At 35.8% G+C, this 68,972-nt stretch overlaps 7 protein-coding genes across 13 annotated transcripts; all 7 read left to right on the forward strand.

Annotated features, from left to right (window-relative positions):
* The first annotated feature begins 1,576 nt into the window (after positions 1-1,576).
* Positions 1,577-10,014, forward strand: LOC113720647 (cytokinin riboside 5'-monophosphate phosphoribohydrolase LOG1). The gene is made up of 8 exons (XM_027245346.2): positions 1,577-1,710; positions 1,803-2,009; positions 2,492-2,589; positions 2,985-3,015; positions 4,339-4,438; positions 8,691-8,761; positions 8,880-9,023; positions 9,662-10,014. The coding sequence occupies exons 2-8, from the start codon at positions 1,866-1,868 to the stop codon at positions 9,755-9,757; spliced, it is 684 nt and encodes a 227-aa protein (XP_027101147.1). The 5' UTR covers positions 1,577-1,710; positions 1,803-1,865; the 3' UTR covers positions 9,758-10,014.
* A 4,305-nt stretch (positions 10,015-14,319) lies between these two features.
* On the forward strand, positions 14,320-20,337 carry LOC113742373 (uncharacterized). Of its 2 annotated transcripts, none has more exons than XM_072076975.1 (4): positions 14,320-14,922; positions 15,424-16,583; positions 18,065-18,735; positions 18,981-20,337. In XM_072076975.1, exons 1-4 carry the CDS (start codon positions 14,905-14,907, stop codon positions 19,997-19,999), a joined length of 2,868 nt encoding a protein of 955 aa, XP_071933076.1. In that variant the 5' UTR covers positions 14,320-14,904; the 3' UTR covers positions 20,000-20,337. The 2 variants fall into 2 exon arrangements, with proteins under 2 accessions (XP_071933076.1, XP_071933077.1); XM_072076976.1 differs by lacking the exon at positions 14,320-14,922 and adding an exon at positions 15,032-15,305.
* Positions 20,338-26,433: 6,096 nt separating this feature from the next.
* LOC113720659 (uncharacterized) lies at positions 26,434-32,773 on the forward strand. Of its 3 annotated transcripts, none has more exons than XM_027245369.2 (16): positions 26,435-26,569; positions 26,975-27,044; positions 27,617-27,745; positions 27,868-27,979; positions 28,057-28,158; positions 28,953-29,057; positions 29,803-29,886; positions 29,999-30,114; positions 30,243-30,344; positions 30,462-30,575; positions 30,689-30,745; positions 31,220-31,286; positions 31,435-31,488; positions 31,696-31,770; positions 32,091-32,126; positions 32,436-32,773. In XM_027245369.2, the coding sequence occupies exons 3-16, from the start codon at positions 27,726-27,728 to the stop codon at positions 32,532-32,534; spliced, it is 1,143 nt and encodes a 380-aa protein (XP_027101170.1). In that variant the 5' UTR covers positions 26,435-26,569; positions 26,975-27,044; positions 27,617-27,725; the 3' UTR covers positions 32,535-32,773. The 3 variants fall into 3 exon arrangements, with proteins under 3 accessions (XP_071933081.1, XP_027101170.1, XP_027101172.1); XM_027245371.2 differs by having other exon boundaries at positions 32,070-32,126; positions 32,436-32,501; XM_072076980.1 differs by lacking the exon at positions 26,975-27,044 and having other exon boundaries at positions 26,434-26,569.
* Positions 32,774-34,672: 1,899 nt separating this feature from the next.
* LOC113720649 (UDP-xylose transporter 1) lies at positions 34,673-37,800 on the forward strand. The gene is made up of 8 exons (XM_027245348.2): positions 34,673-34,988; positions 35,144-35,271; positions 35,615-35,799; positions 36,152-36,219; positions 36,377-36,509; positions 36,934-37,095; positions 37,185-37,457; positions 37,564-37,800. Exons 2-8 carry the CDS (start codon positions 35,151-35,153, stop codon positions 37,645-37,647), a joined length of 1,026 nt encoding a protein of 341 aa, XP_027101149.1. The 5' UTR covers positions 34,673-34,988; positions 35,144-35,150; the 3' UTR covers positions 37,648-37,800.
* Positions 37,801-41,828: 4,028 nt separating this feature from the next.
* Positions 41,829-49,418, forward strand: LOC113727630 (protein ENHANCED DISEASE RESISTANCE 2-like). Of its 2 annotated transcripts, none has more exons than XM_072076986.1 (21): positions 41,829-42,314; positions 43,728-43,802; positions 43,920-43,973; positions 44,049-44,114; positions 44,192-44,247; positions 44,431-44,561; positions 44,635-44,681; positions 44,756-44,853; positions 45,231-45,326; positions 45,412-45,476; positions 45,552-45,623; positions 46,001-46,147; positions 46,333-46,646; positions 47,217-47,280; positions 47,388-47,563; positions 47,716-47,817; positions 47,930-47,980; positions 48,063-48,206; positions 48,412-48,507; positions 48,797-48,898; positions 49,028-49,418. In XM_072076986.1, exons 1-21 carry the CDS (start codon positions 42,156-42,158, stop codon positions 49,118-49,120), a joined length of 2,208 nt encoding a protein of 735 aa, XP_071933087.1. In that variant the 5' UTR covers positions 41,829-42,155; the 3' UTR covers positions 49,121-49,418. The 2 variants fall into 2 exon arrangements, with proteins under 2 accessions (XP_071933087.1, XP_071933086.1); XM_072076985.1 differs by having other exon boundaries at positions 42,011-42,314; positions 46,333-46,649.
* A 1,090-nt stretch (positions 49,419-50,508) lies between these two features.
* On the forward strand, positions 50,509-59,161 carry LOC113727638 (protein-tyrosine sulfotransferase-like). Of its 3 annotated transcripts, none has more exons than XM_072076995.1 (15): positions 50,509-50,898; positions 51,239-51,320; positions 51,889-52,066; positions 52,181-52,252; positions 52,834-53,001; positions 53,116-53,187; positions 53,994-54,285; positions 54,834-54,974; positions 55,668-55,772; positions 55,886-56,033; positions 56,809-56,858; positions 56,993-57,061; positions 57,150-57,269; positions 58,005-58,139; positions 58,986-59,161. In XM_072076995.1, exons 2-15 carry the CDS (start codon positions 51,263-51,265, stop codon positions 59,010-59,012), a joined length of 1,635 nt encoding a protein of 544 aa, XP_071933096.1. In that variant the 5' UTR covers positions 50,509-50,898; positions 51,239-51,262; the 3' UTR covers positions 59,013-59,161. The 3 variants fall into 3 exon arrangements, with proteins under 3 accessions (XP_071933096.1, XP_071933089.1, XP_071933093.1); XM_072076988.1 differs by lacking the exon at positions 58,986-59,161 and adding an exon at positions 58,435-58,740; XM_072076992.1 differs by lacking the exons at positions 50,509-50,898; positions 58,986-59,161 and adding exons at positions 51,009-51,079; positions 58,435-58,740.
* A 3,756-nt stretch (positions 59,162-62,917) lies between these two features.
* On the forward strand, positions 62,918-68,675 carry LOC113727648 (GATA transcription factor 11-like). The gene is made up of 3 exons (XM_027251924.2): positions 62,918-63,204; positions 64,349-64,612; positions 67,546-68,675. Exons 2-3 carry the CDS (start codon positions 64,352-64,354, stop codon positions 68,314-68,316), a joined length of 1,032 nt encoding a protein of 343 aa, XP_027107725.2. The 5' UTR covers positions 62,918-63,204; positions 64,349-64,351; the 3' UTR covers positions 68,317-68,675.
* The last annotated feature ends 297 nt before the right edge of the window (positions 68,676-68,972 follow it).

Genomic DNA, 68,972 nt, shown 5'->3' on the forward strand with positions numbered 1-68,972 from the left:
TGCTCTCTTATTTGCTCATTAGTGCTAGCATAGATACCGATAAACCATCAATCAGCCTCATTACCTTTTCCAGCTACTTGAAGTTCTATGGTAAAATCAGTATAGAGGACTTTCCTAATTACCATCTCCTTTCTCCACATCACTGACAGACCACTAGCCCTCCCTATAGGGTCAACAACAAACCAACTATCGTATTGAAGTTTCATTTTAATTCTATTCATGAATGCTTTCTTATTCTTAGTCTCAACCAAAAAAATTAAATCAGGGGAGTGGAGTCTAACAACCTCCTCAAGTTGGAGAACTGTTAAGGGACTCCCGGCACCTCGACAATTTCACACCACAGCTGTCATTGAGGTCTAGGAGCCCATTGAGGTCGGGCTCCACCACTTTCTGCTCTCCCTCTCTACCCAAATCCACCTCTATCACCTTGCATTTTTCTGGCCCCTTTCCACCTACTTCCCACAGTTCTCCTTGCCTAATTTGTCAACCTGTTTCCTCTTACCTGGTTCCTTTCTATCTCCATGTTAGAGTTTTTATCCCTCAGAGGCATTCTCCTTCCTATTTCCTGTACCAACCTTTTCCAACCCCTGTTGCCTTTATACTTCCCTTGTTTCTTATCCTTCCCAGTATATACACTATCACCATTAAATATATGACACATATATTACTCATGTATCATCCATTCAACTGTGATAGTATATATAAATTTTATTTTTTTAATTAGCACTTTGATTCCTGTGTAAATGCCGTACATGTCGTCCTCTTTGAAGGAACTTGCGTTATTGGAAACATCGATAAACAGAATAATCGGAGAAACCGTGTCGACTGTTGAGGTTCAGAAGTCTTCCCACAGCAAGAACTTATCCATTTCTTTTTCAATTATTGTTAGTTTCATTTGCTAGAATGACATTTACATATTAAGTTCTGTTCCGTTAGGAACAGCCTAAGCTACCCGAGTGAGTCCAATTTGGAAGTTCATATCAGAAACTTTAATGATGCCTTTTTCTTTGCTGCCCTCCAATCAAATGAAACCATCTAGAAACGATTACCACATGGGGCTTGGACACAAGTCATTGTCTTCTTTTTTAAATAAATAAATAACAACAGGAGATCACCAGCTAATACTACACTTATGAATCTTGTTTTTCTTTTCTTTTTTTTTCTAATTTTACATAGCTAAAGCGACCAAAATATGGCAATTTTGACTAAGAAAAATTTCACAAGGCTAAAGAGAACTAATTAAATAAAGATAGATGAGCACAAATTTCAAAAGGATGCTTCTACCTACTTGCGTTCTTTCTTCTAAATCATCCAACCCATTCTTTCCCAACATATATGCTTTTACAATACACTTCCTTATGACAATTGTATAGCATGTTCAGTGCTTTATTGTATCAAACTGTCAATTGAATCTCGCATTTTTCTGTTCCTGTTGTATATCAAAAGAAAAACTCAGCGACCCTTCACAACTGGATGGAGAGAAATTCCGTTAGCATCACGGACAAAAATAGTAGTAGTTGATTTTTTTCAACCCCGAGACTATTGGCTTTTTCACGACAGTTAAATGCAAATTGACCGTATTATGCTTCTGAATATTAGCTTCAATATAAGGCACAAAAACACAAGTCAAATGCCGTCCAGATACAATATGAAAAGAACATAAATTTTAGACATTCCTTTGGCCGGTACTATACTAAAAGGAGGAGAGCGGTAGGGGGCTATTTCTTTTTTTTTTTTTTTTTTGCAAAAATTTTCTCCAAGAAGTAGGGCGTTAAATTTTACTTTTGGCCCTTTTACAACAGTAAGGCAACGGGCGAATGTTAGCCAAGAAGAAGAAGAGAGGCTGCCAACAGATCTGAAGAGAGATGGAAGTAGGGAAAGAGACAGAGGTGGAGAAAATGAAGGAAAGGAAGCAATCAAAATTCAATAAGATATGCGTCTTTTGTGGAAGTAGTTCTGGTAAGAAGACTTCCTACAAAGACGCTGCCACTGAGCTGGGCAAGGAATTGGTATGTTGCCATAACAGCACTGCTTTCTTGAAGTGATATCGCTGCTCTGTTTTTCCTCTGTTTCTAGCCGTGTTTCCAACAACTTCTTTGGAACTCTCTAGTTTTTACAGCTTTGTGTTTCTGTCGGCCGTTTCCATGACTGGTTGCAGACGTAGTTTCTCTTCTCGTATTCTAAAGCCCCAAAATCCAAACACCCCTCGCCCCCCCCCCCTCCACCCCCAAGAAAAACTCCTGGACGTAAGCATGCAGCTTGGTAGGTGGACAAGTGCATGAGCATGCATGACATGTTTCAGCAATAATAATGACTTTTCCATCGTTCATAATTTGCAGGAACATTCACAGTCTTCATAAGATTCTCTTTCATCTGGTGCACTTGTCTTGATTTGTCGAGTTTCAGACCAGATGCACTAGTTTTCTAACCCTATAGTCTCATTTTCATTTTAGAATTTTCTAATGTTCTACATGGTTCACTATAAATTAAGGTGTCAAGGAATATAGGGCTGGTTTATGGAGGAGGAAGCATCGGTTTGATGGGCTTAGTTGCCCAAGCTGTCTACAATGGCGGTTGCCATGTTCTTGGGCAAGTTCCTTCTATCCTAAACTTCTTCTTCGCTCATTTTTTTTTTCTTCTCAAATTTGCTGGGCTCCAAATCCCATTACACTTTCCTTGTACCAATCTCCATCACGTTCTCTATTTTCCCATGTATGAATATATTTCGATGTTATCTTCATAGTATATCACAACAGTGATGCAAACTGAAATTAACGTGATGAGAAAATAAAGAATGAGATGACGAGTGACTTGGAAACTGAAATAGAGATTTCCAAGCCCTTTTTTTTTTCCCTCAATAATTTCAAAAATTTTGAATCCAAATGATTCTGCATTTTAATAATGTGGATAAGGTTGGACCTTGTTGAAGCAGTATGTTGTAATGACCATCAAAACTAATTTTTTTGTCATTTTCTTGTCTGCAGAGTAATTCCCAGAACCCTCATGCTTAGAGAGGTATGTCAAATGTCACCTTAATTTATTTATTTATTTATTTGTTGAGAATCCTACCATAGTATTATTAATTCTTAATCTTCTTAATAGTTATGTTTAAGTGCATGCTGTGTAAGTAAGGAGCATTATCTGCATGTCCCTTGATTTTTTTTCTCTATGAAGCTTTTTCATCTTGTGGTATCCCCTTTCACTTCAATTTCTACCTCACCTTTGTTATCTGCTATATGGATTTCCATTTTCCACTCTCTCTCTCTGTTCTGCATGCTCTTGCATTTTGTCTCATGCTCCAGAATTCTCTCTTAATTATCCAATAATAGTTTACCCCTCGATGTAGACAGCTGAGTCCACCGTTCTTTATTATATGCCTTGAGTTTATCATCCTTTTGTCTCACTTTCATGTAGCTGCTCATACTGCCTTTGACCCAAAAAAACCAGAAGAATAAAACACTCCAAAAATCAACAACTTTTGTTTCCTATCTTCTTGACACATTGAGAACGTTGTGTGCTAGAATGCTCGGTACATTGTTCATGATGTGAATCTCTTCACCTAACCATATACTTTATGTTCTGATGGAACTTTTAATGCCTTTCATCTAGTCCCGTACTCTGATTATTTCATAAGGTCTTGTCTTATTAGGTGATACTTACATTTGAAGACTGGGTAAAATTGTTGCCAGACCAAAAAAGAAGACCAGGCAGATTATTACAAGAGTGAAAAGTACATACGCTGGATTTTCGAAGTAATAAATCATTAGGATGTTTAATGAAAGCAATTGCAAAAACATGGTGGACGCTGTAACATTTTGGAAATACATGCTGGGGAAACTTTTAATTACCGTCCGGTGACAAACCGATTCTTGGTTTTTTTTTTTTTCAAAAAAAATGCAAATATTAACTCGATTGGAAGCATAACAACTTCTGAATTTTTGTTTTCCCTATGCATCACGGAATACTAAGTACTAGAAAGAGAAATTTTATTTTTTTCATTGAAAAAAAAAAAGAAAAAAGGAAAGAATCAAGATAAAATATCCCATAAAACATGTACCTATGCTATGCCAGCCTTCCAAAAAAACTTCTTGTATGGCATGATTGCTATTTGACACCAAAAAGAAGGGAAAAAAAGGTATGGCATGGTTACTGAAATGACCAGTGGATAGTATGGTGGAATTTTGGCGTTGTATCTATCTTAGAATCCCTATCCCAGTGTCAAGTTGTGTGGCGGGAGGGCGGGGCTTGCAGGTAGTTGGTTAGTTCCCTTTGTTTGTTGCGAATGCCGGTGAACGGCAGCAGTCGTGTTTATTGGACTTTAATTTCATGGTAGTACAGATAACTGGTGAAACCGTGGGAGAAGTGAAGGCAGTAGCAAATATGCACCAGAGGAAAGCAGAGATGGCTAGACATTCCGATGCCTTTATCGCATTACCCGGTTAGTATTTCTATTTTCCCTCAAAAGTAGGGTGCAGAATATTCAAGTTACTTGACTCGAGTTCGCAAGCAATTCGGTCAATAGCTCGATCAACAATCAAGTTCGAAATATTGATTTGAGCTTATGAATCAAGTTCGAGTTCAAAATTCTTCTGCTCGAATAGTGCAATACTCGAATTCGAGTACACTCCTACTTAAAAGGTTCCTCGCTCAATGACCTATTAATATTATCAAGATATGGAGGACTCATACTTTTTCATCCCTCACCATATTTTACAGGGTTTGGCTAATTGGTACTTAGTGGAAATTTGTTAAGAGTATCTATTTTTTGCTATGGTTAACCGAGAAAAAAATATTTAAATACAAGGATAAAATTAATGTATGTCACTATGTGGTCGATCGAGTTGCATCACCTATTTGTGCCACATTGGCTTGGAAGTCCACATAGATTTGTCCCAAACCACCAAAGTGAAGATGCAAGAAATTTTCAATGTTTTTAAACTCGGATTGAAGAGTGAACTGGAAAATTTTTAGGTTCACGGTTCAACCAATTCGACCTCAATTCAAAGATTTAATAAATTTTTATTTATTTTAGTATTAAGAATTTTGAATAAAACTAAAATATTTATTTTAGAAAATAAATACTTAATAAAAGCCAGTTGAACCTCCAGATTTTTACTGGTTTTTACTAGTTCAACCAGTTCTTGATCGATTTTGATCGATTCAATTAATTCTTTGGATTTTTAATTGAATAGGACCGAAGGCTTGGCCGATTCATAATTCAACCAATTGAATCGGTTGGTCCGGTCTGATTTTCAAAACATTGGAAATTTTAGAAAACTTTAGACGCTCGAGTTGGTACAGTATTTGAATTGCATTCTGAATTAAAGCCTCATTTTTTTTAAAAATCTATTTAGCTTCCAATTTTGCAGTAGCGAATGCATTGGAGAGACGCTAAAAGTCTACATTAGTTCAGTCGCTCATCATTTCCTTTTTTTTCTTTTAGTTTAATGGGGACCCCAAACTTTTTTATGAAAAAAAAAAAGGAAAGAAAGGAAAAGATTTAAGAATTTAATCAGGAAACTCAAAATTACATAGCCAATGTAAGTATCAGCTGAGCTAGGTTCTTTTCGACAATAGCCTATTATCTTTAGACTTTGCCATACCTAGGTCTGCATATTATTTTTTTTAATTAATCTTATATATATTGTTAGCGTATATATTATCATAATTACATGCATGACACGTGTAAAATTTAAATTTTAAATTCAAATTAAGATTAATCCTTATTTTTGTGCTAGACAATATCCACATTGATTACAAGTCTAATGAGATTCACACGTTCTGAATTTTATAAATGTGGTCTGTGATTTATATCAAAAAAGAAAAAAAAGTTAAAAATAGATTCTTACTACCGGGCTGAACAACCTTTCAAACACGTACTAGATGAAATTGGACCACGCGAAGTCTGTAACAGAAAACTCCGTGGTTCTGCCAAATAAATTCGGTCCGTCCCCTTTTTCAAACCAAGCCAATGAATCCCAACTTGGCCCAGATTTCAGTAGAGCCTTAAACGTCCTAACTTGTGTGACTAAATGATTGATTACCAAATTATAAATAAATAATTTTTTTCAAAAAGTACCAAATTAATTAAACTAGGAGATGAATTTGATCCCAAATATGAAGAGGCAAGCAAAATTTCATTTAGGGTTATTATCACTTTACCCCCTTAACGTTTGGTGCTACTATCAATTTCCCCCTTAACATTATCTTTTAGTCACTTTATCCCAAGACTAACAGTCAAATTTAACGGAGTTTGTTAATTAAAGTGAAAAGACATGTTTAATCCTTAAAATTATAACCACTTTACCCCCATAAAATATAGTCGCATTATCAATTTACCCCATTGAGTTAATTTTTAGGTAATTTATCTTACCATTAAACCAATTTAGCAAGTTAAAAATTTTTAGAAGAAAATACCCTCCTCTTTGCATAATAAAAATAAAAAAAAATTTGGAGTAACTCTTCTCCTTTTTAGTATAAAAAAAAAAGTCAAAGTATTAATTTCTTTCTTCTTGGCAACCTTATTAATATTGAAAAAAAATAGAAAGATGAAGAGAGGAAGGGGGGAGAGAGAGGTCAATTCTTTTTTTAAAAATTACAAATAAGAAAGAATTATATACTTTTATTATTTTAAAATTATTTCACTTTTTTATTTACGACCAAATTCCAATTCTAATCCCGACAACCTTAAAATAATACGATAATGTTAGACTTTTCTTTATTTTCTTTTTTTACAAAATCTAATTTTTTGTCTTCTTCTTTCCTATCTCTTTTTCTTTTCCTAGTATTAATAAGTGTGAAAAAAAGAAATTTGAGAAAATCCTTTTATTTTTATATTTTTCGATCTCTTAAAGTAAAAAAAAAAGTAGAATAACCATTCCAACTTTTTATTTTTAATTATATATTAAAAAAAGGATAAATATATTTAAAATTTTTTGATCATACTAGTTAGATTAATGATGAGGTAAAATGCCTAAAAAATAATATTAGGAACTAAAGTTATTCTATTACTATAATCAAACGAATAAAGTGATAATAACAATGTAGTAATGCTATAAAATAAAAGGGTATTTTTGTCTAAAATTTTTTAACATGTTGAGTTGAATTACTTATGAGGTTAAAACGACTAAAAAATAACGCTAGGCGATAAACTGATAGTAGTGACATAATTTAAGAGGGTAAAGTGATAATAACCCTTTCATTTACAATTGATTATGTTAGAGAGAAACACCGCGAGATATTCCATCAAAAAAATTCAATATATAAATCAAGAATCCAACTCTAATCCAAAAGTTTAAAATATTATGTTTCAGACCCTTACTTACATATTAATCGTTTTTCTCCATCTCTCAAACCAATGTGGGATATAATTCTTTACTTGAATCTAACAAATCTCCAGAGTAACCCCTCACATTAAATCCAAATTTATAAGTTTTTTTTCGAATCTACTTTAATATTCAACGCAATCACACTTTAATAGTTAAGATCACCTTTTCTTTCAATCATAGATCCACTTTTCTTCAATATCCAAAATAGATTTTGGACCCTAACCAACCTTTGACTCTTTGGTTTAACACCAACCAAACTCTTTGACATTTCAATCCACCAATAAAAAGAAAATTTTTATCGATTCAATTCCGAAAAAAATTCACTTGCTCGTGAATAGTCCAATCTCGCAAATCTTCCCCTCACATTTAACCCAAATTTACAAACTCTTTTTCAAATCCATTTTAATACTTAATACAAGTCTACCTTAACATCTAAGATCACATTTTCTTTCAATCATGGATTCACTCTTTTTCAATATCCAAATTGGATTATGAACCCTTCTCAACTTTTGGCTCTTTGATCTAAAACTAGCCAAACTCCTTCACACTTCGATCCACCATCAAAAAGAAAATTTTCATCGGTCCAACTCCGAAAAGAATTTATTTGCCTATCAGTGGCCCAATTTCGCAACTTGAAACTCTAATACACGCTCTTCTTCAACATCCATATTAGATTCTAGATCCCTACTAACCCCTGACTTTTTGGTCTAATACCAGCCAAATTTTTTGACATTTCGGTCCACCATCAAGAAGAAAATTTTCACCACCCAGATCTGAGAAAAATTCACTAACCATGAGTAGGTCAGTCTTGCAAAATTTCCTCTTTATGAGTAACCCCTTACATTAAATTCAAATTTACAAACTCTTCTTCGAATTCACTTTAAACCCATTTTAACACCTAAGGTCACATTTTCTTCTAATTTTGGACCTACTTTTTTTCCACATCCAAATTGGATTCTGAACCCTATCAACCCTTGGCTCTTTGGTCTAAAATTAGCCAAACTTCTTGATATTTCGGTCCACTATCAAGAATATAATTTTCACTGGTCCAATTTCGAAAAAAAATTCACTTTTTCATAAGTAATCCAGTCTCTCAATCTGAAATTCTGATACCACTCGAGAGAGCCTATCAAAGAGTCCAATCTATAAGTCAAGAATCCAAATCTGATCCAAAAATTTATACTATTAGGTTTCGGACCTTTACTTATACATTAATCGCTTTTTTTCGATCTTTCGAACCAATCAATATGGCATATAATCCTTTATTCATGAATCGAACAGATTAAATTGGGCACAAATTGCAATTCACAATTATTATTTGTCCTCAACCGTTATATTAACCAATCTTTTTTGTGCATTTAGGTGGATACGGAACATTGGAAGAGCTTCTGGAAGTAATAACTTGGGCTCAACTTGGTATCCATGATAAACCGGTATCGTATAAGTAATTAGTAATTTTTGTAATTGATACTTGCATTTTTTTTTTATGCCCAAGCGAAGTCTAGGGACAAAGATCATTAACGGTCTAACTTGGGACATAATATTACGCAGGTTGGATTATTAAATGTGGATGGTTACTACAACTGCTTGTTGTCATTTGTAGACAAAGCCGTAGAGGAAGGATTTGTCAGTCCTAATGCACGCCACATTATTGTATCAGCCCCCACTGCCCGGGAGCTAATGAATAAACTTGAGGTAATTATTGTATTCTACAAGGTTAATTCGTGATTTCCTCGCCATCTATTATCAAATACAAAGTTTAGGTGTGAATTATCAACTGCTTAAGCTTATTAGTAACTAAGAACGAAGTTAATGTTGTTTTCCTGTTGTTTAATCTTATTCTTTCGAGTATAAGCTAATGGCTAGCTTTACATCTTTTTTCTTTGAAAAAAAAACTATTTAAATTAATCCCCTATACTCTGATAGTGTATATATTATTAAACTTAGATACATGATAATCAAGCTTAATTTGAATTATAAATTCAAGCTTTTATACATGTGGCATGCATCCAGATTCAATAGTGTATTCACTATCAGAGTGTAAAGGGATTAATTCAACTTTTTTATGTATATTACGTTTTGCACTCTTTTTCTTTTGATAAAACAAATCAATTGATGCCAAAATTCAAGATAACTAATCTTCCATTCGTCTTTGTATTTTTTTTTTTCCCTTTTGTATATAAACTTTGATTGAAGAGGCAACTTTTGGAGTTATTTTCCTTATTGACTGGGTGAACTAAAAAAGATACAGTTTGAGCGGCATAACTATTGACTCGGTTATGAAAAATAGTTCGAATGAACCACTTTTCTTTTCTTTTTAAATTGAATTTCAGGATTACTTTCCCCATCATGAGATGGTGGCTTCAAAACTGAACTGGGATATCGAACAATTAAGCTACTCATCAACGAAATATGGCGTAGAACGGTAGCGATGTATTCGTGGTAGCGACGAAGAGGACTGATTTGTTAGACCAAAAAACTGAAAAAAGGAAGAAGCAGAAATTTGTTCTAGGTTGGGGCTTGGTACATTATTCTTGTGCTTTTAGCTTAATTGTAAATTCTACCTTCATAATATCCCCATTTAACCAACGGGCAAAGTTGGGGAGATTTAAGGGTAACTCTGTAACTACACCTGTGAATGTATGGTTCAATATGTGTATGACAGTACGTATGTGGTGCTTGACAACCCTCTCAATTCGTCAACAAGTAGGTCTTGATTGATCTAGTGGATAAGGTTGAGATTTCAGAATCTAAAAATTTTTGGTGTTTTGTCTTTCTTCTCTCTTCTCGCTTCTTAAATCTCACATTTCCATACTAGGAAAAAAATTTTAAAACAACGGACAATCCTCTCCATTCAGTTAGTATGAAAATTTTATATAGATATCTTTGATTGAAGTTTATGTTTCTTATTACTCACGCATATGCATATACGCTGAATGAATTGGAATCGTTGATTTCCATGTAGTAAAGTGAAACATTCCCATGGAGGTAAAAAAAGGCAATAGATTGCTTCTTGATGCCTCATAATTGATGGCTTCAGGTTTAATTAAAAGTGTATTAGCAGAATTGTGTATTCAAGTGAAACTTTTTGGATCTACTAATAAATTTCTTAATTTTAGCAAATGAACCCTTCCAATTATTTGTAATTTTGTACTGATTGGTGCCTAGTGAATCCAATTTAAATTCTAATACCAAAAGTTATTCGAATTACCAAACGGCAATCAGTAATCAGGACAGGATCCATTATGCATGCCTCGCATGACACTAGTAGACATGGCATCGATTTTTTTGTTGTCCCAAAATAAAAGAAAAACTTGGTCACTCAGAAAGAAACCAAGAACCCTTTGTCTTCATCTAAACATTCCTAAACTTGGCCAAGGAAAAAAAAAAAAAAGAATATGAAAGATTTCTGAAGTTGTACATCAGGACTAGAATTGTGATGAAAATTTTGTTCTACGATGTATGTCTTTGAGAGTGGAAAATGAATGAAATCAAATCAAATTATGTTTCAAAAGTTATCAACCACTTCTCTTCCTACTCTCTAAATCTCGCCCTTTCTCTGTTGTCAATTTTTTTTTTAAAAAAAAAAATTGATAAAAACGAACTTTAGAATTTTGATTGGACAGAGTTTGTTTGATATTTATTGAAACGATCCTAGGCCTCGTCTTAATTAACCATGTGAAAGGCCTCGACAAATTCTATTTAGATGTGATTCCACTCATATGCATGTCAAGTGTAGGACCATGAAAACCAGCTTCTGTACATTGACTTTTACAATTTGTTAAGATAACTGTATAGTTTGCACATGAAGACGTTTAATTGTACACTTTTTTTTTTTTTTTGAGAAACCATTTAATTGTAGACTCGGCAGCTGGATCTAAAAGTCGTCGCGCGTATTACTATATTACTATTAAACTCAGAGCCTCAGACTTAACCTATCAAACACAAAAAGCGATGACTCGACGACCGCTTTGTTTTGTTTCCGCGGGTAATCCGATTGATTTCGTAGCAGTTATCGATAGGTACTATGATCGATCTCCATGCATTACCTCGTTATATATTCTTATGTCAAAACTTTACACAGTTTTAGAGAATTAATTTGGCTGAAAGGTTTGAATACCCTTAAGTTAGGAAAAAAGAAAAAAAAAACAACCGCTTTTTGCTTATGTGGTCGCCACAGCGACATGTACATCCGTATATAGGTGTTTAAATTAGTAATTAATTCCTTTTCGTCCAATTTGAGCTGCAATCTAAAAAAGCCTGTTTTTTTTTCGGTCAAAAGCTCAAAAAGTCGGTTTTTTTTTTTGTCCATCGTCATTTTATCTATAGAATCCTACACTATTCTAATCTAAGGGGGAGATCCAACCGAATATAAGAAAACCGATGAGAACTAAATCACCATCGAATCAGACGAATATACTATGCATCGATCAGAATTTTTTAACACCCCACCGAGCCTTAAATAGCTTAGTAGTGGCCACCGGCCTTTCTCAAAAAGTTTCTGGTCTTTGCTCGCTCTCTAGTGCGTTTGGTTCGAAGTTTGTCAGATGCATAGCTAAATGGGGAATCAAGGTTTGACTTTTTCATGGTTCTCAGCTGGCTTTGACTGGGAGAAAATGAGAATGTTTAGTTAATAGTAACCTTTTAATCTTCGATTTTAGGTTCAAATTAATCAAGAACCCATGACTCGCTGATGATGTTCGATGTATGGGAGTTGTGCACGTGAATGAGATCCCAATTAATTTGCATGTGAGTGCCCACACAGTCAAAAGTCTTTAACCAATGATTTGAGAAATGCCCTTAGTTAATGAGAACTGATCTGCTTCTCGTCAGCAGGGACGAAGTTCACAAAGATTTCGACGGACCGTTTTAAATCCATCAACTGAAGAGTTATTATTACCTTTGACACCTATCTATTGGGCTATATATAGTTTGCCTAAGCTAAGAGTTGATTGTATTGTAATCATCCGGGTGAAGAGCGGAGAAACACATTTACAAAGACGTGCAACCATGAGGTTTAATTAATTAAGTAAAGAAGACATAAGGGAACATAGGAGGAGGTCACCTTCGTTAAGATCTGGAAAAACAACTTTACAAATCAGGCATGTGGGAAAATATGTTTAACCGATCAATCGTTAAAATGAAGCATTAACAACGATCAAGATGTAAACGAATTTAATCAAGCCGAACATTCTAGCTAGTATTCTAATTAACTTGTTTAATTATTTTAATAAATATATAATTTTGTTCAAATTTGACTTGTTTATTTGTCGAATCGAATTTGAACGAATTTTTTTTTATTGAATTTAAAAGTTAAGCGCTGTTCAAGTTTGATTCGACTAGTTGACGAACCAATTAAGTTTAAACAAATTCTTATTAAGTTGAACTTGATTCGAATATCGGTTAGTTTGTTTCATCTTGCAACTCTAAAAAGACTTCATGACTTTCCAAACTTGACATGTTCGAAAATATGTAAAATGAACCTTTTACAAAGACGGTCGATCTATGCAAGAGAAATGTTCTAACTATGCATGTTACATGCACATATTAACCACAGAGGTCGCCTCCAAGTGGATACTGCACAGAAATATCGCAAAAAGAAACATTATTGATTTACAAACTTCATGAATTACTTCGCTAGATTTGCCTATCCTTTCTTTATCATTTGAGTGCTCTTTACCTCTCATGCATAAGACAATGATGAGGTAAATACAGAATGTAACTAATTAGATTATCATATAGTATTTGCTTATGACCAAAAAAAAAAAAAAAGAGAAAGAAATAGCGAAAAATCAGAAAAATACAAAGTAGAGGAGGTTAATGCATGGATGACTAGGCCTTCCACTCGCTAATTTAATCTTTCTTCTGAGACTATTAAGTCTGTGACAGCACGGAACGAAGGATTTTGATGACCATTTAATTAGGCCTAAAGACTAAAGCGAAGTACATTAAAAACAACGTAAAAGAGACTACAGCCAGATACTTTACTTATTATTAGGAATCAAAATTAATATATAGATAGTTCCAAGTTTGCTAATTGTATGTTGGCCGGCCTCACAAAAAGTTTCTAGTAAATAAATAATTGTTCCTTTTTTTTTTGTAACATATTTGACTGTTTCACATACAAATTTTGGCATATCATCTGTGATCCACATACGTTGACTCCCAACTACTCAAGCTATGCATGCTTTAATTTTTAATACCTAACTGAGAAAATTAAGATATACTTGAAAAGATTCCTTTTTTTTTTTTCCATCTTTCCGTATTTCTTCTTAATCCAATAGATAAAATAAGCTTAAAATTTTCATTAGTAAAAATGCCTATTGTTGTAATTCATTGTAATTTTTCAAATGAATTTTTCATTGGTTTCCAGTTAAGATTAGCAGTCTTCATCTAAACCAAACATCATAATTTGGTTTTTCTTTTTAATCGAAGAGAAAAAAAAAACCCGAAACCTCATCGTATCCAATATATATAACAGTTGCACTTTCTCAAAAGTAGCAGTTAGATACTTAGATTAACTTTCATGGAATAACAGCTAAATATGTATGTAATACGTGCTTTGATCTGGCCAAAACAATGTTAATATTTTCGGTTGGGACAACTCACCTAATTTCTTGAGTTTTGGTGTGCAACTTCAAAGTGCCATCCCCCCAGAAAAAAGAACAATTAGGCTTCCGAAGGAAAGAGGAAAATTAAAACTTGTAGCGTTTTCTGTTGAATATCTACAATAAAAGACTTTAAGCTCTCGTTCATGCAAGCAAAATTCATAAAATTAAACATAGGGGGTTGCTTGATTTTGAACTTGCCAAAGTTTGGCAACGATGCATTAGCAGAGAGATTGCCGCCACGTCCATGTCCATCTCGATGTTTGTGGCATACATGTAATCTGTACATACGTAAAAAGTCAACCCATGCCAAACCTTATTTTCTGCATAAATCTCTTCATACTCAATGTTTCCTCACATTTTCATTCTCTTCAACTCGAAGCAGTGATTTGCTTTGAAGCTCGGCATCTGTTTGTTATCCGAAGAAGAAAAGGCAGACAGTTTTAGCTCATTTTTTGTTCCTTGTCTCGTATGAAAATTATTGCTACTATTTTATCGGTTTTTGGGGTTCGGGTTTGAAAATCCAGCAAGATTAATTTCCGTGTAGGAACTTCTCTCAATTTCTTGAGATTCGAATTCTAGCTAGCTTTCAGTTTTCTGGAAGAGAATCATATGATCCTAGCTAGGGATTTCAAAAGATTCCGTGCCAAAGAAGCTCTTTGAGTAGATTTTCATCCTAAGATATCCAATTTGTCATCTCTCTCTCATCTGTTTTCTTGCCACTTCACCTTTTCTGTTCTTTTTTTTTTTTTTTTTCAACTCTTTCCTGTTTTGGCTTTTCTTCTGTTGAAGGAAGGTGGCTTTTGGCGAGGGTCGTTTACTGGAGTTGAAGAGAGAACCAGCTAAGCTTGAGTAAGGGGGGAAAATACAGAGGGAGCTACTGAAATAAGAAGTGCCGAAAACGCAAGGGTAGCCATTTTTTACGGCAACAAAAGCGGCTTTTAATCAATGTCCTAGGTGGGATTTGCATGGTTGATGCAGTGAAGGTAACGCGTTGCTTATAGCCTACTGTTTTTTTTTTTATAATTATGGGCGCTAATCCCATGTGACCTTTGCTGCATTTGTCATGGGTCCTTCCATGGCACTTTATTACTTTACCAGACACACATTTCTGTGTGTATATATTTCTCTTCAGCACACGATCCGTTCAAGAACTTCCAAACGCCTCTTCTTCCTCCATTACCCTCCCATCCCTCTCCAGATTGAGCTTGACCATCTTCTGTTTGTTCCACATTTACCCTCCATGTATCCAAACTAGTCAACTAGCTAGCTAGAACAATTGCTACTAATTGTTGCAGGCTACTAAGACAGAGAGGGTTTCTAGTATATATTTTTGAAGCTTTTTAAGCTAAAGGCACTTAATTGCTAGGTGAACTTCAATTCTAACTTATGTCGTGTTTTTGCAGATGTAAAGTTGATCCTTTTCTTTTAGCTCATATAGAATTTTTGGTAACTATATTTTTTTTTTCTTTTTGAAATTTTTTCAGGTGGAGGATACATTTCCAGGTGGTGATTGCGAGATGGGCTTGGCTAGGAATCCCACAACGAGAAGTGGGGAATTTTTGGAAGGAATGTTGAATGATTTTGTTGGGGGAAAGCAGCAGGCTAAATTGAGAGTACAAAAGAGTACTGCCTCAGCTAGGCTTGTAACGGTTCTCACTTGTTTACAATTTGCCTTTGCAGTTTACGCAACATTTCTTCTGTATTACATGAGTCCAACCATAGACTTGGGAGCACCAAAACCAGATTTTTCGTGGGCTACAAAAATAGCACATCAATGGAAACAGTACATAATTCAACCACAACCACTTGTTGTTAGCCATTACCAGCAAGAAGCCAATTCCCTAATCAGAGCCGAGTTACTCCCACCTGTTAGTCCAACCGAAGTTTGTCAGCATGAAAAAATCGATTTTGTACAGAAAAAATCTAATGATGCAATCATGATCAAGTTCAAAAGAGAACTTTATCAAGAAGTGTTAGATTTCCAGAGCAAATCGTTCGGCACCGAAACTCTCCCTCAGCTAATGAAAATGAAATCGAAGTGGGATTTGCGCGGTCCAAACAAGCCAAAAGTTACTGTGATATTAAACCATTTCAAGAGGAAAACGCTCTGCGCGCAGCTGGATTCTTTGCTTCAACAGACTCTTCCTTTCCATCATGTTTGGGTGCTTTCATTCGGGAGCCCGAATGAGCTCTCCCTGAGAAGGATTGTGGAGAGTTATAATAATTCCAGAATAAGCTTCATCAGCTCAAGCTATGATTTCAAGTATTATGGTAGATTCCAGATGGCCTTGCAAACTGAGGCCGATCTTGTATATATTCTTGATGATGATATGATTCCAGGCAGGAAACTGTTGCAAATTTTGTCACATGTGGCGGGGACTGAAAAGTACAAGAATTCGGTTTTGGGAAGCATCGGAAGGATTTTGCCTTTCAGGCAGAAGGATTTTACATTCCCTAGCTACAGAAAGTTTCGGTCCAAGGAGGCAGGGCTTTATTTGCCTGACCCTGCTTATGATATCACTGTTGACAAGATTGTTCAGGTTGATTTTCTTTCCAGTTCGTGGTTTCTATCTGCAGAACTTGTCAAAACGCTCTTCATTGAGACCCCCTTCACTTTCATGACTGGAGAAGATTTGCACTTGAGGTATGCTTCTCAAAAGTCTTCACTTTAATATTCCTAACGTCTAAACCAAAAAGGTTGCTTGCCTTTTCGCAATAGAATATAAGCTTCATTATTTGATTATTGGTTTTTTTTCTTAAAGGAGACGGTTTGATTTATTAGGCCTTTTTGAGTCAAAAAGTCATAAATATGATTAGGTTAGTACCAACTGAGATTAGAGCATCCGTGTTGACTGTGTCTCAAATTATACAATCTTTAGGGCATCAACCATCCCTTATTTTCATTTTTAAGAAGAAAAATTAAAAAGAACCAACCCTTATTTTCTATATATGAAAATTATGGTCGGAACAAGTCGTATATGTATATATGTTCATGGAATTATTATACCACATCAAAATAGGGGTGATGAACTATTAGAGGTCGTGCATACAATTGACCTGAACTAAGTACATTATTTTCGAAGTTGGTCATCTGCCAAGTAGTTTACTAATATCTTCCGAATAATTTACGTTTGCATGGATAATCAGATGTCTTAATTTATGCATGAGAACATACAATAGGGTTTATTGGAGAAACTACCGTTGCTTTTTTCTAACACGATGATAGAGAGGGTCGGGCATAAATGTGATTATCTTGTCACCATCGTCATCATCCTAGCTGGTTTGACTTACAAATCATCTATCGGAATCTAAAAATCACATATTTTCCTAAACCCTAATAACTCGAAAAGTCAATTTTCGACGTGGGTACTCCCGATGAATGCAGATCCAAGCAACGACCATGTTATGGTGATATAAAATTCCCTTAAAACAAAATTGAACCTAGGAGCATTAAGCATTGTAGTTTGTAAGCCCATTACCCTCCCCACCCCCCAAAAAAAATTCAAATAAAAAGAGAGGAAAATATACGTCATGATACTAAAGTCCTGCATTATTGTTATTTTTCTATTGCTTGTACCAGTCTTTATTATACAACAGAATCCTCTTCACCTAATCAGCTTTAGTTTGTTTTATGACCAATTCCCTTGTTCATTATCGTGCGTATATTAGATGGTGAATGAAGACACAGATTCTAATAATGTTTTCCATCTTAGCCAGAAATGCGTTAGGCCTCCTCCACTAACCATGGTTTCTTTACTAAACATCGTGGCGACAGAATTTTCGTCCAAGGTTATCTAAAAGTGTTTCCTGCTCTCAATAGAATTAGAACCTAGTACTTATTCTTTAGTTTTTTACGTACGCAATTTTATGGGGTACTTTTCCTACCATGGTACCATTCATGGAAGAATCCAAATGAAAATAATCACCCAAACATGGCATTACGTGGTAATGAAGTAATGCGCAATTGTTCGACTGACAGTAATTGAATGTCTTACAATCTTCTTCATGTATTTTGAAGTATATCTTAATGCCTACTAGTAATTTTCTCTGTTTAAGAATACGAATTACACCTTTTTGGTTGCTCAAGTGATAAAAAAAATTTTCCCCTTTTTTTGTTTTTGGCAGTTATCAGCTTCAAAAGTACAGAAATGCGGGCTCATTTGTGCTGCCGGTTGATCCCAGGGATAAAGAAACATGGGGTGATAGTGAACACAGGCTTGCTTATGTCTCAGAAACCACTGTTATTTTCAAGGACATTGTTCGAGTGCGAGATGATCAATGGTGGAAAGCCCTTTCCACTGGCTACATGACACAATGGGCCGCAATGTATCCTCAGAAAATAGATGCAATGTTCTATGCTCATTCAATTCAAGAAGTTAAAACACTCGCCCCTCTTCTTGAAAAGTTCAGGTCCACTTTCGGCAAAAAAGCCTATATTGCTGTTTCAGGAGGCAACTTCTGCCCTTGTGAAGATGCTGCTACCGCATTGGGCTGGCCTAAGGCTGTGTGTAAAGAGAGGAGATTCAAGATTTTTGACCTGGGAATTGGTTCTTTATCAGGGATATCTAATTCGGAGGTGCCAATTGTGCAAGCAGTTTATGCTAGCATGAAAGGATTGGTCAAAATTCATAACCCAAGTGTGGTGATTACAGTGGATGATGTTGATTCGAGTGTGAGGAAGGCTCTGAAAATGGCTGTTGAGACTAATCAAAATGGTTCCACATTGGTTCTTCTGCCCAAATCTTCTGTGCCTAAAGTTCTGTGGATGGCTGATCTTCGATCCACTGCACTACCAAGTAAGCATATTACTTTGCATTTTTATGAAGTTTGGTTTACAAGTAGGCCTATTAGACTTTAGAAGTTGGAATCACAAATCTAACAATCTATCCAGAAGCCAAGGAAATTGAACCCCTCCACTTCATTTCACATTTTCTACTTTGGCAATGAACCTACTTCACATTTTTGCAGCAACAATTGTTAGTTTCAATCTTTCAAGTTGTATATTTGCATCATCTAATTAAGCACGTAATCTCCCTTGCAGATTGGAACAAGATGAGGATCTCAGTGAACATAATTACCCAAAACCGAGCAAAATCACTAGCAAGACTTCTCAAATCTCTCAGCGACGCCTACTATCTAGGTGACGAAGTTCCCATCACCTTCAACATGGACAGCAAAGTAGACGAATCAACTCTAAAGCTAGTAAACTCTTTCAATTGGCCACACGGCCCCAAAATCTTTCGCAGAAGAATCATCCAAGGAGGCCTAATTCGCGCCGTCAGCGAAAGTTGGTATCCTGCCTCAGATGATGATTATGGCCTCCTACTGGAAGATGATATAGAAGTCTCCCCATACTACTTTCTCTGGATCAAATATGCTCTCTTGGCTTATCATTATGACCCTCAAATTTCCCTCCCTGAGCTCTCATCAATCTCTCTTTACACTCCAAAATTAGTGGAAGTCGTGAAAGAAAGGCCCAAGTGGAATGCAAGTGAGTTCTTCAAGCACATTCATCCATACACGCCTTATCTTCATCAGTTGCCTTGCTCTTGGGGTGCCGTTTTCTTCCCCAAGCATTGGCGTGAATTTTATGTCTACATGAACATGAGATTCACAGAGGATGCTAAGCAAAACCCTGTTCAGATTCCCAAGTCTAGAACAAATGGTTGGCAAGCTTCTTGGAAGAAATTCTTGATTGACATGATGTATCTGCGGGGCTACGTGAGTCTTTATCCGAATTTTCCCAATCAGGCGAGCTTTTCGACGAATCATATGGAACCAGGGGCGCATATAAGTGCAAAAGAAAACGTGGTTCGTCATGATAAAACTGATTTTGAGGTGCCATTGTTGAAGGAAGATTTCAGGAATTTTCTGCCTAATGGGAAATTGCCTCCAGCTTCAAAGTTGCCGTCCATTAATCTATTCAATCAGGCAGTTTCTCTCAAGGGTTTGAAGGCAGCAGGAGCCAAGCTGAGGCAAGATGTGCTTAGCTGCAATCCAAAAGAAGTAGTAGCTGTCAACCATGAGACAGGGCTACCTTCACATTGTGCAAGATTCTAATAACCTCTGATGATTGCAAGTTCTTCATCATTAATATTCTTTTGTTTTCACAAATTTATTCTGTAAAACTATTGAATCTTGATTCTCTTAGTCGCTCTATAACTTGGTCAGGAGGATGTTATCAGATTGTGATCATGGGATTTTCAAGAGAGGTTGATTACAGGAAGCGGTAGTGGGAGAAAAAATTGAAAACCCCATATAAAGAAGTAACGGGGAATATGTCACAGAACTCTTTGAATTTTAATCTTTGCAGTGAAGCCAAAATTGGCATTGCATTTTCTCTGTTGTATTCTAGGAAAAAAAAATTACATGTTAATGTCATTGCTATTCAGTTTTAATGTGGCCTCAAGTATGCCCTTTTACCTTCACAAATGATTGGACAAGTTAATGAAATTAAAAAAGCTCTAGTGCAAAAGTTATCCCGATTGGATGCTTAGTGGAAATCTCATGGATTACTATTTGATAAATTCTTCACAAGAATTGGATAACGTTAGGTCACAATCTCATGTTAGGTCCCTCGAGACGTTAAATATTTCACTGCATATCATATAATATCAGCATTTAAAAAAATAGTGGAGATAGACATTTTTTACAGGAGAATTTGCATCAAATTATATTAATTATATGAGTTAATCTTATCTATACTAGTAGTTTATACACAATTACATGAGTTAATCTTACTTACACTAATAGTTTATACACACAATCATGATCGGATATATGATACAAAAAATAAATTAAATTTAAATGAGTTGTCACGCAATGTGAGTATATAGAAAAATAATTCTAATTGCATACGTGGAACTAGGGGTGCAAACGAGTCGAGCCGAGTCGAGTTTTGGCCTTATCGAGTCGAGCCTTAACTTAATTTCATCGAACTCGAACTCGAGCTCGAGCTCGACGAGCTGGTAATTTTCAAGCTCGAGCTCGAAAAAATAAAAAATAATTATTTTATTTTTAAAAAAATAAATAATATAATATTTTTTCTTAATAAATAATAAAATATTAAGGATATTTATGTAATTTTACTATTAAAAATAAAAAAAAACATATATATATATATACTCGAACTCGCGAGCTAACGAGCTTAATGTTTTGAGCTCGAGCTCGAGCTCGACTCTGGCTCGAGCAGCTCGAGCTCGACTCGAGCAGCTCGAACTCGAGTCGAGCTCGAATCGAGCCGCTCGTGAGCGGCTCGATTCGTTTGCACCCCTACGTGGAACCCAAGTGTTTAATGTTTTTCGAACTTTACAAACTACGCTCGCACAAAGTCGCGCGGCACAAGTTGCAAATTTGGTTCTGACTATTTTCAATCCGGGCGTCCAATTGAGCCTGGGCTTAAATTTTACGAATAAAAGTTCTTTGATTGGGCCAATTAGCAAATGGTGTGGACAGGCTTTAATGGATTGAAATTTCTCAAATAAGCTCTCACAGACCAACAGTCCTCTTAGTCATGGCCTCATGATACCGTCATTAAAAAAAATAAATTTTATATATACTAATAGTATATATATTATCATGATTAGATACATAACATATTTATAAATTTTAAATTTTAAATTAGAATTCAGACTATATGTCATACATCTAATGGTGAAAATATATATACTATTAGTGTATAAAAAATTAATCTTTAAACTATTATCCATATCAACTTTTGATCATTAAATAAATTTTCATCACAAATTAGCCACTAAACTAACTAATTAGCACACTCGTGACTATTTTCGTCGATTATTGCTCTTAATCTACAAAATAACAAGAACAGATGTCGAGGGTATATTTGTCCATGGGTAATCAACTCCAGATCACATTTTAGGTTGCTCCTATGATTGAAAACCGGGACCATTATCAATGACACTTTTGAAAACGATTAATGACAACTACAATTTGGTTAACCTCGCACTTTTTTCCATTAGACAGGAACGATTAATGCACCCATAAATTATATACTCCCTCCGTCTCACTTTGATAGTCTTATTTTCCTATTTCGTCTGTCCCAAATTGTAGTTCACTTTTCCATTAAGAAATGTAGTACTCTTTTAAATTGTCTAAAATACCCTTATTAAATATCTTGTTATTAATACATTGTTATTAAATACTAACCCACTACATTGAATATATTGAGCTTTTTCAATACTAATCCATTAGCTGTAACTGATATTAATTGACACTCTTCGTGATTAGCATAAGGGTATTTTAGAAATTTATTAATCTAAATTTATGTTTCCAACCAAATTAATTACACTTTCTTAATCTGTGTGAAAAAAAAACTAAGACAAACAAAACGGGACGGAGGGAGTAGTACTGTAGGTATGCATTAATGATGTACATCAAATTTCTAATGATTGAAATCATCCTGCACATTCCCTTAACCCTTCCCTTAACTGATTTTTTCGGATCTATCTTTAACTGAATTCATTAGGCCTTTCAGAATTCAAATCCCTTCGCCCTTTCTAGTGTGGTCGGATATGTCGTACAAAAGTCGCTGGCAACACAAGTACGAAGGAGCAATTAGCTATGTACAGATATACCTTCCAGGTGTAGGCCCAAATCTATTTAACTAAATGTATTTATATGAGTCCATAAATATCTTAATTTTTTTTATATGAATATAAATGGGTTATCTGGGCGGGTAAACGGATATTATTAGGTAACCCATAAAATCCAATTAATACATTTAAAATTATCTCCCCCCAAACCTCCTCTTTTTTCCCACTTATTTAGAAGAAATTTGAGACCTCCGTTTGATTATTGAACTCATTGTTGGAGACTTTCATGCGTTAATATTGCCGAAACCTTGTATATAGGGGAATATTTTATTTTTCAGGCTTAACAAACATTTGATGCCTTTTTTGACACAGATAGATATCCTCCTTAATTTATTTTTTCAAATTCTTCATTTGTCATTATTTTTTCATATTTTTAAACAACTTTTGCTTTATTATTATTATTTGTTGGTTTTATCTTGTTATTTTATTTTCTCATAGTCTGTTAACTTGCTCATTTTTCAACATTACTAATTTATGACAAGTTTTAACTCTTTTCCTACGTTTCTAAAATGAAATTATAAATTTAAACATGAAAAAAATATTAGGGATTCAAAGTTTTTGAATTAAGTTTTCATATTAACTTTCATAGTACTTAGTTCAAATTTTTATATTCTTATTGTTCAACTATTAAATAATACGTAACTTTGTGACATGGAACATGAATGCGAAAAAACTAGTAATTAAGGTTATTAAGTATTATGAGTAAATATTTAAAGCTAATGATGGGTGCAGAGGGTGGTATAAATTGATAACTTAGTTTGCAAAAATAAATTTAAATAAGTTTACAAAAAGTTAAAATAAATGGGTTATAGATGGATAATTGGATTACCTAACTCATTTTTTGATTTATCCATATATATCCATATAATCAAATGGATATAAATAAATTGACTCACTTATACTCATTACCCATTTCAACCCACCTAAATCCCACCCAAATCACCTATTTTGACACATCTGCTCTCAGCTACAACAGCTAAGCTAATCACTTTGTCGTGCCTTTGTCCACCATCAAATCTAAAAGTCTATAAGCTAGTCATAATTAGCTTGGACACCATTCCTTAATCCCCAGACAGAAAAGATGCCAAAAGCTAGATTATCATTTACTCTCAATCTTTTCCGTTGTCAATATCTGCATTTGACCATGATTACGATGGATTAAATATTTGATATCCTGTCAAATCTTGACATAAATTTACTACTAATAAGATTCTTGATTCTTAAAAGTTCAAAGAAGATATGAGAATTAGGCAAATATTTCCATGGAGGAACCCTCTAGGCTCTAGCTAGCTCTTATTTCAGTAGTGTTTGCCAAAACATACTATTATTATTGTTGCCTGCTGATGAAGTTTTCATCCTTTGGCAGTTAGACCAGAACCATCGCATACATTTCGTTCTTTTTCAGTTGCGCATGCGACTCCTCACCAAATACCCAATTCTTCTCGCGTCTTCTAATCTTTTCCTTTTTTTTTTTCCCTTTGTGTCCCTTTTCCACTCCAGGGAAGAATTTTGATGCTACTACTAATTACTAATATTGCTGGAGGCTGAATAATGTATCAAGCATGAATCTCGCTTTAACATTGCATGCATAATGTGGATTGAAGGGGAAAAAAAAAAAAAGGTAGAGAAGCCTTGGAATTTCTGGATCATTTGCCAAATTTTGCATCCATTTGTAGCCTAATTAAATTAGAAACTCAATTCCTAAAAAAGCACGTAAATTTTTGGAATTTGTTTGGATAGCTTGTTATTTGCACAAATTTATTTGATTTCATTATAAACGCATTTTTCAATTTTCTTTTTATCTGATTTATATGTCACATCAAAAAAGTGTTACAGCATTTTTGTTTCAAAAAGTTATTCCAAATCATCTCACATACAACACATTAAAAAAGTGCGATTCGGGCAGCAGCTTTTGCAAATAAAACCTTTAAAATGACATATTCCTTTCAGTCTTTTGAAATTTAAACACTTGTTCGCTTTTCTCAGAAAGTGAAACCAAGGAGATTAATACTTTGTTTTGACAGGTGAAGTCTATAGAAAGTCTACGTTTTTTCAGTTCCCCCAATTCTTGAAGCCGTCCACATCCCTCCAAAAAAGGGGAAAAAAAGAAGGCTTCCACAGAAATCAAACTCAGAATTTGCCTGGTCAAATATTAGCTCAGCTACAAAGTGACATTTTGACCCCAAAAAAAAAAAAAAAAAAAGTTGCTCAACTAGATAAGGAAATGCTTAATTTTTTTTTTTAATACTACATGCTAAATGGCCCCTTCCAAAATTCTGAAGATGTTTTTGGTTTTTGGTTTTACTTGTGTAAACAATCTTAAAATACAGAAATGATCAACATGGAAGTCACAATTTTGGCATCTATATATGTTTTTTTTCGTAAACATTGCCTACTTGATACTGGATAAGCAAGTCAACGTACTTCAACTTCTTCTTCAATTGTTGTCATCGCCTACTTGATACTGGATGGCGATTGATTATCTTAAGCACTAATTGTGTGATCAAGGGACATGGCCAAAATAAGTGTAGTTGATTGGACTGTCACCTAACACATGATTTTTCATGACCATATATATGTTCTACAAGAAATATAAAGACAGAGCATTAAATAAGTCTCTTGTAACTTGAAAACGGATTTCAGCCCGATCATGGTACCATCTACCTTTTACACACTATTTACTCGTCAATCAAAAAAGGATGATTTGTTGGATAGCCAAAGGATTAAAGCTTTTCAAACATTGCATTCAAAATATTTCTGGAGTATATTTTAAATCTTTTGTTTGGACAGTGAGTTATTTGCACAATTTTACTCATTTATATCATCAATATATTTTTTAATCACCTTTTTTATATCACATATATTTATATCATGAAACTATTACAGTATATATATACTTTTTTAAAAAAATTTATCCCAAATAATCATTAACCAGGCACGCTGTTATAATTGACAATACACATCAATTTTCATGAATCTTCTTCCACGTACGATCGACTTGCTTGCTTGCCAAATGGTCAACTTGTAAATATGATTTATATCATATCATCTCTTTGATTTATGATAATAACTAATTAAATAGAGAACTGAATGCCAAATCAAAAACTTATCCCAAAGTAAACAGGTAATAATTGCCTAATCTTTTTGCTCTAGAAGAAATTGTATAGTGGATGAGCGACACATGTCACTCTCTTTCAGAGAAGAGATTCTCCTTTCACAACAACTATATGATGTGAAGTGAAGCATAATGAAAGTGACATTACAATTTTACAATCCACCAAGAATTTATGTCCTTCATTTTCAACAAGTTGGCACTGAACTTTTGGAAAATTATGAAAAGGAAAATAAATATTTTGTATCTCAAATCCAAACACACAACATATTATTCGCCTTTTAATTTTCCACATATAAATATGAAAAACTTATGCAAGTTGCAATTAAGGTTTGGATTACTAATAAATATAGAGTGTGCGTTGATATAGTACTATTTGAGATATTACTTGAAATAATTATTGTAATATTTTTTGTAACGTGATGTTTGCCAGATGAAAATTTAGTTGAAAAGATAAAAAATAAATTGAAAAATGTGTCAAAAATAGAATCAAAATTTTTTTTTGTACAAATAATTAAACATTTACATCAACAAATCCAAATGCAAGACACCTAGCATTTATTCTAATTGAAATTACCTTCTTTTTTTTTGTGTTTAAACGTGAAATGTGCGAAAAAAAACTCTTTACAAGGGTCTCAGCGTAAGAATTTTTTAGATCGAGTTCTCTACGAACAAAAATAAATAGACGGTGTAATGGGAAGCTAAAAATAACATGAGGGCAAAGCTGTAATTGAAGATATAGCTTACCATGAAATTGAATTTTCTGGGCAAAAACAATAATTATCCAAGCACCCACACACCGATCTCTTAGGAATACGATTCGTCCGTCTTCTTCTCCAATCTCGCAATCGCTATTCCTTTCTATATTTCGCTGTCTTTTTCCGCGTCTAGTTATCGGCGGAACTCGTAAGCCTCAAACCCTAGTTTCCATCGCTTATCAACTAATTTTCTCATGTATAAAACATTTTTTTGTCATTATTTCTATTTGATTACCATCCTTTTTTGCATTCTAAGCATCGATCTTCTAGAATAAAAATTTTTCAATGTGCATTTTTGGGTGTAATTTCGTCATTGCTTTAGGCTGTTCATTTGTTGCTAATCTCGAAAATTCCAGCTTTTTGTGATCGTATTGTTTTTAGCTTTTGTAATCTAAATTCCGGCTGTTAAATTCTGCAATTATTCATTTCTCTGCTTTTCTTTGTTTGATAGTTCCTTTTTTTCTTTCATTTGAACTGGTGAGTGCTTCTCTGTGGTTGTAATTCTGCCGATCATGATTTGAAGTTTAAGTATTTCTTTTCTCTTTATCCTCAGTGAAGTTTGTAGAAGTCATAAGCTGAAGCTAAGGAAATCCTACTTAGAGTTGTAATTCTTTCATTTTCAGGTATTTTTCTTTACTGCCTAAGATGTTCTCATTTGGTTTAAATTAAATGATATAATGTTGAGTTGAAAACTTGCACTTTACTTTATTAATTCCTCCCTGTTTTAAATAGTTTATGAAAGAAAGGCCAAACGGATATAGTGTACCCCAATGGCAAGATTTTTCCATATGGTACATGGATTTGTGCACACATTGGTACAAATGGCATGCCCATTGCGTCTGAAATTTTAAGAAAAAGATTAGTTCTTTTCTAAAAGAAATTCATGATGATTAATTTTACATAGAGTTCACAATATGAATTTTGTAAATATAACTTTTGCTAAATGTGAAATTAATGTTACTGTGTTCATGATGGTGAAAATTCAAGGCCTTACAGGTAGGATTCAAAATTTTTGCAAAAAGATTAAAAAGTTAGGCACTACAGACCAACGGGTGCTCTTCTATTCTATGTAATAGATATTCTGTTGCTAAATAAAAATGTTTATAGTTTCTTTTGGAGTTCTGATAAGATGTTTTTCACTGATGCATGTAAAGCTGCAATTCTTTGTTTAACGGGATTTTCCTATGCTACATAGGAGGATTCATCTCTTGAAACGGGAGGACATTAAATATGTTTCAAGAGTTGCACAAGCAATAGGTTTCTGTCCACTGCGGTGACCTTTAAGTCAAGCAACTCTTGCCAAAATGGGAACCTCGCATCGCAGGTTTGTTGGGATTTGTGTATTATAGAAAAGTTTGAAAATAATCAGTTGATTCGTGTGTGTCTCATGCTAAAATGAAGTTCTCATTTTTCAGCATGTTTATTTGTCATTTTGTATTCATGCAGTGGGGCTTCCAAAAAATCAAGTGATGGTGCCAGGCTAGTTATCACAACCATCATGGGGATAGTTTTTGGATATTTTATTGGTGTATCATTTCCATTTGTTTCTCTAGCTAAGGTATGTTGAATAAGACACGTGACCTTTTTCCCCTTTCAGCTTTTGTCTTTTATTTAATAATTTTTTCTATTTTGCAGATTAATTTTTTTGAGGGAGCAATGAACAGAGATCGTCATAGTTTAGACACTCGTAGTTTTCCAGAGACTGTTGGTTCGGGTAGTACTCCCTTAGCACCAAAGGTAGTTATGATGTTAATGTGGTCTTCTACGTTTGTATGGTGTTTTGCTGTTGTAAGTCTTATGTGCATGTCAAGAACCCAAATTTAGGATTTTCATATGTCAGATGACTTATGATGGTAATTCAGTGAGAAGTATGGAAACTTAATTCCTAATCTGCTTCTAGAACAAGGTTAATGTATTTGATCTTTGTTTGGAACATTGTAGTCCGCCAACTTGTCATCATGTTTCATTTGTAACATGTCATCCAATCAGATGGCCTTTCATTTTATTAACCCATGTATGTTTATGGATCTGTTTGGAAATGAATAATAGGTAGCTTCGATGCATTATCCAACCAAGAAAAGAATTGTTGTTTTCTTCTTCTGGTTCTTTTTGCTTTTATTCTACAATTGTCATAATAAATCCCCTCCTGAAGCTACTTCTCAAAGTAAACCTTTCCCAATACCATGACAAGTTTTTAATTGTCTGTCAGACTTTTTTCCTAGCATTATTTTTTATTTTATTTTCTTCTATCTTTTCTTTACCAATTACCCGAAGAGTTGTCTATCCTGTCATTGCTTTCATTGACATTGTCTTACTCTGTCTGTCCTGCTAACTTTCCACTATGAAACATTACAGGCTGATATGACGTCACTTAAATTTTGTTCTTCATTTACTCTTTAATAAAAGCTTGACACAAGCTTGCTTCTGACATATTCTCCCCTTACTGCTGCAAGCTGCATTGTTAATTGTTTTATGTAAATTCTTTGATGATGTTTGACCAGTTAACATTCTAATTCTTTTTTTGTCTCCAGATCTATGTTCCTACAAATCCTCGTGGTGCAGAGTCTTTGCCTCCTGGTATTGTGGTATCGGAGTCAGACTTTTATCTCCGGAGATTATGGGGTGAACCTAGTGAGGTATGTTAGTGAAATGGTTCAGCAATGTAAATGATATAGCTGTGCAGTATGTCATTGATATGCATGTTGAAGAGATCTATTTAACATAATTGCAGCAGCAAATGCAATTTATAGGGGATGGCATTAGATAAAAGCTTTGTATTTCATTTGTTAGCTATGCTGTTTGGCGATATACTTACGTGTTTTATTGGCCACACATTTCTATTGTTTTTTTGTTCTTTGCTATTGTCTTGTCATTATTTTATTCTTCATCATTATCAATTTTGTACATTTCATAATACAGCACTTTGCATGCGGTAGACATGAATTTCTAGATATATCTATTTTTGAAGTTGAGGATCAGTGTATCCCATTGAAACGGTTTCTTTGCTTCTGGTGAGCAGTGCAGCAAGGATGCACATAGCTTTTCTTAAACACCATGATGGCAGGTGTCTTGTTTCTCTTAGTTTGCTTATAAATTGCAGCTAGTAAAAGTGTTAGGTTGGTGTGTAACTGGGTGCTAGTAAGTGTTGCTGTGGTTTGTGCATGAAATTATTGGCAATTTTGCATGGTCACCCCTTCTTCCAATTAAACTTAAGTGCATTAGAGTTGCATACCATCAAAATAAGCACAAGTCCAACAGCCATAAGAAAGTTCCAGAGCGACTGCATTGCAGGAGTCTGTCCTAATATTATTGATTTGGAATGTGCACAAATAGCTGTCTGTATTTGTGAAACTGTTCCCTAACATGTTATGAAACTTCCAGGATTTGAAAAGGAAGCCAAAGTATTTAGTGACATTTACAGTTGGTTTGGATCAGAGAAACAATATCGATGCAGCAGTTAAAAAGGTGGGGATGATTTTGCATGAGAATGATGATAATGATGACTTTTTTGTGTAATTTTTTTCCTGTACGTGCCAAGAGTTTTTGTTTCCTGAATTGCTTCCCTTCTTTCTTGCAGTTTTCTGAGGATTTCCAAATCATGCTTTTTCACTATGATGGTCGAACGAGTGAGTGGGATCAGTTTGAATGGTCAAAGCACGCAATTCATGTCAGTGTTAGGAGACAAACAAAATGGTGAGATTTAAAAACTCTCTGCATATTGTGCCTGGTGGTTTTTGGGGATATAATGACATAGTAGATTTAACATCGAATGAAATTTCACATAATTCCATAACCTTGTGCTATCTCTTCCCCACTGAAAGGTGGTATGCAAAGAGGTTCCTGCAGCCTGATGTGATTGCAGCTTATGATTACATTTTCATTTGGGATGAAGATCTTGGAGTCGAGCACTTCAATGCTGAAAAGTAAGATTTTTTTTCCAGAAAAAAAAAAAGAGAAAGAAGAAAGAATTGTTGCATAATTTTCCTTTTTCTTTTTAAGTTTATTTGACTTTTTTTTTTATCTCGTCTGTGACATTCCAGGTACATTCAACTAGTTAGGAAACATGGCCTGGAGATTTCTCAACCCGGTCTTGAACCCAATAATGGACTTACATGGCAAATGACTAAAAGGAGAGGTGACAGAGAGGTTCACAAGTGGGTTATTATTGTCTTATTCTTTCTAATAAAGAATGTATCTTTGTCTAGCATGCTTGTTTAAACAGCAACTTACTCTGATTTCCATCTTAATCTGTGTAAATTGGTTTCAGGGTGACGGAGGAGAAACCTGGCTGGTGCAGTGATCCCCACTTGCCTCCTTGCGCTGCGTATGCTGTCTTAACTCTCTCTCTGTCCCTCTCTCGCTCTCCTGGACAACAATAGGCATTTGTTCACATTGCTATTTTTTTTAAAATACCTGTGAACCTTAGAGTCACAGGAAACTTACCTTACCTGTGAAAACACAGCAACTAAATAAGAGTTTTTATGATACAAATTGGTGCTTGCACTTTTGCTCGCAAGTTATAGATAAAAAAATCTCTATATTGATGGTCATATTTCTTTATCTGGTTGACCATTGCCAAATAGAAGAGCTTAGCCACAAGACATATCATAGCAATAGCACGTCGTATTGTTTGAAAATTTTGATTTTATGGTAGTGTTTGTAGGTTGAGTTATGACCCATGATTTATGCTCAGGCCCTTAAAATGGAGATATATAGTTAAGAAAAGTTTAAAAGATTGGGGTGGCTTCAACATTTACCTTCAACTAATTTTCCTTGTGTAATTCCTTTTTGAATTCAGCTTTGTGGAAATTATGGCTCCTGTTTTCTCGCGCGATGCTTGGCGATGTGTTTGGCATATGATTCAGGTTCCCTTCTTTAACTTTGTCATTTGTATACATCTGTTTTAAGCCTTGTTGTACCTCCAACTATTTTCGCTTTTAGCTGCTCTCATTAGCCTTGGTTCTTTCCAGCTTAGAGCTCACACTGATTTTTTACTTTCAATAACATTTCTAGAATGATTTGGTGCATGGTTGGGGATTGGATTTTGCACTAAGGAGATGTGTGGAGGTCAGTGGTTTTATTTGTTTCTTATCACAGAATTATTTGAAAGATTTAGAAAAGAAGGCTTCTCTATCTGCTTTTCATATTCCTGTTGGAAGGAGAGATCTGAGGGACAGTGGGATGTAAAACAGACAAAATTGGAAAACATGTATTCATTTCAAATGGATGTCTGCGTATTATCAGTTTCATTGTAAGTGTATTTTGCCTGTGCAGCCTGCACATGAGAAAATTGGTGTGGTTGACTCTCAGTGGATAGTTCATCAAGTTATTCCTTCTCTAGGAAGTCAGGTCAGTTAACCACTTAATTACAACCATTGGGACTTGCTTTTCCTTTTCCTAGAGGTGATTAAAGTAATGAAGTTTAGTTGTTTGCAAATGTTGTTCTGTTCAACTTTAATTTCCGTTTTTGAGAAAATGGTTTTTCATTTATAATATAAGCAACTTTTTAGCGCCCCCCCCCCCCGGGCTGGGGCTCTCTCTGTCAAATCTTCCTTATTCACATTTTTTCTTCCACTTCAATAATCCTACTTGTCCCCTGATCTGATCTCCCCTCATTTAGATTTGTTTATTGATAATGATGCTAACAGCTTCAGCTTCGTTGATTCCAGGGTCAATCTGAAAATGGAAAAGCTCCTTGGCAAGGGGTATGTAAGCTGTTACATGTTCGGTTTCCATTTCAACCTTTCTGTATATTTTTTTTTTATTGAGGCCTTTTCTTTGTCCTTCGTTTTTTTTTGGCAAAAGTCAACTCTGAAAGCTTCTTCATCCAATTTTATGGTCATCTGAGTTATTCTATTTCACCTACATTCTAACATGTCATGTTTAAATAAGGATTCACAAGTCATATATCTGCACTTTGTTTGAATTGCATGATTTTGCATTGAACTGAATTTCATTACATTTGTCCAAACGTCAAGTAACTAGCTTGAATTCTTTTCTATCTAATTTGGTAGGTAAGAGAGAGGTGCAGAAGTGAGTGGGCGCAGTTTCAAGATCGCCTAGCCAATGCAGATAAGAAATATATTGAACAGCTTGGGAGGACTTTGAATTAGTTAATTTCTGGTTATTACCTGTAAATTTCTTCATTTTCTTTGGTCCTTTTTCCATCTTTGTATTCATTGTACGGAAGGGTGTTTTGGAGCCCAATCTCTCACTCGATGTCTTTAATTTTTGTTTTTTTTTTCCTCCTAGCGGGGCGGTAGCTGAACTTCCTGTAGTAGTGAAAACTAACAATCTGAAACTGGAAGAGAGTGATCCTTTTTTGTGTATAAATAGATTAGACTTTGCTTCATTTGATTCCCAAACTGCCAATTTTCATTTCCTTTTCCTTCTGTTTTGTCTCCTTTTTTCCCTTTTCTATTTCCTTGAGGCGGGGGGATGTGGGTGGGGTTTTTTTTTTCCTTTTCTTTTTTGAAGGCCGGGAGAGGAGAGAAGGGGCATGCGAATTTGTTGGATCCCATTTCATATCTTTGACTTGACCAATTTTTCAGATGATCGTATGGAATTTTGGGATGATAACAAAAATAAAAGATGGAATTAATTTTGGTCTCATGACGGAAAATGCAGTTCTGATTTTCTTTTTTCCATTTTAAAATTTTGCTCTATTCGGGTTATCGTGACCGTGTGACACCAACTTGTGACGATACTGCAGGGAAGATGGTACCCATACCTATTTTAAAGAATGCTTTAGAAATACAGATTTTAACATATTCAAACGCATTTAATAACAAAAAAATAGAACGTATGAATTAATTAAATGGCATTAAATTTTTTAGATGAAACTTACTTCAAAAAAAAATAAATGATAAACTGTGGTATTGGAGTGATGGAAGCAATGAGCATCAAAGACGAATGGTGAGTTCCAAAAGAAATACTATGAACTAACCATGCAATGAAGAGAAAGGCAAGAAAATTCTTGCAATTAATCATCAGCAGATGTGAATCCCAGGTCTCGTATGTCTAATACCATTCAACAAAACCAATATTGTTCACAAGGAGATTTAAACATTATAATCATCAACGAACAAGTTTTTTTTTCAAGCCTTGAATTTGAGACGTTGAAGTTTACTCAAAAAAGAGTGCGTAATCCATTCTGCTACCATTTGACAAAATCCACTGTGTCCCTAATAGCATATTCTAATAATACCTACTGTATCTATTTGTTCTCGGTGAAGGATGTACTTTTTATGCAATGGAAGGCATCGGTTGGTGTGAAATTCAAGGATATTGGAAAATGTATGGAGTGAGACCCAAGTCTGTGTTTAAGGTCACCAAACGGACAGTTTCGCAATGTGTTGGGTGCAAATATTTTGCTTACACTGGCAGATTCCTCGCTCACTGACATTGAGAAATGTTCATTCCACCTTCCATTCTTATGTACTAAGACTTGTTTAATAAACCAATAAAATCTGCCCTCCTCAAATCAAATCAGTCTTTGTACTGATTGGGAAGATGATAAGGACCCTTTGTCATGCCCAGAAAACCAAAAAAATAAACACATAAAGAAATAATGGAAATCTAGGTTGAGAATTTGATCAGTCGTCGGTCGTATGCATAATGAATGAATTTTCAAAAAAAAAAAAAAAAAAAAAAAACTCGTTAAAGAAACAATAAAGATGACTAAAAAAATCTAAAGCATTTTCTCTTACAAAACAACCAAATATGTAGAAGCGGACTCATATTGTTGGGCTGTCTCTGTGCAATCAAACCTTATGAAGATTTAACTTTGACACTATAGGAAAGTAAAACAGCTTTGTTTTGTTTTGTTTTTTTTTTTGTTTCTGCCTAAATTTCTTCTTTTTTTTGATAGTTCATAGCTACCAGTGAGAATAATTTCCATTCCTATTATAGCATGTTGTTCGCATTAAATCCTCTATAACGCATGCTTAAAATCAGAGCCAGATTTGGAAATACACAGATTTTTCTCACTTGTATAGAAAAAGGTTCAATTTTAATTTGTTAACTGCATTTCCGACTTAATCGTTCTAATGTTCATGGCAATAATTTGTTTTTAAAACAAAATAACAGGTCAGTTCTCTTGCTTAAACTGGCAGTTAAGTCCTTCCTGGAAGTGATTAAACCGAGACAGAACCAACAAACAACTATATAAAAAAAAAAAAAAAAAAAAAAACTGGAACCAACGACGTTAGCACCAACCACATTCTTAGTCTTACAAAATAAAAGAGATCTTGTTTTTCATTCTCCTTCAAGCCACAAACCCCTGATATCTCCCTCTTTCTCTACGACTCTATCTCTCCCTCCACCTTCAGAGCTTCAAACGGACCAAATTCCCTCATTCAAGCCCGGCCGGACCCAAATATCCCGAGGACTACATTGCAATTGTCTCCTTAATTAGGGTGCACTAGTCTTGCAGGAGCCACTGAATCTTGATTTTCTTGTCAGCAGTATTTGCTTTCATCTTTGTTTGAGTATTGGAATCATCTGCTGACTGTTTCGTGAATTCAGGGCTCCCAAGACTGCCAGCTCCAGTCGGCAGTAAATCGAAGGTATGTTCAATATATGACTCTGTATATCCAAGAAATGCTGAAGAGACTTTCTATCTTCTGCCTAAACTTTTTACGTCTTCATAGGAAGCACTAATCAAAATTAAATTAATAATCATCCCTGAATCTTGTTAGGATTTTCCTTTTTTTCTTTCTAGGTGAAAGATGGGAGAGATGACGAGCAACCAGTTGGGAGTTATCGGGGCATTGTTCCTATCTGTGGCTTCATCAGTGTCCATTGTCATCGTCAACAAAGCTTTGATGAGCAATCTTGGTTTTCCGTTTGGTATATACAATCTCCATCCGTATCTACATGCTTCTATCCCAAGCTACCACAACTCGTACCATTTTAACCTACAAAATGCTTTCTGTTAACGATGCAAATCTTCAATTCTGATAGTGTATATACACTGTCTGTCTGTCAGTATATATAACATTTACTCGTACAATTATCGATTGTTGCATTATATGTATATTTTTACACAAAAACCAATATATACATATAACTTTTCTTTTCTTTTCTTTTCTTTTTTTCTAATGTGGAAAACAAACCCTGAAATTTGTCAGGACGAATTAGTATAGTCTTTCCAGGATGATTTGAATAAATGCTTTGAATTCAATTTTGCCAGCAACAACGTTGACTAGTTGGCACCTGATGGTAACATACTGCACTCTACATGTGGCTCTGCGCATGAATTTCTTCGAGAACAAGCCAGTCGACATGAAGACGGTCATCCTCTTCGGCATTTTGAATGGAGTTTCGATAGGTTTCCTCAACTTAAGCTTGGGATTTAACTCCATTGGATTCTACCAGGTGCGGTAAATAAAATATATCTAGCAATTTTGCATTCTAAAAAGGCACCAAAAAAAAATTGATTTACTACATTATTCATATTTATATACTCGAGCTTTTATATGCATTTCATCTTCTAAATCAGCATTAACACATTGATTACGCTACATAAGCACAAACTACAAAGTGCAGTAATTTCATCGAGCATTGCACTTTTTTTTTCAACTAGGAAGAGGTGGGACTTAATTAAAAGATAATGCATCACAATTGGTGATTTATTTTATTATTTACGATCACTAGTCATTTATTTTTGGATTTTTTTTCCCCTTAATGTTCTCCACTTATTTTTCTCCTTGTGATTCATGCTTTACAGATGACCAAGCTTGCAATAATACCTTTCACGGTTCTATTAGAGACCATTTTCTTGAAAAAGCATTTCAGGTAATGTTCAGACAGAAAAGCTAATAATTACAATCTGGAAGTATTATTAACTTTTCCACCAAGCCTATTATTATATGCAAGTTTTTTTTTTTTTTTTTTTTAGCTTTAGTTATATAAACCAAATCCGCTGTTTCATGATGGTCCAAATTATATGCAGCCAGAAGATCAAGTTCTCTCTATTCGTCCTACTCATCGGTGTCGGCATTGCCTCCATAACCGACCTTCAGCTTAATTTTGTGGGAACAGTTCTCTCCCTTTTGGCCATCATAACAACTTGTGTTGGTCAAATTGTATCCTTTTCTTTTCTTTTATTTAATTTCATTGGTTATCTTTGCTTTTTTTTTCATCACAATCCTGCACTCCGTTGCCAATAGGCCAATGACTTGATTACAGTGGTAAATGCCAGACTAATTAACTAGGATCAGCAAATCAACAGTCATAATTAATCATCAAATGTGACAAAACATGTCACGAACAGCTATTAAAAGTGATTAATTAATGCAAGTTGATCCTTTGGACAAAGGAGAGAGACAAAGATGATCATCTTGCTACAAGAGGAAAAGGCACCAATTTGCGCCCGGTTGATCATAGTTAGACTGCCATTTCCAGAGTGTTATCGTACAAAAGTAAAAAGAAAGATAGAATGTTTGTAGGACGTACGTCCTTGGGAGATATTCTTGTTGCTTGGTCCTTAACCAATCATTCTAATTTCAGCTCACAAACACAATTCAGAAGAGACTAAATGTCTCATCCACTCAGTTGCTGTACCAATCAGCTCCATTTCAAGCGGCTGTTCTCTTCGTCTCAGGCCCTCTTGTTGATCAGTGCCTGACCAAACAAAATGTGTTTGCCCACAAATATTCCCCTATTGTATTGGTAAAGCTCTAACAACCCCTTTTTTTAATCCGCTTTCTCTAAAATCATAAAGTTTAGATCGAGTGATCCCTGATAAATAACTGTTGCAGGCATTCATATTACTTTCTTGCTTGATTGCCGTATCTGTTAACTTCAGTACATTTTTAGTGATTGGGAAGACGTCACCTGTTACGTATCAAGTTTTAGGGCATCTTAAAACGTGCCTTGTTCTTGCGTTCGGCTATACACTCCTGCATGATCCTTTCACTTCAAGAAACATTGCTGGAATACTAATAGCCATTGTTGGAATGGGATTGTACTCGTACTTTTGCACCCATGAGAACAAGAAGAAACAAGGGGGAGACTTCTCGTCTATGTCTCAGGTAATGTGTACATTAAATTTTACTCATTTTTGTTAATTATTAAGAAATTGATTGATTTATTTTTTGACTGAAAATGGGATGGTATGATTGGACACCGTTGTTTCAGAATAAAGACAAAGATACCACACCATTTTTGGCTAATGGGAAGAAGATGGCCCATCAGGATGAGGAAAATCCGACTGAAAAATGATCTTTTAAGGCCTCCCAAGATTGAGGAGTAGGCTTTTAGGTGAAGTTCAATTGTAACTCCGCTTAAGACTTGAGGTATCCTTTTTAATTCAGACATTCCACGACAAGTGTGTAGACGATTTTGATATGTATAATAAATATGCTTTTCAATTCACTAATTGCCCTTTGTTTGCTAAGTTTTGTGCTCCTTTTTTTTTCGTAATTTCAACTTTAGATCAATAATATACTAACAATAATTAAGAAAAGAATTGGATTACCCCTTTTTCTTTTAGAATTGGATTTCCTTATCTTTAGCTAAAGTGAAAAATTGACATCATCTTGGAACAACTGCATCTTAAAAAGAAAAATCTTATACTAAACGATATACGATTTAAGCGACAGAAACAAACTAGTGAATAACACGCCTTCTTGATTTTAGATTTTCCAATATTTGTGTTTATTGTTTAGGAATATCATGATTTAAGGTCATTTTTTGCAAGTAAACTCCGAGTCAACTTGATAACCTCTCCCTTTGTGCTCAACATGATATTTGATCGCTTAGAGCTCTACTGTCCGAGGTTTCAATTTTTAAGCAAGCACAGTTTGGACTGTTATCTTGACATCAGCTTTGCTTGAATCGAGCAATATTGACATGGGCTAAATGGTCTACCCAAATGTAGCCCAATCCCACATAGCCCGTAGCTACAGAGTGATCTTCATGGACTAATGAATTATAGCTGCTGGGCTAAGTCCGTTGCCTTCCACTCCAACTTCTATCTTTTTTGTATTTTTTTTTGGGTTAAAAACAAAAAAGCCCCCTGTGATAAACCTAATACACAGAAAAGTCCCCCATGGTTTCAAAATATATAACGCGACCCCTCATACTTTGAACTAAATTGTAAAGGTGACGGAATCCGTTAAACTTAACGGAAATGACTTATTGGAACCTAAAAAATTTTTTTTATACCTAATTTTTATCAAATATACCTATTCTACCCCTTAACTCTTAATTCTCTCTACTTAGAAAATAAAATAAATAATTTTTTTGAGCTGTCTTTTGTTTAATTATATAAGGGTATTTTGGTCATTTTGACCATTTCCGTTAAGTTTAACGGATTCCGTCACCTTTACAATTTAGTTCAAAGTATGAGGGGTCGTGTTGTATATTTTGAAATCATGGGGGATTTTTCTGTGTATTAGGTTTATTTTAAATCGAAACCATAATTCTATTATATTCCCACGCCTACCTTGCGCTAAAGCAAGGGATAGACCCAAAGTAGTCATGGAAAAATTCGGAAGAGGTTGACAAGCAACTAGTGAAATTTTAAGAAATTTTGGTTTTAAAATGCAAGTTGGGAGCTTTGAATTCTCGATTTACCCCTGAAGAGGGATTTTAGTCTCTCCCTAATAGCCAACTGAAGAGGGATTAGGTCGGTTTGAAATTTCGTTAGCCTTTGGAAAATGTGCTTGCAAACACGAATGAGATCCTTCCGTCCATGCTTCTTTGGTGCAACAAATTTTGAGCACTGATTTAATGGAATATGATGAGAGTTTAAGGGAAAAAAATAATAAGACCAAAACATTAGTTCATGTTGGAAAAAAAAAATACAACCAAATTAGCTGACAATTTTCAAATAAGGGATGGTTACTTGGTTAGAAGCTACATTAATTCTTTTGGAAGAACTGCAAACCGAAAAAGGATGACAAAAAATGTGACAATATACTATTGGCAAGAGAGAATATCCATCCTCTCATGTACAATATGCTTTTAAGATTTTTTTTTTCCCCCAACTGCTTGAAGAAACATATTCACATTCTTCTTTTTTAGCCAGAAAACGTTCTTCTTTTTTAGCAGGCCAGAACTGTTTGGATAGGTTATTATTTGGAATAATTACTACAGCACTTTTTGTGATATGATGTATGTCAGATAAAAAGGTAGATTAAAAAATGTATTTATAATGCAAGCAAAATATAAATTGGGATAATTTCACTATCAACCACTAGGCCTTTGGCTCAATGGCCACCACCTACTTGCCTCCCACCAAAAATGCCACATTTCATGGCTTGTCTCCAAAAAAATTCAGGCGGGTGTGCTGTGCACCCGTTTGGTCCGGTGGTAGTTCAGTCCCCTCTGGCTTATCCCTGGGTCTCTTTAGACCCACCCCCTTCCACTTAGTATAGGATAGATTAGATTTATCGTCTCCGAGAAAAAAAAAAAAAAAAAGAGGATAATTTCACTATCCAAACAGGGATGGTGCCAAATCTAAAGAGTATATATGACTGACATTGATGATGTTTCCAGTATCTCTAATTTTGTGGGGTGGCTAAATTCACATGAAATAAAGTTGCCCCTCACAAAAAAAATTTTGCCTCGTGTACCGTTCAATGAGATTTGTCAATTGTCATCACCCAGTTGAGCTGATGCACCAGAGAATTCCATTTGGGTAATTGCCACCCTCAACTTCTAGGGGAAAGGGGACGTTTTGGCAATGCTTATGTGAACCAATTTTGAAGTTAGCAAATGGAGGGTTATTAACATAAGAAAATGACATGATCTTTCGTCTGGTCCATCAATCCAAATTGGCATGTTCTTCTGGTCAAGAAAGAATATATGCACGCAACCGAAGTCAAATTTGGATATGAAATTTGTAAGGCCTTACATATTTTGATGTTTTCTTCAATATATGCCCATCAAAGCCAAATTTGGATACGAAATTTGCAATTCTAAAAGTTTCGCGTAGTAATAAAGAAACCATAAAACAAATATCATCACACACTTGAATTGCTTTAATTATTAGTAATTAGTAATTACTAAGGGGCATGGGAAAGAAACAGGAAGTGATTAGCCTTTTCCTTTCTTTCTTTGTTTCTGTTAATTCCACACACAGTAGTATGAGCTCAAACTTTCTCTCGCATCTTATAATCGATTTATATATTATATGTATACTTATTAGAGAAAACCTCGCACATTGCAATTTTTTTTTTCCCGAATTTTGCTTAAAAGCCTACAAATTCAAATCACCACACGTGTCAATGTACATCAATATCTTCGGCTTAGTGTTTGGATGGAAGATTATTCCACTTTATTTACACCTTATTTACACACACAGATTTGCTTGCATAATCAACACATTTTTCAATCACCTTTTTATCTCACATACATCATATCAAAAAAAGTGATACAGCAAAAATATCTCAAATAATTTACAATCCTTAATTTTGGCTAAATCTAGCAAATCTACCATGATTTTAAAAAAAAAAAAAAAAAAAGAAGATCCCAAATTCCTCGCAACAAAAAGGCAAAACTAATTATCAATAGTCTTTAGTGCATAAGAACCATTCCCAAATTCCTTGGAACCTTTCAAGGCTCAAAAGTAGTACTATAATCTGCAACATTAATAATTGACGACATACGAGGAATTAGGGTTGCAAACGAATCGGCTCGAACTATTTGAATTAAAACTCGATCAATATCGAATTCGAACCGGGTAAATTGAACTCGAATTCGAGTTAGTATTCAAAAATATTAAACTCGTTAGCTTGCGAATTCAAATATATATATAACTTTTTATTTTAATAATAAATTTACATATATATTCATAATATTTTCTTATTTATTAAAAAATATTATTTTATTTATTTTTAAAAAAATAAAATAATAATTTTTTTATTTTTTTTTGAGCTCGAACTCGAATTCGAATTTTAAATTGACAACTTATCAAACTTGAGATTAATAAAACTAAATCAAGACAGTCGATAGAATTAAATCTGGACTCGATTCAACTCGTTTGCGCAGTCATAAGACGAATTGCATTAATTGCATACGCTAGTAGTATTTTATTTATAATCGTGTCCATATGCATTTGTCCATTAATAAATTCAGAAATTTGGACTGCAACTAGGGGGTAGTTTTTTTCCGGACACAGAAATAAACACATACACACTTGTAGTTGCTAACTTGCTAATTGCTAGTTGGCAGGTGCCAGAAATTTGTATCTGGTCGGCTTTAGGTAGCAGGCGGTTCAAACTTCCCAGTCACGTTAAAACCGAACAAGGGCAAATCCGTCCTTTCACTTCCCTAATAATTTTAGCCTCTCAAACTTTTGTCTCGTGTACTCCTCCACGTCCCCCACCAGAGACCCCACTGGCCACTCCTACTGATTCTTCTTGTTTTCTTCCTTTCTTCAACAGCCGGTGAAAACGAGACCCCGGAGGACAGAGACCGAACAAGAAAAAATAAATAAATAATCGACAATAAACCGAGAAAGAAGTCTTCCCCTTTTCCTTTTTCTCTGTCTTCAAGACTCCAGCGCAGCAATCCCGTATATGAACTGAGCATTTTCTTCTTCTTTGTGTAAAAGATTCTCTGACAAGCGACTATTATACAGTATATATGTAGGAAATACTCGGGGAAGTTGAAGTAAGTACGTTTACTGCTTGTTTAGTAAATATAAATTGTGGGTTGGATTTATTTTGTGGGATTTTTGGAGTTTGTAAGAGGGAATTTGGCAAAAAAAGAAAAGAAAAAGAATGGGTGGTGTTCCTGAGAATGATGAAAGCAGAATGGAAGGGTGGTTGTATTTGATAAGGTCTAATAGGTTTGGGCTGCAGTATTCAAGAAAAAGATACTTTGTTCTTCAAGATCACCTTCTTAAGAGCTTCAAATCAATCCCACCTGCCCATGACGAGGTCTGTTAATTTGTTTATTGGTTTTGTTTTAGTTAATTTTCGCCAGTAGCACGAGTTTTGTTTATTTTTGTGTTTCTGCAGAGTTTTACTCCTAGTTGCTATCATCAGCTCTTTTTTATCTATTGCAAAAATTAAAGTAAGAATTGGATTATATTTAGAATTTCATTATATGGGTTTGATTTTTTGGGTTCCAATGTAGTTCATTATGTTATTGCTTGAGGTTGTGTGCTAGTGGTGTACTGGATTAGTGATCATTGATCACTTCTGATTATGTTTTCTTCTTACCATAATGCAATGAAAATGGACCATATTGGATATGGAGCGCGATCTTTTGTCTTGCCAACATCAGCAATTGATTATTATCTTATTGTTCATAGTTCGACAATGGCTTTCATCTGGCCTGTGATGGAATCCATGGTGCAGAATTTATTTAAACTTTGAATTTTGAGACTTTAACTGCAGGTTTTGTATTGCGAGTGTTAAGGAAGATGAGCTTTAAGCCAATTGATGATCTCATTAAGCTAGGTTAATTTCAGAACATTGAAAAGTATCCTCTTCTGCCAGTTACTTCTCTCTTCTGCCATAATGTCCTGTCAGTTTCTGTAGAGCATTATACTCATGAATAGTAGTTGTACAAGTAATTTGTGGGCCTTCGTTTCTTGTTATTTGGGCACATTGGTTAACTGGGTTCTGATGTTAAGTTAGTAGTAAGTTGGCAATGAGGAAAACCAGTAGATTGCAATCAGTGTCTAGAATCAATTGGAAGGCCTATACGATACTCAATTAGGCTTGCTCCTGTTGATGATGAAGTAAAAGATGCCACTCTAGCATGTTATGAGAATGATCATGGTTAGAGGGTCTCTTGATATCTAGCTGAACCTCTGACTCATTTTAGGGTTTAGTCGCTTAAATATTTACTACACCTGAAGTTTACTTACATGTCCAAGTACTTTTCATGATTAATTTCTTCTGGTTGCAATATTGGAAGCATAAGTTTACCTCGAACTTGACAGCGCTTATTCACCCCGCCCTGTGTATAGTTCAAGGGCTCTGCAACTAGTGACCTTAACTGCTGGTTTGGGCAGCATTTATCAACTTAGAATGTTTAAAGTGTTTATGCAGCTGTTTCAAAATCCCATGGTAACTAAATATATATCAACTAACCCCTTCTGAATTCTGAAAATGAGTATGAGTATGATAAATATCTTCTTTTGTTAAAAAGCTAACTGCTATTTCTTTTATGTTAGACAGCATCCTTCTTTTTTGCATTTGTTCTGACTTATTGGAACTTCCTCAATACAATGCATCAAATTCGTCCTTGGTGTTTCTGGTCTATCTTTGATTTTTTGGCTATTTAACTTTTTCAGTATCATCTTGTCTAAGCTTTAAATGACATAATCAGTATACTGTCAGGATCCTCTTAGAAGTGCAATTATAGATTCTTGCATCCGTGCGGCTGATAATGGGAGAGAGAGCATTCAAAGAAGAGTATGAACTTCTCTTCCACCTTATAAGCGTTTTTCCCCCACTTAATGCTCTAATGCAGTGGTTATTGCTGTGTTTCTTCTAAGAGATTGTGAAGACGTGTAATTTTTCAATTTGCAGGTATTCTTCATTTTCACACTTTACAACACTTCCAATCACAGTGATCAACTGAAGGTGCGGAATTTTTTGTCCAAATTTTCAATTTGTTTAAAATAAGTCATGCATGGTTACTAAATCTGAAGTTCTTAGCTGGGAGCAAGTAGTCCTGAAGAAGCAGCAAGATGGATGCATTCGATTCAGGAAGCCGCTTTAAAGGTTCAAATGGCTGAATTTTGTTTAAATTAGCAATGGCATATATTTCTGGCAGCTGATGTTTGCTAAGACACTTGCAGGTGGACCAGAACCAAGTTGTTATTGATTCTTCCGAGCCTGATGCAAAGTCTTTGAGGTACATTAAAACCATACCTGGTTTTCTTTTCACTCCTGCTTTCAACAAGGAAATATCGCTTTCTGACTTTCATGCTGAATGACTGTCCTGTTCATATGTTTTATTTATTTGGTGAAAAAGAAAAAGACAACTCTTGTCTGTAAGTTCATCTATGAATTTCAACTGGTTTCCTTTCGTTTGCAGGTTGGACTGTTCCAGTAAAACTCATTACTCAAATTCTATTGATTGGACGCTACGTTCGTCTAGAGTTATAGATGCCATGACATCTGATGTTGTTGCACCATCACCCTGGAAAATCTTTGGTTGCGAGAATGGTATGGTTTAAGTTTCACCGAAGTTTAAGATCCTTTACTGCTGAAATTGCATTTAATCATTAGTAGCATACAGGTCTCCGGCTATTTAAGGAAGCTAAAGATAGAGAATCTCATGCAAAGGTTGGTATGTCTTGTATCTGGATCTGAGCTGTGTGATGAATCCATCCTTGTTGAGTCTTTTGTATATTTTGCAGTGGGATGACCACCCTGCTATAATGGCTGTTGGTGTCATTGATGGATCTTCTGAGGCTATTTTCCAAACATTAATGTCTCTTGGCCCTTCAAGATCTGAGTAAGTGGCCACTGTATCATAAGGTTCTAAAGTATTATCTCTCAAGCATTTAACATAAAGATCAATTGAATATAAGCCAAAAGTTTTGACATCTCTCATTCCAAATTCGGTTTCTTATTTTACTATTTCTTCCCTTCATGATAGTATTCACTTTCCTAGCAGGAATCTTGTAACCCAAAATTCAATTTCCTTTTCAACTTCAAGGCATATATTGGACTCTAGCTTCTTTCATTTGAATTAATTGCTAGGGTGGCTATTACATGTTCACAATTTTTTACCGAAATTACTTTATATATTCAACTCTTCCTTGGGATACCCAATCTTTACAACAGTGTGATTGAGCAATGGTTTGATGTTTTTGATGTCTTCATCCGCAGGTGGGATTTCTGTCTGTATAAGGGCAGTGTGATTGAACATCTTGATGGTCATACTGACATAGTTCATAAACTGTTATACCGAAATTGGCTACCTTGGTCAGATTCGGGACTTGAACCTCACAGACACATTATACCTTTTTTTAATTTTCAAGGAGACTGAATGCAATATATGTTGTTGCAGGGGTATGAAACCAAGGGATCTTCTTTTGCGGCGCTATTGGAGGAGGGAGGATGATGGGACATATGGTAATAATGTTGCACTTGGAACCCTCACAGATGAATATGTATCTTTTGGTTTAACTCATCTTCATTCTATTGCAGTTATTCTGTACCATTCTGTGTTCCACCAGAGGTGTCCTCCTCAAGTGGGCTATGTCCGTGCCTGCCTTAAAAGTAATGTATGCTTAATACATTGAACAGATTCAAAAAGTGGTTTAAGCTATTCTGTTGTTGATATGTACTTGAACAAATATTACATTGAGCTGCTAGTTTATGCAACAGACATGGCTTGTTAGAAAATCCTTTTCTTTACTTCTAGATTTTGGTTAGTCGACTTTTCTTTATGTGCTGTGCACGCATCCATCAGTTCATACATTGACTATAGGTTAATATTGCAATGGTGCTACTTTTTTTAATTATTACTCTTGTCATCATAGGCGCCCCGTTATGTGTAACTTTTTCAGATTTTGGATTCAAGGAGGGTTGTTTTGTATTTTACAACTTCATACTATTAATTGTGCTGTAGATAAGATACTGTACTGTCCTTACAGGTGGAGGATTTGTAATTTCTCCTGTAAATCAAGGGAAGCAATCAGTAGTAAGACATATGCTTGCTATTGACTGGAAATTTTGGAAATCATATCTACAGACATCCTCTGCCCGATCCATAACAATCCGCATGCTAGGGAGACTGGCTGGTATGCCACTATCTTGTTTAGAGCAAAACTATCTTGTTTATAAGTCTTGCAATCCATAACAATCCGCATGCTAGGGAGACTGGGTGGTATGCCACTATCTTGTTTAGAGCAAAACTATCTTGTTTATAAGTCTTGCAATGTGCAACTATCTTGTTGCTGATTCAATCGTCTTTTGGTAATTGCAGCTTTGAGAGAGTTGTTTAGAGCAAAACTAGGGAATAATTCAGTGTCTGATTTCTCATCTGGTGAGCTGACAAAAGAGAGTAGATTACACCAGATTGGAGAAGGTTTGAGAATTGAAGTTCCAACCAGGCTGGAGACTAGGAAGAGCATCGATGACGCAGAGGGTGAAGAAGTGGTTAAAACGCCTTCAGAACATGCAAGCCTTTTGGGATTAAATGATGCGGCAGATGAATTTTTTGATGTTCCAGAACCTTTGGATTATGATCAATCAGAAAATGGCTGGTCTTCTGATTTTAGTTCAGAAACATATTCTCAGGTAGCAGTATACACTCTCTCTTTTGAATGAAGCACAATTTCCAAATGTAGGAAAGCATCTAATACTTTAAAACATTGGCTTATAGTTTGAGGCAATCTGAGAATTTATGAAGCTACGGTTGTTAGAATACATTTTTTTGGACACCTGGTCTAAATTTGAGCTCTTAGTTTGACTGGATACAGAAATAAGATATTTGAATAGGTATAATGGGTGAAAGACAAAGTGGTGAACATGTTGGACTCTTACATTCGGTAACTGAAATTTAGAGGAGAGGGTGGGAGCATGTGGGGTCACTGCCCTTTTTGGTGTATAAACTACTTAGTAAGAAGTACTGTTCAACAGTTTAAGGTTCCATTTAGGGAAGTAAGCATGTTTTTGGACAGATCAAAAGGAAAGCAAGTCAACAGTTGCATGTTTTTGCTGCCTGACCATTAAATATGCATGTGCTTTGTTATGCAATTAAAGTTTTGTGAAGTAAAAGTTGAGGAGACTACTTTTCATGGAAGGAAAGAGACCTTGTTAATTTCTTCTAGAAATATTTTTTATTTATCTACTTCTTTGATGTTTCAGGATACACGTACACCCAAATTATCTACTGCTGCTGTTTTTGTTAAAAAGTTACATGATCTTGCAGGTGAGTAGATGAAGCTGCTAACCGAAATTTTTTTTAAAAAAAGAACGATTCAGCTCTAAATTAAGGGCATTCTTTATTTTACGATAACTAGATAATTTTGACTGCAGTTCAGAAGAGGGGCTATGTGGACTTACAAGAGATGGCAAGGGAAGACAGTATGTCGTGCAACTATGGGTTCACTTTACCAAAGGATCAAACTTGTAATCTGCTTTCAAGTTGGACAGAAACAGATCCCTCTACATTTCTGATTCGTGGAAAAACTTATTTGGATGACCATAAAAAGGTGTTCTTTCACATTAAGTTTTATCTGTAATTTAATTTAATATTGATCTCTCTCTCTCTCTCTCTCTCTCTCTCTCTGTTCTGACAAGTCTAAATTAATAGCCTGTTAGTAACCTATAGTTTTTTGGTTGCTTGTGGTGCTCTTATCTCCAGATCAAAGCAAATGGCACATTAATGCAAATGGTTGCTGCGGATTGGTTGAGATCTGACAAGCGAGAAGATGATCTTGCTGGCCGCCCTGGGAGCATTGTTCAGGTTTTTAATTCTTTCATGGAAAAAATGTTGTGTCACAAATTTCTTGCTACAGTTGACCATTTCACCATGTGATCATGAGGCTTCCAACAAGTTGTTTGTATTTTCTCTGCAGAAATATGCTGCAAAAGGAGGTCCAGAGTTCTTTTTCATAGTCAACATACAGGTTTATTGAGTCCTTTCATTTTATTCACTTCTTCCTCTTTGACTCTTTTATCTAGTTACTTACCCTAGATCAATCACAAAAGGTGCCAGGTTCGACAACTTATAATCTGGCCCTATACTACATGATGAGTAGTTCACTGGAAGATGCACCATTGCTGGAGAGATTTGTTAAAGGGGATGATGCAGACAGAAATTCAAGGTTCAAGCTCATTCCATACATATCTAAGGTCAGTTAAGTTGGTAATGCAGAAATTAATATTATCTTGTGAGGTCTTGAATCTCTGTTTTTTTTTGCTGAGGCTTTTGATGTTGAGACATCCACGGTTTCAGTGGCACATCTATTTCCAATAGCAATTTTGCCTTGCCAAATTTCAGAATTCTGGGGCATTATATGAGCTTACATGTACAAATCATATATGATTTGTTTTTCAGGGATCATGGATAGTCAAGCAGAGTGTTGGGAAGAAAGCATGCTTAATTGGTCAAGCACTGGAAATTAATTATTTCCATGGGAAGAACTACATAGAGGTAAAATTTTGAAAGCAGATGGATTCCATACGGCATTCATGTTATGAGCATGTTAGCTAGTACATGTGAGTGAAACATTACATTTATCTCCTTGCGCACCTGTCTTCATGCAATGAAGCAAGAGAGGCAGGGCCCCTACTTGGACCTGCGATGACGCAAAGGGGTCGCTTCAAGTGTACGAGGGAGAGTATTACCACTTGGCTAACATAACCTCGTACCAGAAAATGTTACAGCATGAAAAATGGTCTCTTTGTATTTTGATAATTATGAAGGTTCTCTTGTATTTCAGCTTGGAGTTGATATCGGTTCATCTACTGTTGCGAGGGGTGTGGTCAATCTTGTTCTTGGTTACCTTAACAATCTTGTCATAGAAATGGCATTTCTGGTACAGGTATAAACTCATCATCTTGCAACATTGTGATTCTGTTCTTCTCTAAACATGGATGGAGAGCGAACACTGGGGAACCTTCATCCCCTTTTATGATATCGCTGTTTGTCATAATAGATTCATTTCCTGCAGGCAAACACCACGGATGAGCTTCCAGAGTTCCTACTGGGGACTTGTCGTCTTAACCATCTGGATGCCTCTAAAGCTATCCCAGTTAAGCACTAAACCAGATGTTAACCAGGACCCGCGTGATGATGAATTGTGCAGAAGTGGGATTAAAGTCTATAGAATTGACCGTAGTATTCTTCCAATGTACCTACCGGTATCAATTCTTTTATACAAGGAAAAAATCAATTGGCTGGTGTATATTACATTGGAACTGGGGTCATGTCAATTTGTCAGAATAGATTGAAATCAAAATGAAGAGAAAAAGGACCCGAGGTGATAGAGCTGTAATATTCATAGTTGCAGTTCTTTACCTTTGTGGTTTTTGTTTCTCCTCCTACCAAGAGTTGATTCTTCATGATGCTCTTCAGAGATAAGGAATGAGGAATAAATAGTTTAATAGACATTACAGCGTAGGATAAGATTAATCATATAAATTTAAAATCTTCGTCAACTCAAAATGAAAATGTTACAGTTTGTTTGGGAACTTGGATTTGATGAGAAAAGAAAAGAAAATAGAGTGGAAGAAATGGAAAATGAATCAACACGATTGGGATTATGTATCATGTGGTGTATCATAGTTGTAGAGTCATATATTTGCTTTTTTTTTTTTGTCGGATACGATAAATCTATTCTTACTCTATATTAGGAGAAGGGAAATGATCGAACATGGCCAAGAGGAGAATTCGAAGGGATTGAATTATTATTGGTTTAAACGGGAGCCTACGCACTCACTAACGAAACATTTAATATTCGAGAAAATCTTGAACTTTTAGATTGCAGGTCGAAAAATTGACTTTACATTTAATTTAAAACTCTCTTGACGATCAATTGCACTAAGTAAGAGTAGAGTAGTTGATTCGACAACACGAATTATCACAATATAGTATGCCACAACATTATAGAATTTTCCTTCAATTTCTTTCCTAAACTCCCAAACTACAATATTAAAATATCTTTCCCTTCGTTTCTCATCGTCTCTCTGTTTTTCCTCTCACAAGTAACTTGCAGAGCTTTGTCTTCCATTAAGTTGCCGGCTGGGACACTGCCTCCTAGTCCCGACCAATTTGCGTGGGCTTCCATTCTATTCTTTAATGGTTTTTTGACTCCCGAGGCAACTCCCTACTCAAGGATCCAATCCAACCTCTAACCTCTTTAGAAGAATACGTTTATCTTCCCTTTGCACATTTTCCTCCCGTACTGGATTCCTCCTCCGAAAGCCTCATCCCAGGGGCAAAACCGGACATTTGGACTCTCTCATTAACCTTTTCGTACGAGTCAAATCGGGACCGGGAGCTGTTGCCCGCCTTCCACATCCATTGACCCACAGCTCGTCGGCGCACGCTAGCAAACAGAGTAGTGCCTTTAGATAACTGTTATTACCATTTTGCCCCAATCAATAGCTTTTTTCTGAGTATTTGACCCAATGTTTACTTCTCCCATCAATCATATATTATTAAATCTTCTTTCCGCCATTGAATACTGAGTCAACTCTGAACGAAAGAAGACTCTCTGAGCCTGAAGTAGGAGGAGCCCCAACCCCACCCCAGAAAAATAAAAATAAAAATGGAGAAATTAGGGTTCAGGGTTTAGGAGAGATTAGAGTAGTTGGGGTTTGAACGTACTTATTTGGGAAAAAAAAATTGAGCCATAAAAAAGAAGAAGAAGAATAAATGGGTGCTAAAATAAGATTAAAGGAATAGGAGGTGGTGGGTGGGAAATATTGGAGCTTGTTCGATCGGAGCTGGGGTGAAGCTTTTGAGGTGGACCCCACTCTGGTTGTGAGGCGACACGCTTTCTGTGATTTTGGGGAGCACGAGATCTCGGAGCTCCACAAGGTTGGTTTACCATTCTAACAAAATTCCCCACTTTCATTAGTGTATATATTAAAGCAGTACTATTTGTGGATAGTGATTCAATTTAATATACTAATACAATAAATTCATGTGTGTATAAATGTGGTTGCTCAACTTATGTTAATTGAGTTGGGTTGGGATCGAGAATTTACTCTCATATCTGGTAACATTTTACATAACTGTGGAAAAAGGATAGTAAAGTTTTATTTTTTTTAAATTTCTACTGAATATGCTGAATCAGATGATTTTGATTATAACAAGCTCAAGTTTTTTTATATCCTTTTTTTCTGTGGCCTAATCTGTTATCTTTTTTGGTGTACAGTGGGTTCCTCCTGAGCAGGGGACGATGAGGTGGATAAATTATGATTCGAAGTTGGCCCTTCTCCTGGTCCTGCTCTTATCTGGTGAATATATATTTCTTTTTTGAATTTTTTGAAGCTTGCTGTGTTTTTTCTTTTCCGGGCTGTTCTAGAGGAGCTATATGCAATGTATTTGGCAAATTAAATTTGTGCATCGTTTTTTAAGTCAAGTTGAAGCTGCGATGTAGCTTAGAAATTGGCTCTGCTTTTTGTTCTTTTCTTATTCGCTGATTATTTCTTTTCTTTGTGGAAGCAATGGATTAGGCAAGGTCCATTTACGTCTATGTTGGGTTGCATAGTAAGCTTAAAAATTGGTTATGGTAAACTGGATTTCTGATTGCAAAATCCAGTCTAATCATTGGATAAAAAGGGACAAGATAAAAATGAAGAAGAAAAAAGGGAGTTGCAAGTTGGTATCCTAGATATGCTTTTTCTTTCTTTTAGTGGTAGTGAGAAAGTTCTGGATTCTTACATACTAGTAGCTTTTTTAGGGGACTGCTGTTTCTCTTAAAATGGGGTAAGAATCTTTTGTGACTTGGAATGTAATGTATTCATGCACAAGACAAGCCTTATATGTTATTAAGTTTGTTTAGTTCATATCTTACAATTACAGTTTCAACCAGAATAAAGGCATCCTCTGAAGACGGTGAATTTAATCAGTGTGAACATATCGTCAAGAAGTGGGCATCTTCTTCCCTTGACTCAGAAATTAACGAAGATAAACACATATTGCGGGACTTGCTGTATTTCCTTCATGTCCCAAGAACTGGAGGGAGGACATATTATTATTGGTAAAGTAGTTGCTTCTTTTCAGTACTTTCAGGCAAACTGCATTTCTCTTTTCTGTTCATTGTAGGGTTTTCGGGTTGAAAATTGCCACTCATGGATGTAATTTTCACATGCAGCTTTCTGAAAAGGTTATATGCAAACTCTTCAGAGTGCCCACGCTCTTATGATAGGCTGAGGCTCGATCCCAGGTAACACTGTTCTTCATCTATGAATTACTTTTACCGTTGAATGCAATTGGTGGTACATTGATTGTAGTAGCTCAATGGCTGCTACAAACTTGCGCCTTCCTTTAGGGCTGAAAACAACCCATCTTTGCCTTGAGCTTGTTGAGAAACCTGGAAAACTTGGCTGGGCTTGTAATCATATACAATATCTGATTATTTCTTTTCTTTGTGGAAGCAATGGATTAGGCAAGGTCCATTTACGTCTATGTTGGGTTGCATAGTAAGCTTAAAAATTGGTTATGGTAAACTGGATTTCTGATTGCAAAATCCAGTCTAATCATTGGATAAAAAGGGACAAGATAAAAATGAAGAAGAAAAAAGGGAGTTGCAAGTTGGTATCCTAGATATGCTTTTTCTTTCTTTTAGTGGTAGTGAGAAAGTTCTGGATTCTTACATACTAGTAGCTTTTTTAGGGGACTGCTGTTTCTCTTAAAATGGGGTAAGAATCTTTTGTGACTTGGAATGTAATGTATTCATGCACAAGACAAGCCTTATATGTTATTAAGTTTGTTTAGTTCATATCTTACAATTACAGTTTCAACCAGAATAAAGGCATCCTCTGAAGACGGTGAATTTAATCAGTGTGAACATATCGTCAAGAAGTGGGCATCTTCTTCCCTTGACTCAGAAATTAACGAAGATAAACACATATTGCGGGACTTGCTGTATTTCCTTCATGTCCCAAGAACTGGAGGGAGGACATATTATTATTGGTAAAGTAGTTGCTTCTTTTCAGTACTTTCAGGCAAACTGCATTTCTCTTTTCTGTTCATTGTAGGGTTTTCGGGTTGAAAATTGCCACTCATGGATGTAATTTTCACATGCAGCTTTCTGAAAAGGTTATATGCAAACTCTTCAGAGTGCCCACGCTCTTATGATAGGCTGAGGCTCGATCCCAGGTAACACTGTTCTTCATCTATGAATTACTTTTACCGTTGAATGCAATTGGTGGTACATTGATTGTAGTAGCTCAATGGCTGCTACAAACTTGCGCCTTCCTTTAGGGCTGAAAACAACCCATCTTTGCCTTGAGCTTGTTGAGAAACCTGGAAAACTTGGCTGGGCTTGTAATCATATACAATATCTGACATTACTTGAAAGTACATGATGTTTGATTCTTCTTCTACATCAAGACACAAATTCTTGAAGCTACTGATACAATATTTTTTTTATTGATAAAGTGAATCCCAAAACAACATGGTAAAGCTTTCTTTAAATATTCCCGGTTAGTTGTTGAGTAGGTAGAGTTTAGTAACTCTGAAAAGCTACAGGGAGAGTCTGGGCATACATTTAGGTGGAAACTAGTTTAACAGTAAACTAGGGATTGAATATACTTCTTCACCATAATGGTTTTTGAAGATGTTTGGGGTTAGTGTAAAACCCAGGATTAAGATAGCTAGAATGATTGCTATTTAATGTTCATAGTCAAAATTTCATTTTTACTGTGTGGTTGTATACATCAAGGTTTAAAAACAATGGATGACAACATCTTTTCTTGGTAAGACTCACAAGAGCATGTTTTTAATATGCTTTCCTTTGAATTGACTTTCAAAAATTTGTCAATTGTGATGCTCAGAAAGCAAATCTGTAACTGTATGGCAGCAGCATTCAATAGCTCTTTGTTGTCCATCTGATGCAAAAGCTATTCTCAAAGTACAAGAGCTTAATAGATTGCTTCAATCCATATGATATTCATTCACTGCAGGAAACCAGATTGCCGGTTATTGGTTACTCATGATGACTATAGTGTCATGTCCAAACTTCCAAGGGAGAAAACTTCAGTGGTGACCATACTAAGGGACCCTATTGATCGTGTCTTTAGCACTTACGAATTTTCGGTAGAGGTTGCTGCTCGTTTTCTGGTGCACCCTAATCTAACATCAGCCTTAAGAATGACTGGACGTTTGAGGGCAAAGACAAGGGGTGGAGTAAGCACATTGGACATCTGGCCATGGAAGTATTTGGTCCCTTGGATGAGAGAAGATTTGTTTTCTCGGGTATGTCTACCTAGCATTATGATCTAATGCTGTTTGAATTCATATATGCATAGCAATTAGCTCTTCTGCAGTCTGCACATAGATGATGACCTGGACCTGTAGAAAACCAATTTGTGACTTATGTAACTTTCAATTCAAACACTTCATATATCCAATTTTGACAATTCAATACTATTTAAGTATAAAGGAAGATTGATTGGAGATTCTCTGGGGTGTGGCAGAATGTAGAGAATAATATTCTAATCAAACATAAAAGGAGGGGAAAAAATGAAAAACTGTAATGTTTCTTGACCCAGATCTTCGATTCTTTTTTTTGGCTTTCTTTTTTGGTTTTTTTTTGGGGGGGGGGGGGGGAGGGGGGGGGGGGGGGAGGGGAGGGGTGTAGCACAAAAAGGTCATTTAAGGAAAAGTAGTCAGATTCTTACCTTGTTTTTCTATTTTACCTGTATTAGTAATAATATAAGGATCTAAAAAATGCCTCACTTTATGCTTCAGTCATAGATCTGCGGCATATTCAAGATGATGATTTTGTTGTGCACTGATTGCAGAGAGAAGCCAGAAGACGCAAAGGTTGGCCTTCCATTTATGGTGACGATCCCTATGATATGGAGGATGTTGTAATGCCATTGCACAAGTATATTAATGATCCTATAGCTCAGGAAATAGTTCATAATGGAGCTACATACCAGGTTTTAACCTGAACTCTTTATCTTCTTCTGTAGATAACTGAGATTGCTTTACATGTAGCTTGGTTAATAAGTAGCATAAATGGACCATGAAACTTACAAGTAAGAGTTCTTAGTTATATTTCTTGAGCTTGCGTCTAGATTAGGTTTGTGTGTCGAGAGTAAAGGAAGATTTGAAGTTTTACTACTTATGAATCTTTTTTTTGTTTGAGCTGCCTGGACAAGCAATTCATGACATTTTCTTCTAAATCTTATCTATATGAACTTCTACGGTGGAGTTTTGAATTTCAAGTTGGTGAGAGTGCATAACTAATATAAAAAGGGTGGTTTGATTTCACAGTTGACTTTGGCGATCAGATCTATTAATTGAATCCATCTGTGCTACCTCGTGGAAATATGTAAATATCACAAGGTTGTATAATACTCATGAATCAGGAAAGAACTATAATAAATGTATACCATATACATGCGTTAGAACCTTCTTATTTTTGATGTGTGGGAATTATTCTTTAGGAACTAATATCCAGGCTTATGCCAAAAGAGGAAATTAGCCATTGTCAATCCTAGATGTTAGTTGTTGTAAGTGTTGCATTCTGAATAGACGGTGAAGCAAAAAGACAGTGAGTTTTGCATTTGATTTTCATGCTTGACACAGTCTTTAATGTTCATATTTTCCTGCTTGTTTCTGATAAACAGATTGCAGGACTTACAAACAACTCTTATCTGGCAGAATCACATGAAGTGCGCCATTGCATACAGAAATATCAGCCTCTTGGTGAATATGTGCTAGACGTTGCAAAGGTACCGATTGAAGGTTCACTACTTATTGCTTGACATCATTTTGAAATCTTCTCTTGCCTATTATACTTTTGCTTTATGGTTATAACCATGGTAGATCTCTGTAAATCTTGCAGAAGCGGTTGGATAATATGTTGTATGTTGGACTCACTGAGAACCATAGAGAATCTGCAACAATGTTTGCAAATGTGGTTGGTGCTCAGGCAATTTCTAAGTTTGCAGGATCAAACTCTAGAAAGGGTCTTGTGGCTAATAGCATTCCAGGTCAGTGTCAGAAACAATTTGCTTCAGCTGTATTTTGTTTTCCATTCTTTTAGGTGTTTGTGATTTTCTCTAGATTTTGGACATTATGGGGCTCATATATTCCATACAACCAGCAGTAGCTATTGTCGTTCTGTTTACAGTTCTCTGAGCATAAGGAAAAAGTGTTCAAGCTGAATTATTGATTATGAGAAACCATGAACATCCTCTGCTTTCTATACAGTGCTCATCTTGATGAGTATCTTAGATATGCCAGTAGTCGTTTTGGCATCCTCCTGACTTTTTATTTAATGGTATGTCATGAACATTTTGGTGCTATTTACGTGGAGTTATAGTTTGAAAGTTCCCTCTGCTCGGAAGTAAACATCCTAGCGTAAAGGATATTAAGACAGAGGAGGAAAATATATAGTCTAATGCATATCTAGAAACAAGTGTGCTCACTATACTAGGTAAAGGAGAAAATTCGTGACAGATAAGTATTTCCTCGACAGTTACAATCCATTCTCCTGCAACAAGTAAAACTAAGGCTAATATGAGAAGGGTTTAAGAGAAAGTTACATTAACTCCTGTTTTGTTTCAAAAAAGCTTGAAAAAACAAGAGATTATATGGTTCCTTGTACACGATCAGTCTGCTTGGCTAATTTCCAAATTAAGAATCACTAGTGTTTCAAGCATATGAAGCTATTGGAGTTTATCCCTTTCTTTAGTTTTTTAAGGTTATCTAAGTAGTGAAATTGTAGTTTTTCCCCAGTAACATCATCCTTTGCTGGTTCTGCAGGGCAGAGCTCTTTGATACCTGATATTGACCCTGATAGTAATTACCATTTGGTAATGTCTGACCGTCTCTCTTACTATGCTTTTCATTTTTTTTTATTGGAGATTGTAAGTGGTCTTTTAGTTTTTAATGATGTTGAATACTGATTCAAATTGTGATGTTGATTCCTCTGTTGCCCTGTTTTTAGAGCAATAGCACATATCCAAAGCCTGGAAAGTTTTCATCAACGGACACAGTTGAAGCAACAAATGAAGATGTAAGCCTGTTTTTATTTCTAGCTTTGTGCTTGCTCAAAGTTATTACTATGTCAGGAAAAGAGAACAAAGACTTTATTACTATGTCAGATGACGACGAGAAAACTAATGGAAGGATATGAGACCTGTATTTCAAGCTTACGAAGCACACAGTCACAACGACGTGCAAATTCTTTAAAAAATATACGGCCAGCAAACTTTACTAAGGAGGTAAAAAATTAGTCAAAATTCTTATTTAATCTGTTGACTTTTTCCACCCTCTTGCCTTTTGCGTGTAACTGTGGAAATTACTACTCTCAACTCCTGGTTGGAAATTGTTACATCTCTCAATCATGACGGGTTGTCATGCTATGATTTGAAGCTTTTGTTTTCAAGTAAAGGATCATCCTTTAGGTGATGCAAAGTCAATAAATCAGTACAAAAGTAAATAGTCTTCTTTTTGGATCTTGAAGAGCTTAGAGCACCCCTAGGGTTCTTTAAATAAATGAAGATCTTTGAGGGGTCAACTCCTTTTCACTGAAACTGTGGTTTATTCAGTTTGATAGTATCAATGTAACAAATCCTAAATTAGTACAGCCCTCAGTTTCTGGGACAATCTAGATGTAGCAGCTGTAGCAACTTTGGAATGTGATTCACATATGCCTCTCTGTGTGTGTTGCCTGTTGAAATCTATCTACAAATTCTCACTTTGTCCTATTGTTACCAGATTGAGAAGGTTAACCGTCTGTATTTTCATCGATGTAGTGTACTCCAGAAATTCCCTTTCTATAGCTCAAGAGTGTACTGCACAATAAGCTCAATCTTATACTACAGTAGAGTTGAGATGGATTTGGAATGTTTAGATGAAATTAGACTCAGACTGCAAATTTTGATTCTGAGACGGCTTTCTGTCAATTTTGTTGTCCTGGTACTTGCCATTTACTTATTAACTCTATCTCGTTGCAGGCTCGTCGTCGGATTTCTAAAGTTCTTTTTCAGGAAATTACATCACTAAATTACCTGGATGTGGAGTTGTACAAGTACGCTCAAGGCATCTTTGCAAATCAACAACAGTATGCGATGCCAACAAAAGTTGGTGAAGTAAGTATCCAGCGTTTGAGGACTTAATATCTTTGCGACTTACAACTAAAGATTGGTTCATGATAACTAATTATATGGTACTTGCCCTTGGAAACACTTACTTTTTGGAAAGTTGAAAAAGAATCCATTGGTCTTTTCTTCAATTGGACAATCAGAACATTTAGCGTAGAAGGAAGGCAAAAGAAAATTAGTTGTGTATTATGGAATTTGCCTACCGTGGTCCGTTACTGTTATAACTTGAAATGAGGAGTATGATTGTTTTTAACTTGAGTTTTTCATATCTCATAAACTGCAGGAGAATCTGGTGAACATGTTCAAAAAGCCATATGGTGCCCCTTCTTGGAGTGTTCTTTCCATCTCCTTATCCATTTTTTTATTTCTTTTGTTCATTATTCTCTATTTAAATGCAAGGAGAAGAATATCAAAAATAAAGCTATGAAATGATTGAAATGCATGCATTTACTGTATCATGTATACAAGTTTAGAGGAGGGAGAGAGAGAGAGAAACAGACGAAGTTCACTACTCATAGCTAGGATATGCACAAAGCTTTGTAACTAAAGCAATGGTAATTTTGGGGAGTTGCAGAGCTTTTAGATGAAACTATGTTCTTTTCCTAAGGTTGGAGGGATTGGTTGGGTGATATCGAAGCAGCGAATAGAAGTGAGAGGTCCGGATTCGAGACCTTTTACATACACGCACGCCCAAAAAAAAAAAAATATCACTACGTTCTTCCTAAGCCAAATAACCTTTTTCTGTGTGTTAACGGACGCAACCCCGACCCCCAACTCTCCGAGGTAAATTAAGTTACAGGTAATGACTCATCCTTGTACTAATGACTTTGACAGAAGATGACAAGGAGTCGTCAGTGGTAGACTGGAATGATCTGCCGGAGGACCTTCGGTGTGGTTTTTTGGGGAAGTTAATTCATCTTGCTGATTACTTCCGCGATTTGGTGCCGTTAGCAAGTCCTGGCTTTCCGCAACACTTCGAAGGGAATTTCAGCCAGCTGCGAATTGCAAGATAGGTGCCGCCATTATTCTCTTAATCACCACCCCGGATGAGGCCTTCCGTCTTATATTGGATTATTACGGTGTATATATACAGTCGGCCAAGCATAACCAAATTATGCTACAGCATCTCCTAATCCGAGGATACAATTCACGAATTTCAACTTCCTCACTTTGTTCGACTCGGAAGCTCCTCCTCCTCCTCCTCCGGTTGGTTGGCCATTAAGCACCCTCCTGACCATCTACAACGCCTCTTAATCCACTCGCCCGAAAGACCATGGTTCTGCCGGCAATTCACGTTGCAGGTGTTAGCAAAATAATTGGATAGTGCTTTTATCTCAGATAATATTTCGCTTGCATTATAAACACATTTTCCAATCTATCTTTTTATCTTACATATATCACATCACAAAAAGTGCTATAATAATTATTTCAAATAATACACTATCCAAACAAACTCAATCTTATCTGGTGGTGCTCCATTCAACCCACGCTTCTTCCGGATCATGATCTCTCGGTTGCTGCAATTTATATTAGTTCAAAAAAACAAAAATGGTGGATGCAATTGATTGTGTGGAAGAAAGGGTGGCCTTCATGAGACCGGACGAAGAAGGGTGGCCTTCACGAATGTTTTATTACAAGTCGATGGACAAGATATAAAATTTGCCAAACAAGAAGGAGGAGCTAGATTGGATGGAAATTCATAATACTTGTGAAAACAATACTACTGACTCGATATTTGTGGGAGAGAATAATCAGCAAGCTTTCTTGATACTAATTACTCTCCTAGTTCCGTAGATTTCCATCACAAATTTGGAGATCGCTGATCCGAAGTTTGAACGACTATCTTTGTACTGGTAGTTATATGATCGTGGTAAAGTCTAATTGCGATGCTCTTGCAGTATTTCACTTGGGATGGGAGCAATGTAAGGAGACTCCGCAATCTCGACCCATCTGGATATGGGAGAGTATACTTTACCTGTAACTTGGATATATCCCACATTGCAAGCAGTGAACTTGTGATCCATGTCGTCTATCTTTAGTTGTCTTCTACACATCTCTTGCAAATACCACTATTGATCCTTGTCTCTCTGCATCACCTCTCATCCAAAAGCATGTCGAAGGATTTGACAAATTAAATGCACTTTATAAAGCCATTTTTTATCTGTTCACATGATTTCGTGATTTAATAGGCTTAGGTTTGTTATAGGAGAATATCTTGCTTTACATCTATCTCCCGTATTAAGCATGTGTGTGTTGTAGCTTGATTGGAACTCAGTTTTATGATGAAATGGTTGAAATTTATCTTTTGCTGGTCGAGAAATTACTTCTTTTTTGGTTGACACGAGATATTTTGGCTTATGCCAGACTAATCCCTTGTGATTATGCAGAACCTGCCCAAGATGTCCAGCATATTACCAAAGGGTCGATTTGATGACCTTGAATAACTACCCGAAAGTGATTACTATACGAGCTGGCGGCCGGAGGCCAAGAATTTACTCTAACTTGCTAGTATTTTGAATCCATTGTACACTGGCAGCAACATGCATAATTACAAGACTTAAGTTGGATAATTACAAGAAAAAAGACAGACAAACCAAAAAATGTACAAGGGCTAGGCCATAAAGACTCGAGAATGGTACTCTTTCGATTAAGTTGATATATCCATGGTTGCTGCTGTTAATTATGCGAGATTAAAGCCATAGGAGTAATTTATTATCGTTCCAAAAACAGGAAAAAGAAACAAAAGAAATTGCTTATTGATAATTTACGAATTTATTTTACACTTAGGCCACTCATGGCGTGTTGCTTTGACGCGCAGCACCATGACTGGATAGCGGCCCAAAGAAACCAAGACAAGCCCACAATTAGTGTAACCAGCTTTGCTTGATCTTTTGGTCAGCATCAAAAGTAATTTTAATTGCTAACGTATCTCTATTAAAAGCTATTTTAAATCGAGATCTGATTTAACGAATCACAGGTCAAAATCCAACGAATTAGATCATTTAAGATTTTTGAAATAGCCTTGGTATTGTCTGATTTACTCTTGGTTAAGTTTAGTGCGTAGACAAATATGTTAGATGAGCATAGTATGTATGTGTTGAACTATATATATATAATCATTGAACTAGAGTAAAATCGATTTGACCGGTTAAATATCGATACGATGACTTCACCAATTCAATTAACAGTTTATCAAGTTTTAAAACATTGGGTCAAACCACTACCACTATGACTCAGGGGGAGGGGTGGAGAAAAAAGGAAAAAGAAAAATGCTGCAGTCCCGCGTGTTGTCTAAGACAAGGAGAGCTAAAGAGTAGTGCTGTTAATCGAGTCAAGTCAAGTCGAGTATTTGATTGTCGAGCTCGACTCGAGTTTAACTCGAGGCGAGCTCGAACTTGCTCGATTAGGCGGACGAGTTTTGAAATGTGCTCGAACTCAGCTCGTCGAATATGACATGTGACTCGAGCTCGACTCGTTTATCACAAACGAGCCGAGCTTGCACGAGCTCGTGCAAATTGACCATAATAAAAATTTATAATTTATAATTTTTATACTTTTGAATTTTGAAATGACATATATGCCATTCCTTATCGAGACTCGTCGAGTTACTGCGATCACAAACGAATCGAGTTTACTCAACTTGTTAATTAAACGAGCATATCTCGAGCTTGAACTTGACTCGTTTATCACAATTAACGAATCGAGTTCGAGTCTTATCGAGTCGATCTCAATCGAGCTCTCGAACTGCTCGTTTCATTTAACAGCTCTAATCAAGAGTTAGTCTAAATTTAATAAACCAACAGCACCTACTAGTTTTCATTTTGTCTCTTTTTAATATACAGGCTAGTAGTTCGATTGGATCAGAGGATACCAACACAGATCTAGATTTGGTTCGTTAAATTAATAGCATAACACTATGACCTCTCTCTCTCTCTCTCTCTCTTTGGGAGTTAAAAAAGTTTTGATTAGCCCTAAAGCATTGGTTATTTGCACTTCCATTGCTATGGTATTGACGAGGAGTACGGGGAAGAGGGACGCCGGGGTATATGCTCTGAATAATGGCATTGACGACTGTGAAAGTCAAGCATACGGCCTCGGAAAGAGGTGAAAAACAAATTCTCCTGTCAAGTTTAGCAATGTTATGTCAACGTTGCAATTCACCTTTTAAAGCAAAAAAAAAAAAAAAAAGATATTAATGTTAAGCATGTAAAAAAGCGACTGTGACTATAAGCATCATCAATCAACAAGAAAGTTGAAAAATCTACACATTTAAGAGAAAAAGAAAGAAAAGACCATCAATGATTGAAATCTAAAAGTCGTACCTTTCTCCTACCCACTCTTTTCCCATTCCCTCCAAAAACCCTTCAATTTTCCCACTACAAAATCCATTTATTCTTTTAAATTTAAGTTCAAAATCTTGAATTTCAATGCCTCAAACAATACCATATAATAATTAGAGACAGCCAAAAACCTTGAGGGGCCAAAAGAGAAAAAAAATGCCTTTGTCTTTGGTCACAAGTCACAAGGACCATCACTCCCTTGGACCCCAACCCAGCTCATCAATCATCAGAAGATAACAATTATCCCACCTCCCTTGTCGTCCCCACCCCACTACTTACTCATCACTCTCCTCAGCCCTCAGTCCTCAGTCCTCAGTCTCTTTTTTTTTTTTTTTTTTTTTTTGCATTTCGACAACACAAAAATGAAAAAACCACATACTCTCCATTCCACCTCAACTCCCATGCACCCTCTTCCCTTAGCCTATAAATGCAAACCCCCAAAATTTTGTTGCCCCTTTTTGGCTCCCAAAAACCTTATGACCGTTTCAACCCATTTTTCAAGCTACAAAAACTAAAAAACAAAAAGGTCCCCCCACTCCTCCTCTCTGACTACCTTCTCTTCTTACCCTATCCATTTGTTTGTTTTTTTTTTTTTTTTTTTTGCAGCTGCCCACTTTTTTCATCCCTTCCCATTTCTCTCTATCTCACTCAAAAATCTCAGCACAAAGGTTCTGCAAACAATGGCTTAAAAGGGTTTAAGCGTTCTTGTCACGGTAAGTATAACCTTCCATTTCCATGCATGCATGACCTTTTGTCTGTCCCCATTTTAGATTCTTTTTCGCTCCAAATTTATGCACTTTTTTCCTGGGTTTTCTTGTGCTCTGGCCTTACCCCCGCGTTTGGCTGCTGTGGAAATGGGGGAAAATTATGGGTTTCAAAGTTAACATTTTTCAGCATTTCTCTTGATGGGTTTTCACTAAAATGACTTTTTACCTGTTGGGTATTTGAGAATGTTGAAAGATTAGAGGATTTTTTTTTCCCCTTTTTCCCCCCCTTTCAATTTTCTTGGCGGCCTCAAAGAGTAGTCGGTGGTGGGCTTGCGTTGTTTGCGGTTGTTCACTAGGGCAACGTCTTGATTTGAGTGAATAATTATGTGGGTGTGAGTCACTAAACGGCGTCGCTTTCTGGGCAAAAAGGTTAGCCCACTAATAAACACGTGGTTCTTTTATAAGTACCAGCATTAGTTTTTTTCTTCTTCTTCTTCTTTTTAATTTCCTCAATTAGTCCGCGTTATTACTATTTCTAACAAGATTTGATGAGTTGGAAATGTTGGAATTGAATCCGTGGAAATAGCGACCCTTTAAATTCCACGCCCTAAATATTTTCTCCAAAATTCTGTTTGCCTTAATTAAGAAAAAATCATAACTGCTCAAATTTGGAATTCATTAATCATCGGATATATAGGAAGATACTTTTGGATTCCTCGTAGACTCCTATGTTTGGTAAAATTTTTAGCATGCATTAAGATTTTTTATAAAAGGGTAACTTCTTCTTTTTTTTTTTTTGTATTTTTTTTCAGCCTTATTAGCATAAAAAGTGTGACGCCGAACCTGCACAATACCACCTAGGCATTTCCGAGAAAGATAATGTTTGAGTACGTAATAAACGTTCATAGTAGATGACAATTACCATTTTGGCTTCCCAAATCTTTTACCTTAATTTCTAAGAATTACTAAAATCAATATAAGTTATTATTCGCAATTGGTGTATATATATCGAGAATATTACACGTAGAGAATCTTCCTTCTGCCGTCTTTGTCATTGTTATTGTCATCGCCCATAATAACCCTTTTCTTTGAAATTGGGATTTGGTTTTTCTTCTTTTGGTTGTTTAGTGGGATTTTTTTTGTATTTCAGAATATGAGTATGGTTGAGCCTGGTTACTGGGATGGTGGAGAAGATGACTTTGCAAATTTACTCGGGATTTTGGATTTCCCCATGGAAAGTTTGGAAGGAGATGATGAGCTTGCTGGAGATTGGGATGCTAGCAAGTCACAATCTCTCGGTCCAATTCCTTCGGAGGCTTTCATGGGTTTGCCACCTGTTCCTCAAGGCAATGCTGGCAATAGAAGTTTAGAGAATCTGCCGAAACCAAATGCCGTGCCGAAATTGAATGCCTCTGTGAGTTTTCAATTCTCTGGCCCTCTGTTTTCGGTTAATTGTTATTATAAAAGTTTGTATTGACTGTAGTTTATGTGAGTGAAGATGTTACCATTAGCTGACTTCTAAAACTGCTTGTTTATGTTTCTGATTATTTCAATTGACATACAGTAATTTTTTATGCATGTATCTGTTTTTGATGAGAAATAAAAATTTTCACTGAGAGACAGATAAAATATGAAATATCAAAGCATTGAAAGGGAGTGGTGTGACCAGTCTTCCCACTGAAAACTTGCGAAACCAGAATAGGCAGTGTATGCAATCTCGGCAGACCTAGTGGTGTTTCAGAACACAAAAGGTTTGCCTGTTGCTGATAGGTTTATGATGCTTTTCTTCTTTATCTTTCATGTGTTGTATGATTCAATGAAAATTTTTTTGGCAAATTGTACCGTAAGCCCCTGAATGGTCTGTTTTGAAATCAAGTATTTGATTAATTCTTGGGCACACCTTATGTTGATTTTGACTTAAAAGGGATGCAACTTGCTAAGGTGTCTGTTGTGTTTGTCTTTTAGGTTTTCCATGTATACTTCATAGTTGCTAGACTTTCAACGGCAAATACAGGGTAGGCATCTGAATGGTTCCTTGTGAAAGCAAGAAATCAACGAAATCTTGTCCGCTGTTGTCTGATGTGACAATCGTTGAATACTTTTTAGCAGCCAAAAAATGGCAAAGGAAAATCCAATGGAAGTGGATCCTTGTCATGTAGATTCAATTTTTCCTATTTCAAGAGTTGGGGCTTTAAGCTCTTTGGAAGATGCGTGCAAGGCAGCTTATGTACAGTTTGGGATCCGAGCCCCATTTGAGTGCTCATAAAGGTTTCCATTTGTCAATTCCAGCAAGTGCTTAATACAGGAAAATTGTCTAGAATATCTACTTGTCTGTTTTGAGGCTGCACGTTTTAATTAAAAAATAAGCTTGCTGATTTACATTAGCTTCTTGGAATTTGCCTTTTGCCTAGGAAGCAAGAATAATCTTAGATGTCCATGTTAGACATGTATTGACTCTCAATTGCAGCATACTTTAAGGTTGTTTGTTCTTAAGACATGAAAGCCCCAATTTTGAAAATATATAATACACTTGTAGAACATAAATAATCCAATTGGTGCTACTTAAACTGGATATTCAAGTTTGATAATTGTGAAATTATCTCAAAATTCTAGGGACAACTGCTTTTGCTTCCCTTAAGGAAAGGATTACTAAGGGCTTGTGAAGTAAAATTATTCATTTTCCTAGGCAGAACACTCTCAAAAGCAACAGTCCGTCTACATTTTCAATTTCTTCTGCAGCAGTGAGTACTCTGTTTCCATTTTGGTGGATTTGGTGATGCTGTTAGAGCACTAGAATTAGCAAAATGTGACGGATATTTCTCGAGTGCGAGTTAGAGAATCTTTTATTATTTTCTTTTTGGGTTCTTTTAAGATTTCATTATTCTTTCCGTGTCTTTGGTGAGGTTTCTGCAGTCATTGCGATTTTGTCTCGAGTATTTGAACATTACAATCTCTCAAGTACCTTGTTTGTGCTTGACATTACCCAGGTAGTCAGCCCTTATGTAGTGTATTGATGCAATTCTTTAAAGGAGAACCGGGGAAAAAACTATGGAGAAGAGCAATTACTTGAATAAGAATATAAAAAAGAGCATTTATGAAAAGCAAATTGAAAAATGGTGCAGGTATGGGGTTAGACCATGATAAAATTCTCTAGAAGAATTCCAGAAGTCATGTCTCTGAATAAATTCTTGCACCTTAACCATTTGCTAGATTCTTTTTGAAACAAATTATTGACTTTACATTCTTATACGTGCTGATAAGTTATTAATCAAATCATGAGAATCTATAGTAGCAAATCCTACGTAGAAATGCCAACATCTTAATATAAATAGAATATAGTGTATCTTGTGAAGCTTCCAATTTTGCATTAAAACTTTAATGTTCTCAAGTTTCGCATTCCTGCCAAGTGTATACTTCACTGTCAGGATCTGTCTTTGGAAGCCAAGTCTAAACAATTATATCACGCTGTACTTATCCTGCCTGGGTTTTCTTAATATACGTTTTTTCCTTTTCTTTTCCTTGTTACGGAAGTTACTGGGGATATTAGACTTTGTTGAATGAATTTTATTTGGTAGGTCAAATTTGGTATCTGCCTTTCTAGCATGGTAAAAAAAGGTCATCTTGCTTAATCAGAAGAGTATTCTGGTTTTTTTTTTCCTTTCCTTTTCCTGCTTCCTCCTTAAACTTGGATCACATTCAGAATTCTGACTCTGTGCATACCGCAGATGTAATCTGCATGCTTCCCTAATTTCTTTAGTTTCACATGAATGAAATATTAGCTTACTAAATATGTATAGTGGAGAGATGTGAAGCACAAAGTTTGGTGGCATTTGGGGCTGCAACTATTGCTTTGCAGCTGCTATTAGTCGGGATAGGTTTAGCTATGTTCTTTAGTTGCGTGGATTATTTTCTATATCTAATGACATCATCTTGGAATTAAAGATTTTTCATTTTGAGTGCTTTTTGGTTGAATGTGCTTATTTATTATCAAATTTCAAAATGGTCGTGGAATTAGCTGGTATGAACTGTCAAGTTTTTGGTCATAATATTCCAACAGCTCCCATAATTCTTGTCACTTGTTGTATCCCTTGCTTCCTCTTCCTAACCCCCACAAAGAATAGGAAAACAAACACAGAAGGCATCTTAGAAGCAGTTCTTAGTGGTAATTAATCAAATCTGCATTGTGCATATCTGTATGAATTCTTAATTCTGAATGATGAATATTCTGTTTATGTGGAGTGTTGGTTGGTCCTCTCATCTTTCTTGTTTTCCCCTCTTTGGGTATTAGTAGTTCTCTGATTTTTTTTTTTTTTTTTTTTTCAAATGCTTGTCTCGGCCAAACTTAAGGGTGGTCAAACTGCCAACCAAAAGCAAATCCCAGACTATGTTAAAGAATCTTCCAGCACTAATACTTCCCGTCAGATTACATCTTCCGAGGGCCAGGAGTCTGGTTCATTCCAGACACACAGCCCTGTTTCTGTGCTTGAGAGCGGAGGCTCTTGTTCAGGTGGGAAAAGTTTACCCATCAAGCCCGACATCGTTATCCCAGTACGAACCCGATCCAAGCGGGCTAGACCATCTGCTATTAATCCATGGTTTGTGATGGCTCCTATATCTTGTGCTGCTTCAGCATCTAAGAGGACTTCAAGCCACAGGAAAAACAAAGAGAAGAAGAAGAAGAAACTTTCGCAGCTGTCACTTGCCTCGAACGATGCAGACGACTCCTTTCAACAGGCAAAGGAAGAATCATTTCATCCGTCGTCGTCAGGCGTTAGCGAGAAAAATGAAACTTCCTTGCAGCGCCCTGTTGCAGCTAAAAAATGCACCCACTGCGAAGTTACAAAGACACCGCAATGGAGGGAGGGACCAATGGGGCCTAAGACATTATGCAACGCATGCGGGGTTCGATACAGATCTGGACGCCTATTCCCGGAGTACCGTCCAGCAGCAAGTCCTACTTTCATCCCAGCTTTACATTCCAATTCTCACAGGAAAGTCGTAGAGATGAGAAAGAAAGCTATGCAGGAAACAGCTATCAGCAGCCATGATGATGCTCCCATGTCACCTGCCCCAGAATTTGTGCCCATGAGTAGCTATCTGTTCGATTTTATTTATTGAAGAGGTGGCAATAGTTCTTAAAGAGGGTTAGGAGTTTTCTTTTAAATCGTTTGTCTGCCGTGGTGTCTTTTATTTAAATTTATTTTTATTTCATTTTTGCCTTCTCCTTCAGGGGATGTGTTCTGCCTGGTGGAGCATGGTTAAAAGATTCGCATGTACAAAAAGTGAGTGTAGAACTCTAGGTTAGCAAGCACTATGGTTGGGGAAACTGAAAGGGGCGCAGAGTATAATCAAGAGAGTTATTAGGGTAGGAATAGCTGGAAGCCTGGAATGCAGAGTAGTAGGAGGGGTTTCAGTTTGTGTAATATTCAACTTCAGATATATTTAGATCCTTTAGGTATTGAATTTTGTTGTTTTCATTCTCTGTTATCTCTCCCCCATGGAGGATCTGTTCCTCTTTGTCCATCCACCCCATCCCAGCAAAAGAATTTTTTTTTTTTAAAAAAAAAAAAAAAAAAAAGGGTCTAGGTGAGTGCTGGACATTGCCAATAACAGCAGCAGCTACGAGGACTCTCAATTATGCAACACTGAGCACGTAGCAGGGTAAGGATAAAAATAACTTGCTCGATTTTGTCACTATTTCTATTGCAACATGTTGCTTATTCATTCCCGTTAAAATTAATAATTATCGCTAATCAGACAAAAGGATGGATGTT

The sequence above is a fragment of the Coffea arabica genome, chromosome 1c, assembly GCF_036785885.1.
Source record: "Coffea arabica cultivar ET-39 chromosome 1c, Coffea Arabica ET-39 HiFi, whole genome shotgun sequence".
Taxonomy (NCBI): Eukaryota; Viridiplantae; Streptophyta; class Magnoliopsida; order Gentianales; family Rubiaceae; genus Coffea; species Coffea arabica.

What these genes read in the sequence shown, in the direction of transcription:
- LOC113720647 (XM_027245346.2), top strand. Translation starts at nt 1,866, where the DNA reads ATGGAAGTAGGGAAAGAGACAGAGGTGGAGAAAATGAAGGAAAGGAAG. An exon ending in GAACCCTCATGCTTAGAGAG is followed by an intron (nt 3,016 to 4,338) that starts GTATGTCAAATG and finishes ATGGTAGTACAG; the next exon opens with ATAACTGGTGAAACCGTGGG. An exon ending in TGCCTTTATCGCATTACCCG is followed by an intron (nt 4,439 to 8,690) that starts GTTAGTATTTCT and finishes TTGTGCATTTAG; the next exon opens with GTGGATACGGAACATTGGAA.
- LOC113742373 (XM_072076975.1), top strand. An exon ending in GGAGAAGATTTGCACTTGAG is followed by an intron (nt 16,584 to 18,064) that starts GTATGCTTCTCA and finishes TGTTTTTGGCAG; the next exon opens with TTATCAGCTTCAAAAGTACA. An exon ending in TCGATCCACTGCACTACCAA is followed by an intron (nt 18,736 to 18,980) that starts GTAAGCATATTA and finishes TCTCCCTTGCAG; the next exon opens with ATTGGAACAAGATGAGGATC.
- LOC113720659 (XM_072076980.1), top strand. Translation starts at nt 27,726, where the DNA reads ATGGGAACCTCGCATCGCAG. An exon ending in TATGGGGTGAACCTAGTGAG is followed by an intron (nt 29,058 to 29,802) that starts GTATGTTAGTGA and finishes TGAAACTTCCAG; the next exon opens with GATTTGAAAAGGAAGCCAAA. An exon ending in GGTGACAGAGAGGTTCACAA is followed by an intron (nt 30,576 to 30,688) that starts GTGGGTTATTAT and finishes AATTGGTTTCAG; the next exon opens with GGTGACGGAGGAGAAACCTG.
- LOC113720649 (XM_027245348.2), top strand. Translation starts at nt 35,151, where the DNA reads ATGGGAGAGATGACGAGCAACCAGTTGGGAGTTATCGGGGCATTGTTC. An exon ending in TTCTTGAAAAAGCATTTCAG is followed by an intron (nt 36,220 to 36,376) that starts GTAATGTTCAGA and finishes AATTATATGCAG; the next exon opens with CCAGAAGATCAAGTTCTCTC. An exon ending in ACTTCTCGTCTATGTCTCAG is followed by an intron (nt 37,458 to 37,563) that starts GTAATGTGTACA and finishes CCGTTGTTTCAG; the next exon opens with AATAAAGACAAAGATACCAC.
- LOC113727630 (XM_072076985.1), top strand. Translation starts at nt 42,156, where the DNA reads ATGGGTGGTGTTCCTGAGAATGATGAAAGCAGAATGGAAGGGTGGTTG. An exon ending in TACCGAAATTGGCTACCTTG is followed by an intron (nt 45,327 to 45,411) that starts GTCAGATTCGGG and finishes ATGTTGTTGCAG; the next exon opens with GGGTATGAAACCAAGGGATC. An exon ending in AAATGGCATTTCTGGTACAG is followed by an intron (nt 48,899 to 49,027) that starts GTATAAACTCAT and finishes CATTTCCTGCAG; the next exon opens with GCAAACACCACGGATGAGCT.
- LOC113727638 (XM_072076988.1), top strand. Translation starts at nt 51,263, where the DNA reads ATGAGGTGGATAAATTATGATTCGAAGTTGGCCCTTCTCCTGGTCCTG. An exon ending in AGGCTGAGGCTCGATCCCAG is followed by an intron (nt 53,188 to 53,993) that starts GTAACACTGTTC and finishes CATTCACTGCAG; the next exon opens with GAAACCAGATTGCCGGTTAT. An exon ending in CTGATAGTAATTACCATTTG is followed by an intron (nt 56,859 to 56,992) that starts GTAATGTCTGAC and finishes CCCTGTTTTTAG; the next exon opens with AGCAATAGCACATATCCAAA.
- LOC113727648 (XM_027251924.2), top strand. Translation starts at nt 64,352, where the DNA reads ATGAGTATGGTTGAGCCTGGTTACTGGGATGGTGGAGAAGATGACTTT. An exon ending in TGCCGAAATTGAATGCCTCT is followed by an intron (nt 64,613 to 67,545) that starts GTGAGTTTTCAA and finishes GCCAAACTTAAG; the next exon opens with GGTGGTCAAACTGCCAACCA.